This window comes from Argopecten irradians, chromosome 15, assembly GCF_041381155.1.
Source record: "Argopecten irradians isolate NY chromosome 15, Ai_NY, whole genome shotgun sequence".
Lineage (NCBI taxonomy): Eukaryota > Metazoa > Mollusca > Bivalvia > Pectinida > Pectinidae > Argopecten > Argopecten irradians.
Window position 1 is genome coordinate 21451828 of NC_091148.1, and position 56359 is coordinate 21508186.

A 56359-nucleotide genomic window follows, 5' to 3' on the forward strand; every position below is an offset into this window, starting at 1 on the left:
ATGACAGATACATGTTGTAGATGTCATAATGTCTATTTCTGGTGTTAGGGCTAGGATATATCGGGCTAAGGCTAGGGATGCCATATTAGTTAATCCTTTCAGACTTCATTCATTACAAAATACACTCGCTGTAAAACAGGCCTATAACTGGCTTTACATGAACATGTATACTCAATGTAAGACAGACCTAAACATCATAAGGTTACACTCACTGTATACACACTCGTAATGTAAAACACAGTTGAGTTACAGTAAAACACAGTTATAATGAACCCCTGGGGACCAGCAGAATCATTTCGTTATTAGCAAAGTTCGTTATACAGATAATGCAGATGTATAGGCCTATCATGGGAACCTTTGTAACCGTGTTCGTTATAAACGTGTTTTACTGATTACGCAACAGTGTAACAGAGCACTCGTACTGTAAAACAGGCCTATACGTGTAGACATATTGTAAATGTACAAGTTACTCACTGTAAAAATCATGTGTTCTCATTGTAAAACGGGCCGAATCTTGAATCATAATGCTTCAATATGTAGCATATAAATGTAGGCCTAAATGTAGGCCTAGATGTATGCTACTAGAAAAAATGAAACACGGACCGTTTTCCATTTTTGGTTTTCGATGACCGAGTGGACCTTTAGTACATGTACAGTAGCCTGGGTAGTTGTTCGTTTTTATATTTTGTTTTCAGACGAACTTTGAAAAAGTTCTTACATGCCTGTAGACCGGTATAAAAAAATGCAGATCCGTCAGGATTTAAATTTTGGCCTAAATAATGACTTTCACAACCGGTCGAACCGGTTGATCCGTATTTTATAAACGAAAACGGCCACGATACCTACCACCGCGAATGCGATATCAAAACGAATGTCCGCGCTGATCAGTTCGGCATTTCATTTCAGTCTACACTGCAGTATGGCCATCGATATTTTACATAGATTTTTGAATAACTGAAAAATGTATTATATTAACTATATAGTGTCTGTTATTTCACTCACAACTTACCGTGCATATTCCATGAACGTCAAATGCATTGATCGTCTGCCGGGCACAATCGCCGTGCACTTCGGGTCACAGCAGAAACAACGAAATTCCGGAAATGTAAATCGTCGATAAGAATATGTTTAAATTCAAATTCAAATACATTATTCTCAAATCAATGCTACATTTCTTGATATATTTTGAACATCCTTGTTAGGTCATCTGACCGAAGGTCAGGATGACCTATTGTCATCGTGTTTTGTCCGTCGTCGTGTGCCGTGCGCCTATTTATACAAAAGCCTATTCCTCCTTCATCCTTTGATGGAATTCATCCATATTTGGTTTGAAACATCATTGGGGAAGGACAATCATATTTTATATAAATCGGCCTGGTCCGACTCCTTTGGTCAGAGGGGCAGGGCCCCAAAAAGGCAAATTTTCTTAATTTAAGCTTTAAAATCCTAGTCCTCCTTCATCCTTGGATGGATTTCATCCATATTTGGTGTAAAATATTATTGGGGAAGGACAATGATATTTTATATAAATGAGCCTGGTCCGACCCCTAGGGGCTGAGGGCTGGGGCCCCAAAAGGGCAAATTTTCTGAATTTAAGCTTTAAAATCCTACTCCTCCTTCATCCTTGAATGGATTTCATCCATATTTGGTTTGAAACATCATTTGAGAAGTACAATAATATTTTATATAAATGAGATAGGTCTGAACCCTAGGGGCTGAGGGGTGGGCCCCAAAAGGGCAAATTTTCTTAATTTTAGCTTTTAAATTCTACTCCTACTTCATCCTTGGATGGATTTCATCTATATTTGGTGTTAAACATCATTGGGAAAGGACAATCATATTTTACATAAATGAGATAGGTCTGACCCCTAGGGGCTGAGGGGTGGGCCCCAAAAGGGCAAATTTTCTTAATTTAAGCTTTAAAATCCTACTCCTCCTTCATCCTTGGATGGATTTCATCTATATTTGTTGTTAAACATCATTGGGGAAGGATAATCATATTTAATATAAATCAGCCTGGTCCGACCCCTAGGGGCTGAGGGGTGGGCCCCAAAAGGGCAAATTTTCTTAATTTTAGCTAGCCCACTTCCTTTTTTTAGGTTTCGGTCTCCCATCTGAATGAAAATTGGTCTATAGGGGTTTTAATTGATGCCGAACAACATGCAAACATTTTCGTAAAGATTTTGGTATTCCAAGATGGCCGCTGGCCCACTTCCTGTTTTTAGGTTTCAGTCTCCGATCTCAATGAAAATTGGTCTATAGGGGTTTTAATTGATGCCGAACAACATGCAAACATTTTCGTAAAGATTTTGGTATTCCAAGATGGCCGCTGGCCAACTTCCTGTTTTTAGGTTTCAGTGTCCGATCTCAATGAAAATTGGTCTATAGGGGTTTTAATTGATGCCGAACAACATGCAAACATTTTCGTAAAGATTTTGGTATTCCAAGATGGCCGCTGGCCCACTTCCTGTTTTTAGGTTTCAGTCTCCGATCTCAAGGAAAATTGGTCTATAGGGGTTTTAATTGATGCCGAACAACATGCAAACATTTTCATAAAGATTTTGGTATTCCAAGATGGCCGCTGGCCCACTTCCTGTTTTTAGGTTTCAGTCTCCGATCTCAAGGAAAATTGGTCTATAGGGGTTTTAATTGATGCCGAACAACATGCAAACATTTTCATAAAGATTTTGGTATTCCAAGATGGCCGCTGGCCCACTTCCTGTTTTTAGGTTTCAGTCTCCGATCTCAATGAAAATTGGTCTATAGGGGTTTTAATTGATTCAGAAGGGGGAACTTTAGGTGAATCATATTTAATAAAGGACAGAGCTAAGACCCATGGGGATAGTACGGCGGAAGTCCAAAATGGGAGCTTTGCTGAAATTTGGCTTTGAAATCTGACTCCTTATATTAATCCTTGAATGGGTTACAACCATATAAGGATTAAGGGCTACCAAGTTTGTTCAACAAATGACATTTACCTATTTCAGAAACTTACATATTCAACTAAGGAGTTCCTTGTATTGTTTATATTAATTGTTAACCACTACTTTATACTGTGACTTTGTTGTTTTGTGTCATGAGTCAGCTTACCGTTAAGGCCCATGGGCCTCTTGTTATCTTATTTTAGGAACAAGTAATATAGTTTGAAGTGGGTACTATTTCCGGAATAAAATAATGTTCTAGATGTTTTATAATGTCTGTGACGTAAGCGACTCGAGTTGTGACGTATGACAGTGTCATGTTGTGTAGTCTTACACAAGTCCCATTTTCTTTATTGCATGTAATATTATGGTTTACTTCCAAGGCCACAGTATATATTATTATTGTACACATGTATATACATGTATTATAAATAAACTAGACACATGCTCATATATACTGACATACTGTACATATAAAAAATAATGTATGTGTGTGATTAAAAAAATCTTGTAGATCTAGATCTATAGAAATTCAGAAATTCCAGTATCTATGGTATAGACCATGTTGAAAGACAAATTGATTAATAAATGAATATTTCTCCTTGTAGTGACCTGACAGGAACATTTATTTATTTAATACATGTATTTACCTCTCTTACATTGGATGAATATTCTATAAAAATAATTAATGCAAGATCATGGAGATTTATACCCTATGTGTTTCACATATTGAGTTTTATACTACATGTCTCTCTTTTACCTGTTGCATCATCTCAGTTTTCAGTATAATTCTCAATAGCTTGTAAGATACAAATTACTATATGACTCTTTCATATGTACATATGTAGGATAGAACTATTCCACCCGAGGGTACAGAATTTTGGGTCAGAACCGAGGCTTGCCGAGGTTTCTGACCCAAACTTCTGTACCCGAGGGTGGAATAGTTCTATCCTACATAATTTACATATGAAAGAGTTATTTTCTCACATTGCTTGTCGAGTTACTTGCACGAAAGGTGAGGCAGCCATTTTGTGACAAAATCTTAACTTCTTAAATAATTGATCGATTTTAAAAATAAGAACGCCATTCGAAAGAGCTCATCAAAGTTTGGTTTATATTAATAAATATAAACAAGAAATCTTAGGTAAAACGGTTTGAAATGCAAATTAAACAAATGAAATGGTAAATAAATCCGGCAAATCAATCGAAATATAAGAAAAATTACGTCAACTTTGGCTGATATGACGTCATCTGATTGTTTGGCAATTGTGACGTCACAGCTATGTAAGATAGATTGATCTTACATAGCTGTCTTTCGTGGGACAACTCTTTCTTACATGGCTAGCTTAGTGAGAAATGTACATTTTGTACAGGTTGCATGTAGATATCTAGTAAAAGCAACACTGGCATTTGTTTGATTAAAATTTATGATCACTGTTATACAGAGGAGTATTTCTAAGGTGTAAGTCAATGTAAGGGTTCAGATAATAAAAATTACTGACTAAACCTTTATGGTCATTATTTCAGATCATGGTCATCTTCAGATTTTTATTGTGTCAATCTTTAGAGTAAAAATATGATCTCATTTCACATGGAGAATTTTTCAGATGAAATTGACCTGAAGCTTTTTTTCAGGTCAATTTGACATGATATTTACCTAAATTTCACATGAAGAAATTTTCAGGTGAAATTGACTTGAAATTGACCTGAAATTCATATGGAGAATTTTTCAGATAAAATTGACCTGAAGCATTTTTCACGTCAAATTGACCTGAAATTGACCTGAATTTCATATGAAAAAAATCAGGTGAAATTGACCTGAAATTGACCTGAAATTCACATGAAGATTTTGACCTGAATTCACATGAAGATTTTGACCTGAAAAAATCTTCATGTGAAATTGACCTCAATTTCAGGTGAATTTCATGTGAATTTCAGGTCAAGTTCAGATCAAGATTTTTTTCAGGTCAAATTTACCTGAAGACATATTGCCTGTGTACTGCTGGATAAATTTTGTCTTTATCCGTCAATACGAAATCTGACGGAACTTTTCTAACTTGACCCAGAACTTTCCGGTGAATGAAATGTCATTCAGTCCCGCGAAAGGGTGAAGTCACATTCACCAGAATGATATAATTTTTACGATATCGAAAATCTCGTATGACTTTTTTCTTGGCTCAAGGCAAAGTTAATTGCATACTATTGTAAAGTAATCCATTGGTGGATAATTCTTGTTTTTTCTGAGTATTTTCATATTGTTTCGGTGATATTAAACGAGTTCTTAGAGGATCACTTTTCAACGGGGCCTATTTTCAACGGGTCGCTGTTAAACGTGCGCATAAAGTTCAGTTTTCAACAGCATTCGGGGTCATTTTCCAACGTTACACCGGCAAATACTCGTGATTACCTGAACAAAATAGCAACTGACCAGGTGACAGCACAAAATACTACGACTTAAGTACATAAAAAATGATATATATGACGCTACCACCCTCCACTCGAGTCGTGAAAGTTTAAACAACATATACACAAGAATGTCTTTATATAGGAAAAGTCCTTATCTAATGTACAGATGATTATACTGCCTGGTGACTGTCGGGGACAAGATAAGTGTAATAGCATGTTCACGTCAACACACAATACATATTCAACAAGTTTTCACCCGATCAAGTCATCCCCACGTGACAACAGCACATCCTGATCACGTAGTAAAACCTATGTCGCGTAAAGTGGGATGTGAGCCATATAGGGGAACACCGTCTAATGTTGTTAGCAGGCGACCTCCTCGTGTCTCTACAGCTACCACAATGTGAAGACAATATAGACTTCAAAACACATCAATAATGTAAGTAGTTGATACTATGTCTACGTTTACTTTTACAACGTTTATCATTTGAAACAAAATTTCAAATTGTTTTAAAGTAAATCATTCTTAATTATCTCAATTATTCGCACAAAAATGTTTTTTACTATCGAATATCAAAAGGTAGTATATTACATTACTCTAAGAGACAGACAATGCCTTAAAAAGTATCAGACATTTTACTTCAGATCTTGTTTAAAGATATATATGTTTAACATGTTTTCACTATCAATCGTCTATATAAAACGCCATTAAAGAGGTATCGTGTTTACAATCTAAATAATAACGATATCCTGATAAGACGGATCTACACATAGCATTCCCTAAACGTGATATATCTCACTTTGCTTCCCGATTTACTGTTCTTAGATTATTGGATCCACATAGTAGATCAGTAAACACACGCCTTTTTATATTCATTTCAAGGCGAAATTCCATCGGTGTTTGCTGCGACATAACCACACACCATGGAACCTTTTGAAACAAAGAAAGCGTCCAGGTTCCTGTCACAGTTTCTCGATCTTGATATCAGAATAGGATCAAAAGAATTTGTCAACGTTCGGCGCCTCCTCAAGAAGGTAGAAGGTACTACAGGGGCCGTATCCGATGGCGAGGTTACAATGGTCTTCACTGGATCAAAAGCGGAGGGGTTCAATTTCCCCTGCTCTGATCACGACATAATGGCGGTATATAACACTGTACTTGTAATTCAACATCTTGACGAGGTACTGGAGACAGATTTGAGCAAGTATGTTCTGGTAATGGACAACACTGACTGTAGACCTGGGTATACTTTACTTACACCTCTCCATGGATGTGACAATCAACGTATAAGACAGCTGGTAGAAATAAATGGTAAGCAGTACCTCTCTAGTACTTTATTTATGCAACATACACTTCTCGATGGTTGTTATATTCATGGCCCTTGCTCTACTTTACCTGGCATAACAAGAGACAGTGACTTTGCTTCAGCCTTCCATTGCCGTTCGTGGCCAGATACTTTAACCGACTTTGTATCACGCACTGCCCATTGTGTGTGGCCACCTAGTGAGCTGGTGTACAAGATTGTCCAGGATGGGTTTGAGTTTGTTGCAATTGGTGATAAACATTCTAGCCTATTTGAAGTGCAATGGCGATTGTCATTCGTAAAAGCAGAAGTGGCTCTGGTGAAGTCGTTCAACCATGTGCAATTCAAAACGTATGGTTTGCTAAAAATATTTCTGAAAGAGTGCATTGAACGTGACGACAGTGTTAAGGATTTGCTCTGTTCTTACTTCATGAAGACAATACTTTTCCACGCAATAGAACATTCACAGCCAACAATGTGGGTGGACGAGAATATTGTTGAGTGTTTTTGGTATTGCTTTACCATACTTCTGGAATGTGTACAGACCGGGTTTCTCCCCAACTACTTCATACTTGAACATAATTTGTTTCTTTCTAATGTTATTGGGAATAACAGGGAGAGATTACTCCGTGTGCTTTATGGATACCAAGCCATGGGATGGAAATGTTTGTTTCAGTGTGGAAGTCTCCATAGTCTTTCTCAAGACATCATACAGAGCGTTTCTGAATACCCAACGCCAAATCGTATCAAAACTCGTTTAATCGAAATCAATCGGGATCTACTAATAGCGACAACACATGGTTATATAGATATATACAGATCTAGCCAGGTCTTGAACTTAGCAATCAGGGTATTTCGCACTTATGAAGATGAATATTACCATGACATCGCTGTATTATTCACTAACAAAGGCATCGCCAGAATGTCAAGGAACAAAATATCACATCTTCCATGTATACATCAAAGCAGTAATAAAGCTATATATAGTCAGATCAGGAAACACAAACGCATACTTCACATGTCATCTAACACAGACGTTTGTGGTGGGCTGTTATCGTTGGCCACCTTCTACTACAATATCGGGTGTTACCACAAAGTTTCCGAGCCGGCGTGTCGTGTCGTACACCATTGCCAACAAAGTGCAGCAATACAACTGCATAGGAGAGGAAATTACGATGGCTACTTTTATAGGATGTGTGGGAAAGGCTACACATTATTACAGAAAGCGAGGAAGTCGTTTACGTCAATATACACAATACATAAAAAGTACAATAGGTTATACCCTCCAGAACTAGATCTCGAGGTCCAAAACGATAATGATATGATTGACCTACCTCCACTGGCGTATGCAATCTTTCTGATAATATTGTCTACATACCGCCTCGGAAATGCTGCTCAATCTCAAATGGTCCTTGGAGATCTTCTGGATGTAAGGACCAATCCAATCTACGGAACAGCTATGCATCCAATCATTCACAATATGATCGGTATTTGTCATCAGCTTATAGGAGATAGCGACCTGGCCGTTGAGGCGTTCGAAGACTCCTGTCAATATTATCCTAGTAACCTTGCTGCTAACATTAGACTTACCAAATTACGTCAGCTTCAGGGAACGGATAGTGTGTCCGACGGTACGAATGATCTAGATTATTACAATGTAAAATCACAAAATGTTAATATCCACAATGACGAAGGGAGGGAAGGGAAGGAACGGCGAGGTGGACATTTGCCTTCAAAGACCATGTACAATATGGATCCTCTTTCATTCATGAATATGTCGTAGTTTTGAAATATTTTGATTATGTTGTGTTAACAGTATCCCGTCGTTCGATATAAAAGAATTTCCTTCCTTGTTGGTATTTATTTAATGTGATGTCATGTCTTTTTGCGCGTTATGCCGTTAGCAAATGACATAAATTACGCTCAAAAATGATATTGCTACATTTGATACGTTCTCGCAAAAGAGATAACACACAGAAACGGAATAAAAACCAGTAAAGAAAGGATCATGGTATATTTTAATCTGTCAGAGGTATACAATGGATGTAGTGAAACTTATAATCTGTGAGCCTGGGATGCTTCTTATAGTAAGGCAAAACTCTGTTATCGTAAAACGATACAACAATGACAAACTATACTTTACTACAAATTGACTGGAAATGTATCATTTAAAAATAAAAAAGAGAAACAGAGTATTGAAACTAACAAAGAAACGTTGTTAGAATGCTGTCAAGATTACGTAGATTGTCTCCCATTGACCAATATCCTGTAAAATGTGATAGAAATTATCCACATTTGATAGTGTCATCTTACGGAAACATACTACCAAAGACACAGACTAACAGATCCCAAACAAACACAATAAATTGACAACGGAAACGCCAAATAAGCCCACGTACTTGACTCATTCAATTAGTGTCGAATGTTACGCAAACTCAGAAACCCTATTATTGGAGGACATATGTTTTGGTTAGGAACCCATATTCTCTTACCCTGGACAGGTATACTCACAAATATATCGGTGTGAGATTTTTTCAATCTCACAGTATGGTAAAGACAAGCTACACGAGATCTTTCACGTGCTCACCTAGGGTCTAGGTCAATCACGTCTTTGGAGTGAGACAGGATATCCAAACCCTCGGCAACGCCTCATGTTCGACAACTTTTAAATAACTTTACTCCTTGGGCTGAGATTTATATGTCTCACCCTATATTGGATGAAAGATTCTACTGGTTTTCCATAGAGTTCAAGGACATTGATCAATTGTTTATGTTATAAATACAACAACAACAAATGTACTCTTTGATTTTGTTTTATATTCATACGGTAATTAACAATATACATACATGTAGCATTATAACACATGGTCCACATATATAATTATATATTTACAACATTGCACGATCTTAAGAAGTAACCACCGCCACGTATATTTTATAGATGTAATCACAGGTAAACACAGACTAATAGTATGACGTAGTACTGATACTAATCCTAAAAGTATACAGTAAAGCAACGCGACCACCTATTTCCATGTTTTCATTATTCTTTCAATTTTTAGTTTTATTTGTCTAATATCGAATTTCGCAGGAATTCATCTTCTCGGTAACTCGAGTATGCTCTTAAAAATCTGCCTCTTTAAACAATACATACATGTTATCATGTGAAGAGGGTCATACATAGACTTTGCATGAAAACCCAAAATTGTATCTTTTCGAATTAAAAAAAAAATATGATAAAATGAAAAATTGCTCACAAAATTCGCAACATTGAATTGCACATGGAAGTACTGTTCTTATAGGTATGTTTAACAGCTATCAAAGTGACGATAATACAGGCATGTCATCTTAAGCAATATTGAAATTAGACTGTCGCTTATCAAAGCAGCTTCTTATCTCTGTCCTGTGAAATAGTATATTTATTGTCGTATTGTGATATTTCGGTGAAGGCAATTAAAATAAACATTTAACTCCATTAGTATGTGGATGCTATACCGAGTGGCCTTAACATATGTTCCAGAGGTGTCGAAGGATGAACATGATACGTAGTTTACTAAGGAAACATATTTCACATATTCCTAGTAATATGTCTGTTTAGGGTTACATTGGCAAAAAAAATAGGGTCGATAGGTCGAGAAGATTTGTTTACCGTCTCTCACTCTAAAATAATGTCCGGAACCGGAGTCTGAGATAGAAAATCCCGACTTTTAATTTTATTCGTAGAAAAGTGGAGAAAAAATCAAGGTCGGAGGTAAAAAAATAAGGTCGGTCGGGTAACCCTAAACAGACATATAATGTTTTGGCTTACTGAAATTCTAATACAAATTACAAAGTATACGTGGCATCAGTTCCTCCGTGAGCTACAATAAATATAAGCTTATTGTGATGTGAGGTATATATAACTCCTTTGAGTATGAATACATATATTGCAAGTAAAATTATGAAAATACCATTTGGTACATTTCAACAAAGGCAAATTAGGCACAGTTACAGTCATGGCACTACATTGTCGCTTTTCCTAAAGATCAAATTTAGCTAAATGGCGGAATTACATCATCTTCTTGAAAATGATTGTTTATTTGAGAGCCAACAGATTACTCTCGCTTATTGTATATTTCTCAAGTGGCATTTGCAAAAGTACACAACGCCATAATGTGCGTTTCTTTCAACCAATTTTAAAAAGATGACAGTCCAGTGTGATTTCCCTTCTACTCTTTGCAAAATGTACTGAATGATAGATAAAGTTATGATTGGGAAAACATTGTAACACTATTATGATTATATTGTCCAAACATTTATATTAAACTACTCTCGTAAAACATTAATTGTTAACGTAGGTACAACTGCAATATTGCGTAGATTATTGATCTTAGATATGTATTCTGACTATATGAATATAAAGGAACTGTTAATCTATGTCATACCAAAATTTATTTAGATTATGTCAAAAACAAATGATTCGGTATCCTCATTTAATAAGCATAAAACACTAAATAAAAAGTTATTCTTATTTAACGATTGTTTAGATTGATTAAATATTTCATAATTGGTGAATTTCATACAAGAGAAACACAAAGTTATTAAGAGTCCGTTAATAAAATGAATGTTATCGCACAGGACCGTCGTATCTTAATCTCCTGTACAAATGATAAAAAGACAAACAAGGAATTAACATACTATATCTGTGTGATTCAATAGAATTTGGAAATCTTAATGTGATATGTTTACAACATCACATATAAAAATTCGTTGTTTTTTATATTGGTTTCCAAGCAACAAAGAAAACAACGAGAATATGAACACATTATCATGTGCTACAGATATATGTGACCACTGTTGACAAAGTGCGTGAGTCTTCGCCATAAAATACAAAAACAAAATTTGCTCCTTTAAAATACTTCAATCAATTCGAGTGGCGGATATTGTACCTCGTAATGAAATAGTTCAACATGAAACAAATTAATAAGTATGTGGAAACATAACACCATGATGTATGTAAACTAAACTGCAAAACCTAAAATGTGGGACCGTAAAACAACTTCAGCATTGGTTAAAATATGATAGATAATACATCATTGATTTTTAAAGGATATTCTGGATTTCGTACAGATTTTATGACATAATGTTGTGAAGCGCTTTTCATAGTTTCCTAATTGTGTTTCTTATTGATATTGTTTTGTCGTTTGGTCTAGAAAATAATCAGATTATGAAGCATTCCTAATGATCCATGTGCATTCTATGATAATTTGAAAACCCTGTACAGACATACATTTACATCATCAACTCAAATAAATGATAATAATATAAAATCGATGGGGCCATAATGTCACGTCGAATGAAATAAGGTTTTGAGTTAAGCGTACACAACTACATTGTGACAAAATCAAATGATTACCTTATACTAATTGATTAAAACTATTTGAGTTTTAGAAAAAGAAAAAAAGAAAGAAAAAAAACTCAATACCATATCGATATTAATGTGTAGGTGACTCAATGGCTTGTTGTGTTTCTGTTTCTGTAGAGTTTTACGAGTAACTCATCCGCCACTCTCCGAATACTAAGTTTAATGGTCAATTTTACAGTAATCTGGTTATTTCTATGAAGGCGTAATTTTAATTTTAGTCAGTACATTGTTTTTAAAACATACAGATAACACTTATATGTTAAAAATATAATGTAAAATGAAAATCGATAAAAAAGATAAAGCAAATATCAATAATGGAAACGAATATGGTATATTTAAGAACGTACCCTTTTTAATTAAGCATTTTGAAGAGGAACAAAACATTTATTTACTAAACTAAAACATTTCTTGTGTTGTCATAAGGCTTTAAAATAAAAGATCAACGCAAAGTTCGCGGTAAAAAATAACTATAAAAATATATCAAATATATATGTATTTCCTATGTCATATTTCAATGAGCGAATCTAAAGTCAGATGTTTGATAAATGATAATCATATACAAATTAGCAGCCCTATTGGTCAACATTTCCTGAGAAAAAATAGTACACCCCAGTCATGAGCCATCCAGTTCCAATAAAATGAGGTTTTCATTTTTTTGATTGTAATTAGAAATATATATTTTTTTCATTGTTCTATGTTTACCTTTTGTGTTATATTATTCGGTTTCTTCTTTTCAAGAAAAAAATCCAGTGTAGTTCTAGATAGCGTCTAACACTTTAAGTAAAATTGTTTGTTTGCTTGAAAATTTTAACGTCCTATCAACAGTCAGGGTCATGTAAGGGCGGCCTCCCATGTATGCAGTGTGTAGCGTGTGTGAAGTGCGAGGTGCGTGTTTTGGGAGACTGCGGTATGTAAGTACGAGCTGAACATGATTACCTTATTGCAAACAAAAATGGTCTGTAATTTTGTGATTGACCTAAAGATGGAGAGGGCGTCACAATGAAAATGACAGAACTATATGTACGCGAAACATAATGTATTTCAGTAATCGATAGCTACCATTGAACTGACTGAATTGATAAATGTACGCAAAATATGAATTAACTACAAAAAATTATTATAATTATATACCATATATATACCAACTTATATTTGCAACTAATTGATATCATTATTTGATATAAACTGACTCATTCAATTTAGCGATTCAGACCATACCTACTGTACCTAAGCTTGTTATGTGGTGCTTTATTTTCACAAGTTATAGTCATCACCGAAATGTAATTACGCGCGATATAATTTGTGATTGGTAGTTTACTTTATGGATTAAGTTAATGAAATATATAGCAAACAGAAGAATTCACTGTTATTTCTAATGATTCCGATATATTGACTTCTGCTAATCTTAAGGCACGATGACCTGTCTATAGTACATAAAAGGCATAGACAATAAGGCATATATAGTGGTACCCTGAACAGTAAATATATGTCGTAACGGCATACTGTCCCCTCACAACAATATCATTATCTACATTGTACAATGTAATTTGTTTTGGTGGTTGAATATAATATACATTAATCATGCCATTATCTTATATTCAAACACTGTTTTATAATTTAAAGTTTAACTTAAACACTTCTGTATATCCGGGCACTAATATAATGTGTGACGTAACAGTCATGGCGGCTGATCACAATGGCACAAGAAAACGGTATATGTCCTCACTTGACTTCCATGTGGGCGGCCATGTTTTCTGAATGCTATGTCGTTGAGCAAGTGTGTTATAATATTTTGCAAGTTCGGGATATTTGGATATATCCAGTCCAAATCGTACACAAAAGGCCACGTGTGGATACAGATATATATCCGCCATTGAGAAGTCTTCTCCCACAAGATATGTTTGACCGTCCTCGTGGACCTATTAACAAATTAATTTGATTACTTGCCAAAACGTCTTAAAAATAGAAAATCATTAAAAAAAACGGCTTTTTCATCATTTTTTTACATTGTTTTCAAAGTAAATAATGACAATGTACGATTTCATCACAAAACCGTTATCGCGAAAGCGTTAAAACCATTTCATAAGTATGATACCTAATTTTAACTTTAAATCTAGAAAAACGACACTTCAGTGAGAAGATTCAGATGACTTAAAATAAAGGAATGTGCAACTGACAATATATTTGACAAATCGTATTAATATTGTATGGATAGGTGGAACAATACTCACACAAACAGTAGTATAGCCTACTATGGAATTTGGTAGCGCAAGCAAACTAACGCATAAACATTAAATGTTACAAAATTGTCATGCTCACGATTCAATAAGAATTTTCAATAAGTTATTCGCCACCAAACGTTGTTACCAACAGTTTGATACTAGAAATGTTAGGGTCAATTTTAGAAAATTAAATACAGTACCTATAACGGATCTGACAATATTCCACTAGGGAACATTTGTACTATAGAAAGTGAACTTTATTAAGATGGTGCCATATTTGATTCATTCCTTTGGTGAGAATAACATAATGACTCCCATTACCTCCATTAAATAATCTTCCCAGCGTTGTATTTCCTTTCTGGCGATTTCATATTTTGTTTCTAACAGTTCCTGTGGTAGGAAAATGTGATAAATATGCGTTACTATAATGTAATATATTAATGCCAATTTACATCACGGTCGTGTATTCAAAATTAATCATATGATATACGTTTTTTGTGATGAAGATTCTGGGAAGAATCCTTATCTATAAAGCAGTTTGGTAAAGATTCCGACATTTATTTATGAAAGAATATACAAGATTCCTCTTAACATCTCGACATCAAAACTAACATATTTACATATGTTCTAAACATTGTGGTTTTCAAATGAAATATATTTTTTTAAATATATATTCCGTCACTACATATTAAGGCGTTATCTCCTTGTGGGTATGTATCAATTGTGACGTCAATACGGTATATTGCATGAACGTTTTCACCGACAAATAATTCATCGCTCATAAAATAATGAAGTAACAATCAATTCCTCCTCGCAAGGACACATATCGGCAATATGAAAATACCAAATTATTTTATGCTTTCTAATGTTAGAGCTGCCATGCAAGCCGTGTTTTATTTTACTTTAAATAAAGGAATGGAAATGAATCTGATAAAACAAGAAATATTATAACAGATAACAATAAATGATCAGTCAAACATAATCATTATTGTATAAATAAATATAAAGTAATCATCGATTTTGCAAGGGCTACTATCACTGTCGTAAAATTCATCCCTGAAATTTTCCATAGCATTACTGAAGGCAACAAAAGAATTGTATAACCTTACGCTGTGTGACATTGAAGTTGGACGTCTGTTTCTCTTTCCCTCTCCCTCTCTCTCTACTTGCTTCTCTCCCTGGCCCCCCTCTTTCTCCCTATAATCTTCGAAAGAAGTCTATGAACTCTAAAGGCTAATGGTTGGTCAGTTTTGGTCTTCTGAACTGATTTTTTACTATAACATATGTCCGGGGTTGATATTACGACAGTGATAGCAACCCTCAGAAAATCGAAGATGATATTAAAAAAACGCCAAACCAATTGACAAAAAAATGCACTTAAGTCAAATCACATATTTTCAAAAGACGTCTTTACCTTATCAATTCTACAACTTATCGGTAAACTTACCTGATCCCGATTTTCTTGTTTGATCTGCAAACAGTAGTAAATAATATTCTCTATGACAGCGTGCTGAAAGTTGTTATGTGCCTAATGGAAATGGAAAGCTCATTATTAAAACAAAACATTCATTTTAATAGTGTATAATCGAATATTTACGCAAGAAATACGGCATGGTTGTTAAACACACTGATAAAGTCGAATTTATAGTCCAAGGGAGATTACTCTTTTGCTCTTGTTTTACAAAATCAGTAGTTTCATGTCAAGCGTATTTACATATTAATGTACAACTGGTTCGTCCTCTTAAAGGCCCACTACCTTTCTGAAAAGGCTTTTAATTTTTGAAATGGGAAAGTAAAACGAGATCGATATTTTTGTATAGTCTCTAAAGTTATTAACTTACCGTTAATACTACACGTGTCATCACATTCTGAACAATTTGATTAAAATAAATAAAATGTTAATTTTCATAACGCGGGTCGTCTTATGTTCCCGCCGTCGTCCTAAATACCGGTTGTAACCTCATCTTAGGCCATTGGTATATATTTTCTGATGTTATTAATGTTTTTAAGAAACCTTTATGTTTTCCTCCGGAAAGGTAGTGGGCCTTTAAGCTTGTACATTGTATTTGTATGATTAAAAACGTATTGATTTATTGAGAGAACCAAAAACAAGTATTATCATAATAATGATATAAATTAGCAAAAGTAAGTACGCCTGTCAAAACAAATCCTAGCTCATTACTAACTTATAAGTATAAATAATATTTTGTCATTTATAAATTAATTTTTTAACGGAAACTGTTTTCATTTTGAACCAAAAACTTAAAGATTTCTTTGAATAGTTCCTTGTTATGACAACCTAGCAATTAATAGACTTTCAACACGAAATATCATATACTCAACTAATATGTTTTAAAACACTCATCACCTTAATCAATCCGGTTAAAATACAGATCCTTATTATCACTACGTTGATAAGAGGATCAATTGCTGCTTCCAGAATCTTGACTTGGGACGACATAGCTTGAAAAAGCTGTCAGAATTATTTTTCCTGTATATTGTCATCTCGCCCAAAGACCACAACAAAGTTAAATGTATATGCATACTGGGACGAAATGGAGTTATCAATTGACAAACCAATGGTTAGAAAATGCATTTGATATGAAGTACACGTGGTAAAAAGGTCATCCGAACATGACCCCTAATGGGATGTTGTAATACCTGTATTGAACGTAGTGGTTATAAGGATCTGTATTTTAATCAGATTGCACCTTATTGATCACCTGGCTTGATATCTCCTTTACATCGCTATTAGTCATAAAGCTTTGTTTGTAATGTAACCACCTTTGGCCATTACAATCAATTGGGGAAAGGAAAATAAAGTTTGTATAAATCTTGGCTCTGACCCCCTAGGGTAGGAGGGACGGGCCTAATAAGGATAATAGAAGTACATTCTTTAACTTGCCAATATAGTCATAGAGTTATGCATGGAGTATGACCACATATGGCTTGAAACATCATTGGATTGGGGGAACAGAGCTAGCGTTGCTATTAATATTGACTCTAATCTCCCTAGGGCAGTAGGGGCTGGACGCAATAGGGAAATTTTAAATCACATACAAAACCAAATGAGCAATACATGTCCTACTGGCCACTTGTTAGCTTAGAAAACAAATTCGTTGCCCAGGGTGGGGGGTCATAAACAATGCAACATAAGGCTAGTATCATAATAACTTCTAACTAATGCCAAATATATTTAGGTATGGCGACTGATGTTGATAGATGATGGCCCTACCTCGTGCATCCGCTGTAGTACTCTGGACATGCCTTCCTTTTCTGAGGGGATCAGCTTCTTTCCGTAGTCGCCGTAACACGTCTGAAAGTCAAGCAGAGGTCACTTTTCATCTTAGAGGTCATTGTAACTATAGTAATTCATATGTAATTACATAGGTTAGGTATGCATACAATATGATTTTTATGTAAGTAATGTTCTGTCAACGTATCATATAGCAGGATCAGTTGATCCATTTGTAGTGGAGGTTATTTAAAAACTATTAATGATATCGCCAACATACTAGATCTCAGTGATTCGGTGCAGTTATTGTATCACTGACAAGCTATAAAATTATCATTCTCAATTTATGTTTTGAAAGATTTGTATTCTAGGAATATCTATGTATGCACATAGTTTAGACATTTTACGCAGCGACCTTGCCTCTACTTTATCTAAGTTCTATTTATTTTTTTTTTTGTTTATGATTTTGTGGAACTTTTTCAGACCGTCCTTATTATATAATGTTGGTTGTTCTGTTGTTGGGTTGATATAAGGATAGGCCGCCTCGAAAACTTGACGTGTTCATTTTCTTCATACTTCATAGAGTTATACTGCGGTTACTAGGGAAATCATAACTCTGTCTTTTAAAGTGGTAGAAAAATAATTTAGCTGTCAATTCTCTACAAGCCTCTGGTTGACCAGCCAAACCATTTCGCTCGGATTGAGATAGTTTGAACACCTCTCACAAACCCATATTAAATTCTATTAGTCTACACTATTGAAGTCACATTTTCCCTATAAATAGCTACACTATGTATAAACTTCATTGCTATTCAGAAGGGTTGTTCACTGTTCCTTTATATTAATTAATAACTAATAAAACTACTTCGGAGTAAGCAGTTAATTAGTCGATAATTACGGGTTTATTTACTCAGAAAAAAAATAATGTTCAAAACTTCCGTTACACAATTTCTCATTTTGCATACCAATATCTGCGGATTACAGAAGATCGGTAGAAGGTTTGGTAACTCACTGATGCACTAGACACTATCCATATAATGGACATCTTAGTAATTACAATTGATATCCATTTTAATAATGCATCGTCGGATCATTGTCAACATTGCAGATTTGGGGTGAAGTTGAAGGTAACACAAATAACAACAGAAAGACACTCAGAATCTTTGACGTCATTATTGATGCGAGATATTATTATTTTTTTTGTTTTCCTACTTTCAAAAATATTTTATCGAGCAGAACTACGCAACAACCAAACTTGAATTACAGGCAAAACTGTCTATAGCGACCTCACAAAGGGACAAGAGAAACGTTGTCTATAAAGTCAAGTGGTCTTCAACCGTCTTCATGCATATGTCAAATTGTGTATTTTATGACCATTTTCGTACACTACGAAAGTGATCTTTATACAGAGGTGGTCGCTAAGGCACTGTATGTCAACCTAATAGCTATCTAAATGTCCTGATTGTAGATAACAAAAAGATGAATTAAAGGTCATAAATAATGGAATGTTAGATATTTATACAGAGGTCGTATGGGACAGCGATACGAGAACTAAGAGTGGCGAACGTCAATCTTATCGGTGTCATACAAGAAAAGTTACTGGAATTAGAACCACGGTGAGTTGGCACTTTTGTGACCTGTAATGAGTGTCAAACGGGTACAGTACTTATTTGTTGTATATAATAGATGATAAAGTATATACAGTTTTAATTATTCATGACTTTCGATGAACGCATTTGAATCACTTACGATAGTGTGTGTTAGAGCTTCATTCAGTATGTAGCTCTAAACACCATGAGGTTAGTGAGTAAAGGAAATATAGATGTACTTTTGCATGGTATGGAAATCAATGATGCATTTTATACTTTCGCCATGAAATTTAAAATATATAATGTTACTGGTGTCCATTTCGTCCTGTCGCACCTCATCCGTTCCGTCCCGATTTCATATGGAAATCCCGCAAATAGTTCTATAGTTTATATGGTGTTGAATGAAAAGAATAATATTTGTATTTAAAAAGTAAGAAACCATATTGAACAAATTGTCTACAATTCTAGCTTAAGCTTTCTATCTAAATATGATGAGCTCAAAACAGTTTTTATGTCCTTCCTAGCGAATGTACATGTTAACAAAACTTTTGTGTGAACTAAATCATCCCCACATAGCTCCGTAATTGACGTACAATACGGTGACCATCCCTGCGTTCATCAGCATGTACCTATGTATACAAGTTTATGTTGCTGCAAGGTACATTTCGCTGTTACCTCTTGGCAACACAAACTTGAATGGTACATTTCCTCGGCCGCGGTGGCCGAGTGGTTCAGATGTCCCGACATATTACCACAAGCCCTCCATCTCTGGGATGCGGGTACGAATCCAATGTGGGGCAGTTGCCAGATACTGACCGCTGGTCGGTGTTTTTTTCCGGGTATTCCGGCTTTCCTTCACCAACAAACCTGGCACGTTCTTACACGACCCTTGCTGTTAATTGGACGCTAAACTAATAAAATCAAACCATTTCGCCGGGTTTAGACTACATGTATTGAACACAAATATTTGTCTGTTATGTTGACTTTCCAATATAAAACATGTTATGCATTTTTTTTTTTTTTACGTAGACGACATGGGCCATCTGATAAAGTTAAAATATGTTAAAATTACTTCTTTATGCCATATTATAGCACTAAGAATTTTTAGTGTTACCTATTGTCCTCCAAATGTTTGCTTATCTTTATAAGTATGATTAACGTGCGAAATTGAGCATGTGTTTATGGACGTATTATTTATCATTCTAATTCATCAATTAGTGACAATAAATCAATAATCACAACGGATTTCGGATGATACGGTTTATCAGTAACATGTAAGGTGTGCAACAGTATTTATGGATGGCAGTGTATAGATCTACGTAGTCTGTATATTTATTATACTATTTATCTGATTTAACCTACAATGTACTTGATTGTGTTATCTATATTATAATCTGTTACATTACCTATTTGTCCGATATAAATCTGTTTACGTCTGTATTTTGTGTTTACATTTGTCCTACTTTGATCGACTTTTAAACTACGACTGTCCTAAATTGTAACGTTTGCTATCGCTATCGTTAGGTGAATAGGTACACATGTATTCGTTCTTTGTATATCACAGAGTTAGCTTCCTTGTAGATAGGTATGTGTTCTGTCGTCATTATTTTGTGAGCGCAATGCATGTCGTTTTCTCCAAAAATTATTATGTTACGCACCCAAACACATGACGTCACAATGAAATACTACCCGCAATGGCAGATAATTTTGTAATATGTAAATAAAGAATTATATATTATGGGACAACGAAGTAATTTCCAAACGTGTGGACAAAAAAGTCAAAATTTTGAGTCGATCTGCCCCTTTGTCAAGACACAGAAAAACACGATCACATAATATAATACGAACAGTAATATGGCGCAATAAAAATAGACAAATATTTAGCAACACAATGGAGCGTAATTAACCATTTGGCAAGTGGCAGCCGAAGGCCGGATCTACCAACATGTAGCCATAATGTTCGGCAGAACACTACGATATGAGCGGCGAGAATTATATATACAAATGTATTACATATATCTTACCTCGAGGTAATCACATATTGCATGCGACTCATTGATGTTTATTCCATCATCTACAAATGTTGGAACCTGAAATGAAAATTAAATTAAATAAAATCGATTAAAGTTCATATAACAATAATTAACATGAAAAATAATGAAAAAAAATATAAAAATATGTTCTTGCTATAAAGAGTTGTTATTTTTAGATAGAAATGTTCACGGTTTCTCGTTTCATACTAATACGCGCATTGTCTGTTTGTAACAGTTCAGACCTCAATTCCACAACCGTGGCAGTAATCAGATTATAACCTGTATAAGGTGTTAGGTAGCTCCATAATATTGGGAAAACCCATGTCAGTTTTTCTAACAGGTCTGGTGTTCCTGCATTTTTCATGCAGATTTCAAATCTGTAAAGAAAAATAGGTGTTCTCGAACTTCTTGAATGTAGTTGTTGTAAAAAAAAAGAAAGAAAAAGAGAGAAACACAAACCAGTTATCAGCCAGAGCATCTGTTCTGGCTTTCCTTCCATTTTAATCGTGGAGGCGTTATATACAGTAAAATGTCAGGTATAATATCATCACACACTGACATCGACCTGAACATTCTGACCATGTATTATTATATCTGACTAACAGCGCTAGCATGGTCGTTGATGACACTTAATTAACCTTTTAAGACAAGCCCTTGTTTAGCACACAAGTCATAATGAACTCATCAACAGTATGTCCATAATTAACGTTACGATATATACATTTTATTTTAAACAAAAAAAAACATTTTATACCCCCATACAGGTTATAACAACTGAAGGGTCAGCCTTCAGAAATATAAACAAATGTCCCCACACGATTTATACATTTTAATGTTTTTAACTTTTACCATACACTACATAATGTATGTTCATATTTTAAAATATAATAACAATTAACATCCAAGGTATGAACTACTTGTTTAAAATTAAAGGCCACTACCTTTCCGAAACGGCTTTTAATTTTTAGCTCACCTGACCCGAAGGGTTTGTGAGCTTATGTCATGGCGCGGCGTCCGTCGACAATCCGTCCGTCAACATTTCCTTTAAAACGCTACTATTCGTAGAGTTCCGCATGAATTCTAACCAAATTTGGCCAGAAACATCCTTGGGGAAGAGGAACAGTGTTTGTGTAAATTTTGGCTCTGACACCCCGGGGGCAGGAGGGGCGGGGCCCAATAGGTGAAATAGAGGTAAATCCTTTAAATCGCTACTTGTCGTAGAGCTCTGCATGGATTCTAACCAAATTTGGCCAGAAATATCGTTGGGAAAAGGGGAACAGAGTTTTACAAATGTTTGGCTCTGACCCCCAGGGGACAGGAGGGGCGGGGCCCAATAGGGGAAATGGAGGTAAATCCTTTAAATCGCTACTAGTCATAGAGTTCTGCATGGATTCTAGCCAAATTTGGCCAGAAATATCCTTGAGGGAAGGGGAACAAAGTTTGTATAAATTTTGGCTCTGACCCCCCGGGACAGGAGGGACGGAGTCCAATAGGGATAATAGAGGTAAATCCTTTAAATCACTGCTAGTCACAGAGTTCTGCATGGATTCTAAGCAAATTTGGCCAGATACATCCTTGGAGGAGTGGAAACAGAGTTTTTACAAATTTTGGCTCTGACCCCCTGGAGCAGAAAAAGTAGGGCCAAACAGAGAATTTACAGGTAAGTTTTAAAATTCCTTCATAAATGAAACAATGATCCTGTATTCAGAACATTACTTGGCATAACAAACCAGGTGAGCGATACAGGGCCTCTTGTTAAAATGGGAATGTAAAACGAAATTGGTTATGTTATAGAGTCACAGAAATTATTAATTTACCGTTAATACTACACTTGCAATCACCATCTTAACTATTTGATTTAAACAATTCTAATGCTAATTTTCATCACGCGGGTCGTTTTATGTTTCCCGCCGTCGTCCTGATTACCGCTCGTCTGTTGATTATCACTGCACCAGAAGGCAAAACAGCGACATGAATCTTCACTGTTAACATAGTTTACGCAGGGAAGCCGGCATTTGGTTGGTGTTATAACATCCTCTTAGACAATTAATATATTTCATATATTATTATTGTTTTAGGGAAACATTTAATTTTTGTTTCGCAAATGTATTGGGCCTTTAATTATAAACTACAATATGTAATGCCATACAATAAGCTCTTATATAACTTATAGAACACGATATGTGCTCTCCTTTATCGATATGGCGTCAATACAAGTCATCATTCATATATATATTTGTTTCACATTTTTATATTATAAAGTGTTAAGAACTATGAAATATAATAGGTCAACTATACAAACATAATTTCTGCCACTCCACACACACCCGTAAGCACTCAGTATACATATTAAACTAAGAATTTCATCCAAAAGGGGTGACATTTAAACTGATTATTTAAATTGACTATGTGATTAAAATATGATGCAAATAGGTTCAAACTATACAATATTAGAAACTCCAAATCACTATCAAATACATATAAAAAAACTGTGTCCAAATTAAGCTAAGCAAGGTTGACTCTAAACCCGCCACACATGGGAATTAATGGAGATACAATACCATGAATGTGTTCCCCACGTGGAGCTATACTGTATACGAAATGCTCCCATTCACATCTCCCCGTGGCGGAAGTGATCAATCTCCCGTTATGCACTTAAGAGTTGTCGACAGATGTAATTGAGTCCGATACCTAATGGGGATATGTTTGCATTTTTTCTGCTGTTCGTCTATTGTCGTTTAAAATCATGTTCGAAAACAAATCGAACATACATGTTTCGTAAAGACAGTTCATTTCGTAGAAATGATAAATTCGTAATTTCACAAAGCATTACTATGATCGCAAAAAAAAAAAAAAAAAAAAAATGATCCGTGAAATATAGCGAAATGGTTTGATCTTAATCATTATTGTGTACCTATAAAGCCAGATCGTGGGCATTTTTTTCTCTTTTTCATGTAAAACCTTGAAAGTTATGATCTAAGTAAATTACCTGTTTGCTGTAACTAGTTTCACGACATAGGCCGTTTATGATCGCATTAAGAAGATGATCTTCCCATTATTTGGGGACATAGTCACTTCATTCTATTAATGGAAAACAAACGCATTTCGAAATTAATTTGGATTAATTTCAAACATCTAGTTCATTATTGTAATCCACAAAAAACAATGTTCCCGATTGAAATGTACAGAGATATCATTTCCCCAACAACCGCGGAATAACCATATGGGGGAAAATGCATACTTTTTGAATACTGTCTATTTCAGAATGTAGATAAATCTTATATAAATATCAATTGACTGTTAACTCCCGTCTTCTACATACTGTATAACGGTTACATTTTGTGGGTGGTCTATTTTCACTGCTTTTTGTGCTTTCATTGTAATCCGCGAATTCTAAACAAAAGTTAAACACTAAAAAATCTTTTGACTTACCCAAGAGCAAAGAATGCCCCAGTGCACCGCCAGACTTAAACTCTTGTTTATATTCTGTTATGGTAATCGCGACAGATAGAACCCGCGAATAGTCCGTACATGTATTTGCATATTACAGAGTTATCTGTCATTCGGGGTAGGTATTGATTGTGACGTCATGTATTTTCGAGCATAACGTCATACTTTTTCGGAGAATTCGGAGAAAACGACTTACAAATCAATGATGAAATAATCGATACCCATCCGCAAGGGAGCTAAATCTGTAATATGCAAAGACGGAATAAAGTGTATTACAGTATTGGTGAGTTTTCTGTATTATAGGTAGTTGTACACGTGAACTTAACATTAAAGTAATATGAATAGATTAGATAAAACTTAGAAGTCCAGTTGATTTCCCGTGTATGCGGCGTGTGTTAAATATGTAAGTTGAATCGTGTGTAGTTTTGAAGATATTTACACCTTGTGTCTCCTGCCATCGCGGAAATTCTTTACTAAGTAAAGCTGATACTATCAAAGGACATCCTTTTTTAATTGTGATACATTATATCCCACCAGGTCACAAAATATTTACAACGGGTGTAGCAGTCGTTAAGCAAAGTAGACAAAACATAAACTGGATTGAGAACCTATAACCTTTTCACTGAGCTTTCAAATGACTCAAAGTTAGCAAATTTATGAATACATAGATTTTAATTTTGTAAGCTTACCTCTCCTCGCATTGGTATATTCACCACTAATTAGTATGAAGAAAGAGAGGTAAATAACTTGTGTAAACCGGATAACAAAGGTTTAAGTTATTGTAATTAAAACCGCAGAAAATATGGAATGAAGCCGTAATAGATAGGGATCTGGATTACCCAGGTTGTTTAATTATTGTAATTTAAACCGTAGAAAATATTGAATAAAGCCGTAATAGACAGGGATCTGGATTACCCAGATTTAATTATTCTAATTAAAACGCTTGAAAATATGGAATGAAGCCGTAATAGACAGGGATCTGGATTACCCAGGTTTAATTATTATAATTAAAACACCACATATTATGTAATGAAGCCGTAATAGACAGGAATCTGGATTATCCAGGTTTTAATAATTGTTTCTGCTTTATTGAAATTGGCGAAGCAGGATTGATCAGGTGTCCAAATTAAACAAGGGCTGGTTATTACAGATTACAAGGTATATATAAATGACACAGCTGTTGATAGCAATGATATTATATACCGAAGGTAGCAGGTACCGGGTATTCGCATAGCCTAAATCTGTCGAGAGGGCTGAACGTATATCTTCGATGTGATAGGTATAAATAAACGTCTTATGTCAGTGTACATTCAGTACAGCACCCAAGGACCCGGACCAACCATAGACACATAGATATTTACGTTACAAGGAATCTTTATTTATCAGCTTCATACATACTCTCAGCAAGTCTTATCAGTTTTAATAGCGATTTATAAAAACTGCAAGTTGTTAATGTATTTTGCTGAAATGTGTTTACTTTAACATTGCAATGCAGCCTACAAGTAGCTGCAACGCAACCCTTCTCTGATTTATATCTTCTAGTGTTAGAAAAAATATTTAAAGCGAAGACATGCACAAAACATGTTTAAGGAGAGGCTTGAATAGTCTCTATTATTTCAGTTATAGAACTTCTTAAGAAAAATAAACCATTTGGAAAGATGAAGTCGTAATGACCATTTTGTAATTTATGAAAATGACTTCAACATTATTACCTTGATTTTGATTTAAATCTATGTATCAATTATCCATATAACGTTTAATCTGCCAATCAATGTAATGAGGATATGACCAAGGAGTAAACGAATATTATGTTATTTGCCCAAAATGTATATATTTCAAAAAGTCCCCCTAAGGTGTATAGCTGAACGTTTTGGTTTGTATGTATATTGTTTCACGTCCTATCAACCTAATAGATAAACCCGGTCTCTGTTGCACAATTACATGTTACATGTATAGTGAATTTGTCTAATTGTGAAATTCATCGTAAGTTCCTTGTGATAGAGGAAACAATTTAAAAATTCTTAAAAAAATAAACCGCAAAACGGTATTTTCATATTGAGACCCTTGCGATAGCGGAATCTCCCAACGATTTCACATTTTTACTTTTGTTAAGGACGGAAAATATAGAGCAACATACCCAACTGACGAGGACAGAAAGCGGGACACCCATCCACATAATAACACATAGTCCACTAATTTATATCTATATGATCAACAAAGGGTTTTGTTTTATTAGTTTAACGTCCAATTAACAGGCAGGGTCATGTAAGGACGTGTCAGTTTTGTTGGTGTAGGAAAGTCGAAATACCCGGAGAAAAACTACCGACCAGCGGTCAATACTTGGCAACTGCCCCTCATGGGATTCGAACCCGCAACCCAGAGTAGGAGGGCTTGTGGTAATAATTTGAGCCATCGTAAACACTCGGCCAATGCCCCCCACCAACAAAGGACCCATCCTGCCCAATCATATGTTAGAATTATAAGATAGGCTAGAACGACTAGACTAGATTCAATTAACTTTCATCAATCGGATTTATTTTAAGTTAACACAGATATAGGTCATCATGTGTTACATGAGGCTCAATATTCTTATTAATCATTCTATCACAAGCAGAGTATAAAATCTTATTATCTGACTTCACCCGGACAAGACAATGAACACCTTGCTTTAATAAAGTAGAGAGAATAATTTGAACTTTTTGGGAGGCTGTGGTATGCTCCGGTTGTGTATCCTGGTATAGTGCATTTTCACCTCCTATTAAAGCCTGATATTCTAGTTATGTATCTGTGTTTGTAATTCCTTTTATCATTTTTATTTCGTATTAGATGTTGCCGTTATCAGTTGATCGCTTTGTTCAACCTGCCTTCAAAGGATCAGCGGATAGGTTGTCTGACATATCGCCACTCATCCAACGCCACTGATCTGAAGTTTGTATGAAGAAGTTGCCAAGAAATTGTCATAGTTCAGTTAACTTTCACTGTTAAAAAGGTTTATTTCACAAACAAAACTAGATAGCACCGCTCCCCCAAATAAAAACAGGTGTTCGGAATGCTTACGATTAACTTGAATATATTTGTATTCTATGTTTGACAGAACTTCGAGCTTACTCAGAATGTACCATGAATCAGTATCATTATATGAGAGTACACTACAGTTTGTGTTATATCTTCATAATACCAACAAGAGATCCCAAAGGGATCTTGGCGCCCACCTAAGATTGATCTTTGTTTGACAATTGTCAGATGGACCTTTTCTCTGCTTTTCAAACTTAAACTAACAAAATTCAAGATGGCGACTGGTCAGCCATCTTGTAGACCGATCAGTCGAAAATGTCAGTAACACAACTAGGGCCCAAGTGGAATATACATATGTAATTTAAGCACGATCTCTTCAGTACTTTCTCATAAATAGTGGTAACAATTTTTACCACCGAAATCCAAGATGGCTGCCTGGCGGCAATCTTGTTGACCGATCGGTCATTAAATGCAATATGCACAACAACGTTCATAGGGAAAGCTAAATATGATATTTGATAATTATTCCTGTCATGCTTTCTGAGAAATAGCTATAATTAAAAAAATTAAAGTACGGACAGACGGACGGTCGGACGTACGACGCACAACGGAAAAGCCCTCCATCTGATAATGGTGGTCTAAAAATATATTCGCTCAAGATTCGCTCAGAATACATTGTTGAAAGTGTTTTGAAGTGTCACTTGTTTAGATGTATTAATAAATCTTTCCTTTACCAATGCATAGCGTACAACGCGTACTTAGAAATTGACTTTCGGTTCATTGATAAATATACAATGTAAACAACGTATATACAGGTCTTGTGATTAAAAAGAAAAACATTGTAAGGATACTTCTTCACATCTTTTGCAGGCTTATTCCATATTCATTCTAATTCTTATGATTTTATTTTTTGCTTGTCATTTTATAATTATTGTATTGATGAATTCTTTTATTTTCGAAATTATGACGCCGCCATATCTACCAAGCAAATGCTTTGTATACGTTTTAAACGGCGACTCATCGTCATCGGGGGATAGCATCATTAGATTACAATCTCATCACTTCATTAACAGCAAAAGATGTGTTGTCCTACTCCCGATTCAGGTTTACTAGCGATATTATTCCCACACAAAGCTTTGAAATCAAACTGGTATGACAAATCAAAACACCTGTGCAGGACACAGAAGGTCGTACTTCTACGTATGCACAACTATGCAAGTTTAAGTAATTAACAAGTCCGTGTTCCTTTCTTGTTTATCACACAGTTTTTTGTCGCGTTTTAACATTAAAGTGTCTTGCATTGTAGGCTTAATAAACCAACTTCCGATGATACGACGATTTGTTCAGGTCATATTTACATGTACAACATTCATAGATCTTATAAAATATAAAAAAATGTGTGCACAGGTGAATGCATTGGTGAGAACAGAATCAAAATTGTAAAGCCTTTCAAAAAGTAATTGCCTCATCGTAAATGATAGGCATCATGTTCTACTGTACATGAAGGAAATAATACGAAAACACACTCAGATGTACCCGGTGTAGGGTCACACTTCTATTTTTATCACTTTCATTGAGTACTCAGTACTTACTTGAATATCATGTTAAACACTGTAGGTACAATACCTGGGCGCGTTACCTGGGTATATTATAATCCAACTCAATACCTCTACATCTATAAACGTTTTAATGACATGACACCTGGCGCAAATTACGACATTATTTGTATTTTTTTGTTTCTTTTCACACAAGGTCATTAAGGGCGACAAATTTCGAGAATCAATGAACAGTGTCATACATAATTGCTCCGGTTCTATTTGACTGAACGTTTAACTATCAAATAAGGACGTTTCAGTACAGTTTTCTGATATGCAGCATAAATACGATTGAAGGTTATGTATTTTGGAGAAATATATATATGTTTGTTTTATGTTTATTCAAGTTCATGTTCATTTTATTCAGTATACAAGGCTTTCGGCCCAAAGTGTATGTTCACAATTTTAACATGATAATACCACATTTATGTTATACATATAAGTTCACCAGTTACATTTATAACAAAAGAAAAGAACAGATGAACTTGGTTCATCAATTACATAAATAAACAAAAGAAAAGATGAACTTGATTCATCAATTACATAAATAAACAAAAGAAAAGATGAACTTGATTCATCAATTACATAAATAAACAAAAGAAAAGATGAACTTGGTTAATCAATTACATAAATAAACAAAAGAAAAGATGAACTTGATTCATCAATTACATAAATAAACATAAGAAAAGATGAACTTGATTCATCAATTACATAAATAAACAAAAGAAAAGATGAACTTGATTCATCAATTACATAAATAAACAAAAGAAAAGATGAACTTGGTTAATCAATTACATAAATAAACAAAAGAAAAGATGAACTTGATTCATCAATTACATAAATAAACAAAAGAAAAGATGAACTTGATTCATCAATTACATAAATAAACAAAAGAAAAGATGAACTTGATTCATCAATTACATAAATAAACAAAAGAAAAGATGAACTTGATTCATCAATTACATAAATAAACAAAAGAAAAGATTAACTTGATTCATCAATTACATAAATAAACAAAAGAAAAGATTAACTTGATTCATCAATTACATAAATAAACAAAAGAAACGATGAACTTGGTTAATCAATTACATAAATAAACAAAAGAAAAGATTCATAGGTTTATATCATTTATAAATAAATAATTATCATATTAAAGATTGCTCAAATACATACAGTATATAACTATACAGAAATAGAGCGTATTTTAAATTTGCCCTGATAAATAAAAAAATGTTTGTTCTTGAGGTAATTCACCTGAAAACATCACTTCAACCTGGGAGATCATTTCTGAAATGTATTACAAATCTAATGATTTCAATATCATATCTAATGTCAATCTTATTATTACCATTCAAACAAAAACTACATATTTTATGTCTGTTTGTAATAGCAAAGGTTCTAAATGTATGTTGCTAAAACATAAATATGTGGTGTGTCAATCTGTGATGGTGAAAACGCCGTTATCGATTGTCGAAAATGCTAAAACATAAGTCTGTATGTGGTGCGTCACTTTGTGATAGCGAAAAGGCCGTTATTCATTGTCTAATGCTAAAACAATGGGACAGGAGAATCTCAACCCAAAGGATAAGATTCTTAAGTTTGACAGCTTAAAAACCTTATCCCGAGGGTTGAGATCTCTTGTCTCACCCCAAAGAGGGTGAATGATTCGTTTTCCTTTACGCCATATGAGCACGTACAAAGACTTCGGATAGCTTGTCTTTACCATAGGGTGCGATAGAAAAATCTCACACAGGTAATATTGCGGATATCACTGTCCGGGGTAAGAGAAAGATTTGGTAGAACCCCCCGCAGAACCTTGGGGGTTACCTTGATTTAAAAATATTTTATTGCAAAATTTGCAATGGGATTGGGCACAAGTTATACAACTTATATAAAGCCCGTTCCCAAAAATAATAAAACATATTTTATTGCAAAATGTGCAATGGGATTGGGCACAAGTTATACAACTTATATAAAGCCCGTTCCCAAAAATAATAAAACATTCAAATTACATAGACAAGATGGCATTTACAAGAGAAGATATACATAATATATAAAGTTGTATTTGAGACAGAGAGAGAGGGGGAGAGTGAGGGAAGAGCGAGAAAGAGAGAGGTGGGGGGGGGAGAGAGCTATTTTATAACCAGTATGCTCCTCAAGGTGTTAGTTTCAACTCGTAATGTACTATTATTTTAAAATCTAAAATCTACCCCTCCGATAAAGACGACAGAAGTTCTAAACCACTTTTCTTAACTTTCGACTTGAGGTTTACCTTATGTAGTAACATCTCGTCGAACATCCTTATCCTTTATACGCGGCATATGAACGAGATTTGATGCACATACATTTTAGACTAGCTTATTAGCCTCATTCTACTATTATGTTAGCTAAAAGAATCTTGTTTTCCAACCAGTACACATGTATTACAATTATGTTTGATAACTTACGTAAACTGTGTAAAACCCATTTTATTGAGTTGTAAGGCAAAACTTCTATCATTGAATGTCGTATTAATGCACACATATGTTTAACAGTCAATGACGTTCTTTTCAATGGCGGCGAATTTAATGGTTAGATATTGTATACATCTTGTGATAAACCGCAGAAATCTTCATGTCACGGGCCATATACGTATACTACGTTCAGTTGAAATTGTAGGTTTAATGTCTATTTCAACAAGCTATGTAAAGAAACGCATGAACATTAGGTTAGATTCAGATAAAACCTAGGAGATTATTTTTCTTAACCAGCCACAATTTATTGCAAAATAAATTCAGATATATAAACATGTGTATTTATATCTTTACTAGCTAGCCAAAACGTTCCTATGAACCTAAACCATACATCTGAAAATACACAGGCCTCAAACAAATCCAAACGGAAATATTAATTTATACTATTAAAAATGTTCCAACACCGACGGAACATAAATAGTATTTAGATATTAATTGATGATTAATCCTGTATTTTTATGTCTAACTACCAAAAACAATATATTAAATAATTTGTTTTGCTTTTGTTGTCTGAGCAATCAGTACCTCATTCCATATATGACAAAATGTAATGGATTTTTTTGGATGCAAATAATTATTGAATAGACATTTATATTGGAGTAGAATAAGAAGCTTAATATTTTCATTGATGGTAATGGTGTAAAGTAAGTAGCTTTTGTTACCGTAGAAAATTACAAATTCATCTGCTCCTGGTTTGTTTTTTTTTTGTTTGTTTTTTTTTTTCTTTCTTCTTTTTTTTTAATTGGAATGCAATTCGTTGGCGGCGTAGCATTTTTAGAATTAACTCCATAGTAAACCATTATTTCAAGTTAATCATTTTAATTCGCATGTATGAAGCGCTATTCAGAATTTATTAACGGACTCGTTTTTTCTTAACCATCGCTACGCCTTTTCACCAGCCAATCAGATCCGACGTTATAAATGACAACATTATTTTCACGTAATGCAATAATAACACGTTTTAGCCAATGGAAATGTTTATTTATCACAGAGCAACAAAATTACAACGCAAGGAAGATGTCAAACCTCTGTTAATATTGTTTCAATGACGCAAACGCAATAAAAATAGTATTTTAGCAGGTACTTTAGTTAGTTTATGATGTTTCCACATAGTGAAAATCATGAATACATTAAAAATAATTTATTGTATTTTACGAGTATGATTGTCTTTAATTTCAGTGCAATTTTATTCGAAATATTTCTCTGTTTTTGCATCAGTCATGCGCTTTAGATCTTCAAATTATCTGTCATCTGTCATATATAATGCTGTCACATTAACTATAACATATATTACCTTAAATTGCATTTATATTAGAAACTATTATTCTGAATAATCTTTTAATTCCTTATTCTTCATACTTTGTCTTAAATGTGTGTGGTCTCTCTATGGCTGACATCTGGACCGCTAAACAAATACAATTTGTTTTCCTCTGCGAACAAACTCTCCAATAACGCCTCTTTCGTATTCTTACAACATTTTTAATACTCTTCAATGTCAGCGTCATATTTGAAAGTTTTAAATATTGTATTATTAGAACTTGGTCACATGTACTTTACGTTACTTTATCGGTGGGCTATCTTCAAAATGTTCATATCTCTGCAATGAAGCGTTTTCTACTGTTGCTTAAATACCATTATGAAACATATCAAATGTCGTTTTCCTCATTGAAGTGCTATCTACATTGTACAATTATGACCATACTTGGTTTACACACAACAAATCTTTCATTTAATTGAGTGTTCATTCCAATATTGACGTTAAACCATTATTCATTATTTTATCTTCATTGCATCGATGATTAAGACGACGAATACCTTATATGATAAAGACATGGATAGTCAGTGTTACATTTCTCGTGGAAAGTTTATAGATAAAAATGTTTTCTTTGATCATGTTATTTCTAACATGAATCATATTTTAAAAGTACTTTTGCCTTTCAAAGATACAGCAACCTGTCAATATTAAACTTTCATACAGCATATCTTATCTGCAACATGTAAATTGTACATCTTGTATGTCCTTGATGTTGTTATATTTTCAAAACTCCAATGGTATTTTGGATGTTTACCAAAGTTTGCCTGTTGACGGTATAATATGACCGGGTGGGTTGTGTTCGGCGGTATGTTTCAGTGATATAGCACTATAAAAAGGGCAATAGTTCCACTATACCAATAGACACAACGCGAATAAAACTACCCCCCCCCCCCAAAAAAAAAAAAAAAAAAAAAAAAAAAAAACACGTACGCACTTCAGTCATGCAACATACTACATACACGCGAGGCCGTTCCTATGACCCTGGCTGTTACCCGGATGTTAATTTCACAGATCACAATTCAACGAAAAAAATAGTTGTTTTAATAAATCTATAGAGCTGCAAAAATATTTCATATTTACATGCAGATATAAAAAGTATAGTTAAACCTCGGTTTCCCGAACTCGCTTTCCTCGAAGTCTATGTCGAAATGTGTTTTATCCAAGTCCAATTTCTCACATATCTCTTTAAACAATGTGACTTTCAGATAACATCTTCATGAAAACATTTCTTTTTCACAACAAAATAGAGCATTAAATAAGAGATTTGTTAAATATAACTGATGACGTTTTGACATAACCTTATACTTACCTACACGCGGAATTAAAATAACAAAATTCTAGTTTTCAGAGATTTTGAACAATGTGTACGTAAAAGAAATCGGTATTTGTATGAACTCAGGATATTGATCTACCTGATAAAAAATAGACGTAAATGACTTTTTGTACACTAGATAACCCTGAAATAGCGTGGAGGAAGCTTGTATCAATCAACGTATTAACGTGTAGTGTTGATGTCGAAAATAAATACTTTTTCATCAAAATATTTTCAACTTAATTTCTAAATCTTTTAATTCACGTATATTTTAATTAACATTTGCTTTTTAAAACGATGAATATATTTTTGAAATAAAATTGTTTACACTGAAAATAACTGCAGTTTTGTCAATTAATATTCAATTTTAATAACATTCTGATGAAATGATATATTTTTATTTTTGTTGTTAAGCTGACTGCGCTTAAAGGTTTAGACACTCACATAGATAGTAGCCTCAGCCATTCATGCTTTAAGCTGTGGTGAGATATGTTGTAGCCTCGTTTTCACTCGATACTGATTTATCAATGAAACACTTTAATGTCACGCATCGGCGTGCCAATCGATTTAACAACGAGTACATTTAAACCACACACAGGAACAAGATCGTATTGTATAGCGATAGACCAAATACAGAAACTTATTCCTGATACCATGCTGTCTGTACATTACATATTAATGCATGTCATAATTGATAAATTCGTTAAATTATAACAAATCATAAAGTGCTTACTAGGATTAGTTAAACTAAAATGACTATAATTTGTTCGTCTTTACGGTTAACGATTTAATCATAAACTGTAAACAAACAAATATGAAACAAGTAAATGGTCTGTTACATATTCTAACACAAAGTATGCGCCTAGCTCCAAATAACAACGAACTAATAAGCATGAAACCGGTTTATCATGCTGTTAACTAACGTCCCGGTCTAAAAGTCAATCTGTTTAAACTAATTTCACCTGATTCAATACCCAATTGTCCATTTGCGCACAGATGTTTCATTTTTAATGGCAGAACAGCGAGGAATGTAGCGGCAGGTCAACGAATTGAATAGGCCAGCCATGAATGCAGAGCTACTGGACTGTAAAATTACTGAATAGAGTATGTGTTCACATATTTTTATTGTGTGAACATATGATATTAAGGTAACATTGCGTAGTTCCTTACAAATGTAAATAATGTTTAAATGCATGTAGCTTCACAGGTTTGTAATAGGAGTATTTCAAATTCTGCTTCAATGCAATAGAATAAAGAAAACTTATATTGGCATTATTTCATGTTGGAATCAAAACAAGGCGGTAAATAGCGATTTGAAAAATTAAATACAAAAGGTATTTAATAACTTAATAAATAAATAGATTTAATTTACAAATAACTTAATCAATTAATAAATAGATAACGAATGTATACTGGATTTTACCCACATTTGTCGCAATGTGATAGTCGAGCTTCCTTTCCTGAAAATTGACAGGAAAAGGTGAAACTTCAAATAATCGGAAAATTGCAAATAAGTTAAAAGATAGACAAATGTATTTGAAAAAATATGGCTCAAAATACCGAACGCTTCGAATTTAACTAGAACACCGAGTTATACAAAGTCGAGTAGTCTTTATAGTCATAATGGGATGATTTAAAATGAGCTTATGAAATGCAATAGATTATATGCGCATGTTGGCAATACCATGTTTTAGTCATATATTAATTTCTGATGATGGACGGAGCAATTGGCATCTTACAGTGCTATTAAAAATACATAAAGTATTAACATCAATGATGCACCGGTACGACAATTAATGTACTAAAAGGTGTACCTTCTTTTTTATCGCTTACTGCAGGTTGTAATGTACTAAAGTCTATTAATGATTAGTGTGACGTCACCACTATTGCTATGACTGCATGCGTATATGTCTAATCGATTGTAGACTACTTGCAAATTCCATGTCTCACTCATCGTAAATGGAGACAAACGTCCGGTGAAGCTTTATGTAATTTGACTTTGATGGAGTACAGAGACGACTTTAAAAAGACACTTGCTAGAATGACGGTTATTTTGAAACCTTGGTCCATTAAAATGTTTTAAAGACAGACGTTTTCACTTCAGATTGATAACTAAATAAGATTTGGACCATGGGTCTCTTAAATCGCGGGTTACACAAAACCCATCGAATACATTGAGTATATGCATCAATTATCGTGTTATTATACGCGTATTATACACGTATTAATTTCGTATTACATCTTTTGGATTGAAAATTGTCTACACATTATTTACTATAACAAATACACTTTGCTGTGAATTTTGATGTGCTTCACGTTCCAACGACAGCTAAAGTCATTCACGGTTATAACCCCTCACCATCTTTGAAAACTGTGGTTTATTTGTTTAATTGTTTGTTTGATTATGTTAACGTCCTATTAACAGCCAGGTTCATGTAAGGACGGCCTCCCACGTAACAGTGTGCAGCGTGTGTGAAGTGCGAGGTGCGTGTCTTGGGAGACTGCGGTATGTTCGTGTTGTGTCTTCTTGTATAGTGGAACTGTTGCCCTGTGGTATTATCGTATAATGACGCTGGTTATTTGTACAACGTTAATTCAATTAAACAAACAAGTATAATCATGTTGTGTCTCATTTCAAAAGCGAAATTATTGTCTATTTTATTCTGTCTTTGCATATTACAGAGTTAGCTCCCTTGCGGGTAGGTATCCATTGTGACGTCATTATTTTGTGAGAACAATTCATATCGTTTTCTCCGAAAATCATGACTTTACGCTCGCAAACACATGACGTCACAATCAATATCTACACGCAAGTGCAGACAACTCTGTAATATGCAAATGCAGAAGAGTGCAATCTCATCGACATGATTATACTATCGAATTCATATGCCCATGATAGAAGAAAGCCGAGCTATGCAAAGGAAACAACATTAATACATGTACACGGTAAGTACCTGAATTTTACCACAAATGGATTTCGAACCCGCAACTCAGAGGCGAATGGTTAGTGGTAGTGGTATCGGCACATCTTTCAAAATATCAAAAGCGGACTCTTTCACATACTACAGATACAGCAGACGTATGTGTTACGATTGAAAAAAAAATGAAATACAGCGAACATGGGTATCAAGTTTCTTTTCACAACATATATGTTGTAGATAGTAGAAGAAATTCTATAAACAAATTTGAAACAATTCTTAAAGTTGATATAAGGACGTAAGAAATATGTTTAAATTTATCTTAGTGGTTATTTATTATAAACGTTATCGTTTATCTGCACGGTGTAGGAACAGAAGTTTTAGACATTACGATATTCACAGTCTATCTACAGTATGTACATAACTGAACGTAACGACTTTTTCATCATATCTTCTTGTGTGAAATTTTATAAAAACATATAATAATAATACTTCATAAAATATACAACATCTTAACAATTTGAAAATATTTTATGCAAATTGGTATGAGTTAATGACGGTGTATTGCATATAATATCAATGACTCTGTCGCTTAAATTATAAGTAAATCCTATATAAATGGCTTTAATTTTTGATATTTTTCTATAGAACCGTGTGTAATTATAGGCCCTGTGTATAGCTGAACCGTAATAAACTCGTTAACAGAGGGGATCTCATATAAAACGCCTGCACACAAATGATATTTTCTACGAACATTAACATATCATTGAACTATCAGACAAATACACAACTGATAATATCACCAAAATGATATCTTCAGGTGTATAGCATTGGCTGTATATAAAATACCACTCGTTTTATTTACCATAGAAACATACAATAGTAAAAAAAATCAGGGTATCAGTAAATTTTAAAGTAGTATCCTATTACTTAATGTTTTGCGACAGTTAAGTAATTGTCCTTGCTTTATCCCCCTTCTTATTTTCTACATTTTATCTTTTTCGTCGTTTTATTTATCTTTTTGACCCTTTTTGCCGTGTTTTTAAAGTGAACAGTCGGGCAAGGATGGCTAAAGTCGGTAAAAATGGTGTGAATGTATCCAGTATAATTTCTTATGAAATGGAAAAATAAAATCTCTCGTCAAAATCTGTCTGCGTACGAAGAAATTAATTTAAAGTATGGAAATTCTAAAACGTCCTCCCGGCTCACTATGTCCATGGTTACATTTCCACGCAGCCTCGCTTTCAATGCTTTCAACTTTCCTTTACTTTAATGGTCAGAACTGGGAAACTAAGCAGAACTTGACCGTCGTATTAATATGTGAGAACTTTTGGAAGGCCAATGACCGCATTTAGACTGGTTTTCTTTGCCCGACTATTCACTTTAAAGGTGCTGCGTATATTAATTAGTTAACTCCTGCCGGAGACACAACATAATGTTTATGATAGTTTCTTCTCATGCTTAGCGCTCAACATACAGGAAGTGGGACGACTGGGTTGTCTTGTCAGTGTTTGACCGGATGGGGTGTGTTGTTCAGTGTCTTCAGCGGTATGTTTTAGTGGGAGAACACCATAAAAAGGACAAGATTTCAAATATTACAAACAGACACAACATGAATATACCACATCAAACAAGACTACGCAAACAGTGAAGAAGGCTGAATAAACCATTTTATCTGTTTATTGGATGACAATACAACTATCCACGTTTATTTAAGGGTTATAGGGTGCATAACCTAAATACTTAGACATGATGATAACAGTTGATAACCTATAGGTCATATATCAGCATTTGTATAACCTTAATGCTGATATCATTAGACACACGTTAAATAAATGGATATACCTTTCTATCAACATTGTAAAGAAACACATTATTTGATCACATATTGTGTATGATGTCCAGTGATTTTGCCCGTGTAATAGTTTTGCTTACGTCAAATGACCTGGAGCGTTTTCCATCGGCGGTGCCGGGCAGAAAATAATGATGTCAGGTTAGAAAATATGGCGTGACGTCAGGACTACAATAATGTTTAGGACGGCAGAACAAAATGGCCGTCTCCGCTGGGTTTTGTAGCACGTCTTGGCGCTGAAAGTCTTGATTATAAGTTATTGCAGTTTTGTAATAAACTGTTAGCTTCTGCATTCACTCAATATGCGATGTTATGAAAACTGTCTCGAAGATTTAATTTATGCTCGCCGAGGCTCGCAAAAGATATGAAGACAATTATCACATCATATAACTGTCGAAAACGTTTTCTTCAATTAAACAGTTTATTGCAATAAATCCCAAGTGAAAATATCCTTACATTGCCTTTACACAAACAGTTAGTAGAATAATCATTATCATAGGGAAAGGAATATAACGCAGAGGTTATAAGTTCAACAAATATACTTTTCTCGTTGTCAATTGCATCTACATCCATCTTTCTTTTCTGTTGTTGATAACTCTAACCACAGTTAAAATCTAACCACTGTGTGGTTAATAATCCTAGCCACAGTTGAAATCTAACCAAAATGTGGTTGATAATCCTAGCCACCATTGAAATCAAACCATAATGTGGTTGATAATCCTAACCACAGTTAAAAGCAAACCATAATGTGGTTGATAGTCCTACCCACAGTTGAAATCAAACCACTGTGTGGTTAATAAGCCTAACCGCAGTTGAAATCTAACCATAATGTGGTTGACAGTCCTACCCACAGTTGAAATCAAACTATAATGTGGTTGATTATCATAACCGCAGTTGAAATCAAACCACTGTGTGGTTGATAATCCTAGTCACAGTTAAAATCTAACCATAATGTGGTTGATAATCCTAACCGCTGTTGAAATCTAACCATAATGTGGTTGATAATCCTACCCACAGTTGAAATCAAACCATAATGTGGTTGATTATCATAACCGCAGTTGAAATCAAACCACTGTGTGGTTGATAATTCTAACCACAGTTGAAATCAAACCATAATGTGGTTGATTATCATAACTGCAGTTGAAATCAAACCACTGTGTGGTTAATAATCCTAGCCACAGTTAAAATCTAACCATAATGTGGTTGATAATCCTAACCACAGTTAAAATCAAACCATAATGTGGTTGATAATCCTAACCACAGTTAAAATCAAACCATAATGTGGTTGATAATCCTAACCGCTGTTGAAATCTAACCATAATGTGGTTGATAATCCTACCTACAGTTGAAATCAAAACACTGTGTGGTTAATAATCCTAGCCACAGTTGAAGTCTAGCATGTAATCATGACACGGGTTATTTTACCTGGTGAGTCGGTTCACTACAGAACATACATTCATCTAAATATTTTCGTCATAAGTATGCGAGTGAAATTGATTTAAGAATAGTACCATACATGTAAATAATAATACTGAAAATACAAGTAAAATGGTGTCTAGGATCACCGGGTAAACATCTCACAAATATTTGTATCGAGGGTTATTCACCCGTATACAACTACTCTAAGTTATTTGTGAGTCGGGTTAAATTGCACTTGTGATAAGAATCGATGTATTTACAAGCAATTAAATACACATATATATAAATCAAGTCTCGGTTGTTGGTGTATTTATTTCAATTCCATATAAAGTGAATCTGGTTATTATAAATGTATCGCTAAAATAAAATTGCGTATTTCTATTGAATTAACATACATTTACCATACATATCTCAGCTCATGATTCACATGTTCGCTCCCCAATAGAGCGTTAAAGATGTACGATCTATCTGCTTATGTATTGCGCTTTTTTCTTTGTGAGTTGGGATATATGGGTTGCGAGTGTTTATCTATGACTTCGTTTTCCTTGGCTTTATAATGCATCCGTGTAATTAACATACATATAGTGTACATATACCGTATTTGACAGAATAGGCGCCCCTCTCCAATATTTAGGCTTCAATTTTACTTAATTTGAATTAAATGCAGACTGACAATATGAAAACGAACTGTGTTGGTTCCCTCACTATCTATCTATGGTTTACTTTGTAGAATATTTATGAAAGTCTAGTCTAAATTTCTTTATATTAAACACCCCCTTATTTGTTACAATATGTTTAGCACCCGTTGGGCCTATTGGGTCGAATACGGTTCTATAATTTTTCAAAGGAATGCTCACCTTGTTTCAAATAGAGGTCACCCTGAGTTTCTAACAGTGTTAAAATTCCGTTAACATTTTATGTATTTCCAACATTTTTTCTTATAATAGTTTATTTTAAACGGTCAATACCTTTTAAAAGTGCTGAGTCAAAGTTCTGCAGTACTGAATATATTTATGCTATATTGTCTTTCATTGCATATAATGTATATTTCATATTTATCTTGACCATGTGTAAGACGAGCTACTAAGCTCAACATGTTGTCAAGTTTAAATAAAGTCGACTATTATTATTATCATACTGTGTAAACTGTCTAAATCGGACGTCGCTGGGACCAGCATCTGTGTCCGGTATTTCCAAGTTTCCGGATTATGCAAGTTTTATTGATATAAATTAAGAATGAAAATGGCATGCACTGGAGCACACAGAAATCCGCATTAGACAAGATGGTTTTGTCAAATTATATTATAGTATATCAGGCTCTTTGTCTAATACGGTAGTGTAATCGTTAATTCATCCATCCCTGAAGACGGATTTAGACACTTTTAAATGAAAGACTTGAAGAGTCCGTTATGACAGATCAGGGGTGATTTTCTAACGATACCATATGTCACAAGCCCTCATGTTTGGAGAGGGAATGCTATTAAAACAAAGGCGATGATAACTTATATAAATTAAGGTACGTTATTCTAACTTATAAAGTATCTGTTAATTAGTGAGGAGTGTTTTCGCCCACATCCTTCCAGCAGCTGTGTGTTTTAGTGATCGCTGATAGGCCTATAGCATAATACGTCCCCCAGATATCAATGACGGAACAAACTCATCCCTCAATTAGCAATTCTATCAACTTTAAAGATCGATATTGATCTGTATTGAGCCGGACTAGAAATTAGAGATGACGTACAACTAAAGTCTATCTTTCTTTTTTATATATTTTTTTTCTGTTTTCTATTTATAGGTGCACATGTGAAAACAAATTTTGAAAGACTTTTGCAACATTGCATATTTCTACGGGAATAGCACAGCCTATTATAATCTCGAGGTGCCTAATTTAACTATAAACGTAAAGAGAATAAATAACTGATTAATTCTATTCATACATACCAATCATAGCATTGATTAAAAAATATCTGTATCATATACTATTTTTATGTCATTTTAAAATTTTTACTGTTAAGAATTCGGTTCTTTTTATTGTTAGCCACTTGTACAAGCATATATGTCTTCGCAAAAGCGATATCGTACTTGGGCATGCAGTAACTATAGCTGAAATATTTCGTAACTATGGTATGTGCGTTTGAAAAGCCCACTTGGTATATCAGTTAGATTCAGGATTCTATTTGATAGAGCTAATTAAATGTTTAAATTGTTAGCCTGCAATGTTGTTTATGGCATTCAGTTGAACACTTAAGAGATGCTAAAGCACGCTCCGTTATCAAAATTCTAAAAAAATACATGATGAGGAAGATTCAACTGAAAGCATGTAAAACATTTTTTTATATAAAAATATGCATCCATGCGATATTTTTCATATCTACACTTTATGATAGCTTTGTGGCAGATTACTCCAATAAAAAATTGGCGAAGTTTACTCGTCAGTTAAATGTTTTTATTGACTAAAATTGAAAATATACGAAAATAAATCCCTATAAAAAGATATTATTTTTTCCGTTTGAGGAAAACCTCCTGGCCTTTATCTACTTTTAACAGAATACTTGATAAAAATACGGCTGAAAGCTCACATCATTGTGTCGTTCAGATAGGAAATTAATGACTGTATCTACATCTTTTGATGAAAAAGTCATAAATTTAACCAAAGCATTTACATTATTCTTTAAAGTATTAAACGTTTAGGTGAGCCACATGTACGGTTTAGAACATTGCTTATCATTAATGATCATCAAATATTTACAATTATTGCTTTCACAATTAATTTGTTTATATTAATACTTTATATTTTAAGTTACATATGCCATAACTGGTTGCAACAAATTTTTTGTTGTTTTTCTTCATATTTGGGTTTTTTTTAGAGAAAGGAGTTGTAGAATCATATTAAATGAACAATATAAACAATAATGACTTTCCAAAGAGCTGTTCTGTTTTTTGCTTCTGGTGTTTTTGTAGTCATCAAACTGAAAACAGGTATATAATTAAAGATCACAGATAATGCTCTAAACACATGAGGTTGTAGTTTAGTGCTTGGTGTATCGGTTTGACCGATTGTACTCACTTAAGTTTATGATAGACATAGAAATTTCATAACGTTTTTGCAATGCTGTCGCAAATTACGGCACACACTAAAATAAATCGCCAATTATATTCCTGACTTATTTTATGTTAGAATGATTTTATTTTTAATATATTAACTTATATATCCAGTTCTAACATTAAGATGTCATATAATCTACTTTCGAATTCGTATAAGTATTAACACCTAAATTTCACCAAATTATTTTTAAGTTTTCATTATGGTAAAAACATTTTTCCCTATTAGAAAAGTGTAAAGCAATTTATTTTTGATAAAATCTTTCTGTATCCCTATACTTTTAATATGTTGAGCCCTATCACATGGAGTTAGTATCATCACTTTAAAATCTACTTTCGAATTCACATTACCTTTACTACTTTTTTTGGTATTCTGTCTCACTATTCATGGACACATCAAAGCATTATTTATGGCTTTATAGACGTTTCTTTTGCCAATAACAATACCACTGTCCCTGTACAAACATCCCAGGCATGTTACCCCCTCGCTTACCTGGCCTCGGGGATTCAGCTTCGTGACCTCTGCACTTTTCTGTTCCTGTTTGTAAAAGTCCACATGGCGTAGATCTACCTTATCATAAAACCCCTTTTCCTCTAGTACTATTTGCACTCTCCAGCAGGGCGTACTGCCAGAAAACCAGTATAATTTCATTTTTTCTCCAGACATTTTGCAAAATACTGACTTGACGATGTATTAAGCTGGGCTCCCTAACACCTAAGTGAAGGATCTTTATATTTTCACTCTACAAAACCAGCGTACATTTTTCTGGGTCACCGGTGTCATGTCTATTTTCTACCATTGATTTAGGTCCGTGTAAACAAACCCGCGTGGTAGTACAGATATCTATGCTGTATAGACAAGGTGTGTGTACGTAAATAAACACACGAGATAAAGTGGTCCGTGCATGTAGATAAGAAAGGCATATTTTATCGTGGCGTGCCAATGGATGGATGTGTACTGTTTATTAATATGCTTAGTGTGCAGAATTTTAGCAAATACACAAAAATAGATGAATTTCGCATATAGTAATAACTGGATGCGTTTTGGCATTATCATCATATAAAGCTTTCATTGTATCTCTATCACGGTACTTCATTTACAGTTAACTTGGTTCGAGACAGAATAAGATGCCTCATTTCATTATTATCATTTAGGAGATTCATAAAGACTAAAGGAAATCATAAATAATTGCATAGAAAGTTTACGGGTGTATGCTATTATCTGAAATAAATGGCATATCCCGAATGATTCCCCAATTGTGAAAATTGTATAACTGTCGTTCTCTTTCTAATGTGAGAAAGGCTTTGGGTGGTCTCGATTGTCTGGTCGTAGGAATATACAGAGATAATTCATAAAAGTTGGCTGGTCGGTTGATTTTGTTAACGGTAATGCAACTCTTTCCTGTAGTATAGATGTTTTATGTGTTACTTCCTTGAATATTTTGGTATACTCATGTTTTGTCTCATATTTATATCGGTAACTCTTATAAATGTTAAATCTAACCTCACATTGATCATAGGACATCGAACAGTACCGATACCACACCTGACCACTTAAGTTCACACCAACAGATAAGTCGTATTAAACCTATTTATAATATTCAAAAATGAGAAGTTAGTATAAATACATTATATCAAAATATCTTTACAACTCGAATGACTATCGTTGTAGATGGAAATAACTTGCAAAGAGGATTTAAAGTCAACCAGGAAAGTTCATATTGCTGTCAGCGACGGGAGTTAGAACCTTCACTGAACTTGTGTTATTTCGTTGATGGAGGATGTAGTATCGTGAATATTTTCAGACTCTGCCAAAGACACCGAACAGAGCACCCCACCCGGTTATACTGACGACGGGTACATTTTTACGGGTAAGTAATTTCCCTTACACCTACATTTGCGGCGACGGATGAGATATCGCGATAAATGACATTTACTATCAGGTATCTAAGTTCATTATAATATTCACCCCAGGAATAAAAGTTCACTGAAGCGTGACTGTCTATCTAACCACATGATAACCAATGAGTACCCGGCTGTTATGCTCTATGACATACGTTAAGTTAATGTGCAATATGGTATTGTTAGGTGAGCTACGATCACACTAGTAAATCGGTCTTTCACTGCATGTCTCGACAATTAGATAGGTTTCAGAGATTAGATTATACTACAGTTTAATCTTCAATCGACTCCGTGTGAATATACATGAATTATAAAAACTAACATCATAGACATCCATGCACGCTCGACTTTAATTCAAAGTTAATATATTCATACTGCACTACGATTGTCTTGCTTCATAGCGTGAAAACTTTCAAAAAACACATTATTATTCATTTTACTTAGGATTTCGTTTCATTATTCGGATCAAGATGAAATCTGATCATCATTTCATAAGTGTTGGTAAACAGTCCATTGATGGTATTAAGCCAGTAGAATTTTCTAAAAAAATAATAGTTGTCCTAGATGACTGTTAATTCAAAATTGACCATAAAACATCATAATCAAACAACAGTTAGTAATAGAATTTTGTAAACTAACATTTATACTCTTTTATTGCATTTTTATTCTTTTCCCTTACAGTACAAAATAGCCTAAAAACTAGATATGCTATGGCGAAACATAGATTTTCTTTACAAATATCAGAAATCAAATAATTACTGGAACTCAAAAGATACAAATCAAGACTATACATCTCTCCTATATATAGATAAAAACTATTTTAAATTGAATTAAAGGTGATTGAAAAGAGGGAAACAGAGCAAATATTAATACCAGCACCACGAAAGCTACAATCTTAAATTTGACAAATGATGTTGCCTTTATTTCGTTACAATGACAACAATGTATTTTAAACTGTTACTATCTCATTCGGCATACCCCATAACTGTACACTAATTTTCACTTCTTCGGACTCTAGAATCATAACCTTGAAATGTATACCTAGGTATACTAACAAAGAAATTGTCCGTTACTACCTGCACTCTCTATTTTCAAGTCACTCAAAAACCGTTTTCTCGGATTTTGATTTCAAAACACATTTACACAAAGACAGAAACTGTCATGAGAAAATTTAAAAAAAAATGTAAACAAAACGCATAATCTGGTGAAATGATGTAATAAAGAGCAATGTTTAGCTTTCTTTTTTTCCAAAAAGTTGTAATTTTTCTTTAAAAAAAATCATTATTTCAAACATAATTTCCGCTGAAAATCTAACGGAAGTGACTCAAATATAAAGTATAAATATAGAATATTTAACAAAAGCTTACCTATTTTGGAATGTTTGCAGTTATGTTTAATGAAAATGAATACGGATTATTGAAGCCCTTTGGGCCTTTTTTAAATCACGAAAAGAAAAAGTGTCATTTTAAAGGGACAAATAGTAGTATGTGTACTTTTAATAACAAAGTTTCAAGAAAATAGGGCTGTGGACAGTTCTATAGGATTTTTCAACTTTAGTGTGAACTCCACCTTTTAGCGCCATATATGCAAAATTGATCGAAAGTTTTGATTTCCACAATGTATTGAAATCAACGTGTTTTGATGAATTAAGTAGTGGAACTAAATTAATAGGCATGGATACACATACATGTATATGTTATATGTATGTTGTGTTCTATGGGCAAAATGACTACATTCAAACAATTTTGGCCCTGTCAGGAAAGGAAGTAGTACTTTAATTGGTCCGTTCGTAAGGTCGCCAGAACGTGACCTCTGTCTGGATGTTGTCAGATTCTCTACAGAACTGTGTGTGTATAAGGATAATGTATGATAACTAGATTGGTCACATTATAAACCGTTATTGAATTGCACTACAATAATAAACAATTTACTCTCTTATATTGTTATATCAAGATGGACATAATTCTAATGTTTATGGTACGAGGTCGATGATCGAGGTCGATGTTTAACCTTGTTTATTCACCGTCTGCAAAACTGACGAAATTATGACTTTTTGGAAATGTTGTCAAAAATTCGTTTTAAGTTATGATTTGTCTTTGTCAAATGAAAACCGGTACATTAAAAACAATGGGACGTAATTGGATAAATAATGAGATACAATTTTGTTACGTGATTTTGCGAATTCATCTGAACGCGATATCAAATGCTTTGCGAACATATTGTATAAAACAGATATGTGTACATTTGTATGTATAATTTGTCGGAAATCTTTAGCCATGACATATAAATACTTTAAAGATGCTCCACTGTTGATAAATGGCATTTTTCACTATCAAAAACAGGATCAGACGATTTGATATTTTTCTTCAGTTACAAATTAAAAGTTACTTACTTTACACCATTAACCCCATTGGAAAGTTTGAGCTTCTAAGTTTACTTCAAGATAGAAATATTAGAAATAATTAATTGCATCCCGAAAAAAGCATCCATGGCACTATGTTCTATATAGAATGAAGTTCTGACTGCGCTTGCACCAAAAGCAAAATGAATTATTTTATATTATTTTTGTGTTAATTAGACACATATATACACAATTAAACACCAATTGTTGTTCAAATGACGAGTATCATTTATGATTTGTCGTCGGTGGAGCATCTTTAAACGCTAATAAGGAAGTAATAAGTTATGCTTTACCTAAGGTAATAAAGGATTATAATTACTGGACAGAGCATGATAGAAAAATAAAATGAGATAATTTTACTCACCCCCTCTATTTTAGAAACATACCTCTTTCCGATTGAATTTGAGAAAATTATTATAAAAAAATATGTTAAATACGTATTTGTGATATAACCATATGTACGATATGGACTTTTTTCCAATACTAAATAGGTTGTACTTTGTGCGATGATGTGTCATACTAGCTAATAGTCTGATGCCCCTTCTGAGATATGTTTGTTACACAAGGTGATCTTCACTGCGCACTATCTATTGATAATGCTGTGATATAGCTATGTAATTATATATTTTTACGGTTATAGAAAATGATCAGAAGTTCAATCGTGCGTCAGTTCTATATAGACAAGACAATGGAGAATGTCAAAGGTTCCCGGGTTGAAATATAGGGCAAATATTTAAACTTACGTAAGCCATATTTCTGTACGTGAATTTCACATGATTTTTTAGGAAGTTCGTATTTTCACCGCAATATGGCAGTAATTACGACAATACGGCAGTAAACGCTCTTATATATACGTGTATTGATTTGTGAGGGTAACACCAACCATATCCCTATAGCAACTTATAGGATTATGCCTGTCAACATAGCAGCATTTCTTAAAAAACACCAGTTCATTTATATATAAAGCTTGTGATCTCTAACTTAGTAAGCTCAAGTTTCTATAATATTTTTTAATAAGACATTCATATTCGCTGAATGGTGGAGATCTGAAGACGGTTTGGCTATTCCGTTAGTTTCTGTATCTGAACGAAAGTTTTATAGTGTTTTATGTTATCGTATTCACTATCATTCCTCATTTAAACCCGGTAAATTGGTGTGCCATAAAATTGTCGAAACGTTTGACCCGCTGTTTGTTTTCTTCAGATGCTTTTGTTACGCATGAGTTTTGGTGATGTTTGCGACAGACACAATTAAAAGGCATGCAAAAACATGTATGATGTAAAACATCGGCATAATCTTCATCGTCGACTCTTCGTGGTTTCATATTTCGACAGATATATTTCGACAAATAAAATTCCGAAGTGCTGATCATGTATGTTATACGTAGTGTGTTTGGAGACTGAATTCAATAACTAGACGTGAAAATCTTGAGGCTGATAAGGAAAGAGAAACACTAGTTGCCAAGTGTCTTTGAAACATTAATTGACGTTTCACCATTGCTAGGTATGTTAGAGTGATGATAATGGTTTTCGTTTGTTTCATATTTAGGTCGCCAATACATAGTTGATTGATTATATTTAAATAAGATCAGCTGCAATGTACTGAGGTCACTTAATGACCATCTTTTCCGGCAAGAAGACATACTCCAATATATGAGTCTTTAAAATGTTTCCTTTTCGTTTGAGCGGTCACATTATAGAACGTATGATGGCTGGTTGACGGCATAAAATAATTTATAAATATATACGCGGTAGTGTGATTCGATGAGATAGCGCTAGAGCATTGTTATCACAAGGAGGCGCAACTGCAATATACAGCAGTGTTCCAAAAACAGCATAATCACTAACAATATGCACGATATATTCAGTGGAAACCATCTTTGTATGAATCTGTTGTTGAGAAATTTACAAATATTAATAGAAAAAAACCAGTTTATCTAATTTTATATCATGTTACACGATCACGAAACAGATTTAAATCCGCGGCAGTCCTGAATATACATCTAACCTATCACAAATGACTTTATATAACGTTCCGTCATATTTGATTGGCTAGGCAAAAATGGAAGTCTTTCCTGGAGCCTGATTTCGACCATGTTTCATTGTGCAATAACATAGACGAAATTGCTAGGAGAAATTAACAGTGTCCAAATAATACACCATCCAATTAATCGGAGTCAACATTCTGAAAATACTCACCATACTTCAGTTCAGGTGTATTTACTTTACTTACTGTGTAATCACAGTGCATTTTATGTATGTAAGTATAGCTATGTTGTGCTCTATGGCAAAAATATCCCGCAAATAGAAATACGCGACAATTACACCAAACAAACTTGTTGCTTTGTCACATTGGCGGTGTAGTTTTGTTCCATATATTGTCACACTGTCGTTTCGTGCATTATCGTATCATCGCTTCACAAAACGTCACAATAACGGTCCCCGAATATTCGCACTGTAGTTCTTCGCATGCTCACCGTATTAAAGTTTATTTGCAATTTCAATAGTTATAATGGTTGAGAAAAATATTAACAATTACTGTTGTACAACTGACTGATAATGAAAACTTAAACAACAACTGTTGTACAAGTGACTGATAATGAAAACTTAGACAACAACTGTTGTACAACTGGCTGAAATGAAAACGTATACAATAAATGTTGTACAACTGACTGAAAAGAAAACTTATACAATTACTGTTGTACAACTGACTGTAAAGAAAACTTATACAATAACTGTTGTACAACTGACTGAAATGAAAATTTATACAATTACTGGTATACAACTATCTGAATAGTATAGTTTCAAGCATACTTGCAAGTAATATTACCATTTTTAGAGTTCGAAAATTCCTCTATTTTAAATGGGGTTGTATGAAAGCGAAATATAGGTTCGTAGCTAATAATGTACAAATTGTAATAACAAATAATCTAATGAAGGCCATATGTGGGATAGTATTTTGATATGTATTTTTTACCATAAAATTCAATTCAAATGCTAATAAAAGTAAATTAAAAAAACTCATTAAACTTGTATGACATGTAGTATTAGCGATTATTGTACACAGCAACTAAAAATACAAATGTGAGCTTAAAAGCGTTTACTAAAGTGTGAATATATTGCTATCTACGTGAGGGTATTCCATACAGGGTAAAAGTTACAGTACTTTACCGGTGTCAAGGTATGTCAATATAATACGATCTCGTCCGTTTGTCCCGGTGAGTACTCCCGGGGTCATTTAGTGCAAATTTCTCTTAGGTCCATTAGCCTAAACATTCGGCAGGCGTCGGTTATCATTAGTGTCATATTGACGCGATGAGGCGGTGACTTTCGGCAGGCGTCGGTCGACATTAGTGTCATATGTGAGCTAGTGCATAATGACTTGACTCGTACATTCAATATATATGTTGTGTACCATAAAAATTGAAGCTTCTATGATATTACAATGGATCAACTGGCTGTGGTATCATGATTGTATAATAATTGACCTCAATCAATGAATTATAACTAAGCACACCCATGCGTTTATCACACCCTCCGCAAACCTTTAGTAAACAACAGATGAATCCTTTCTGATAATTGATAATGTACTGAAAAGGCTTCGGAAGTAAATATTGTAAAATTTGAACATTATTAAGTCCGATGGAAGTTTCGGAATTGAATGATACATGTACGCTTTAAACAGGCAATGATTTCAGCAATGAAAGTAAAATGAATTATTTAAATTATAAGTCGTCTTTTGCTACTTGTATTTTGATGATAGGAAAAGACAGTTTAAAGTTTAAAGACAAATATTTTTTCTGACAATCTTCCATGGGTCTGTCAGGTGGATAGGGACATCTCAACCCGAGTGAAACATTTTGGCTGGGCAACCCGGGGCTTGCCGAGGGTTGGCGGCCAATATCTTTTACTCGGGTTGAGATTACTAGAATCTTGAATTGGAATGTCAAGTGGACAGGGGTATCTCGACCTGAGTGAAAAATTTGGCTGGTAAACCCGAAGCTTGGCGGGGTTTGCGGCCAACATCTTTCACGAGGGTTGAGATATCCCTGTCCACTTGATAGGTCCATGGTTGATTATTTTTTCTTCCATACTTGAAAGGGTAATCCCGCAGTTGCTAGTGAAAATATAACCCTTTCTATAACCGGGGTAGCGAAAAAGACACCTTATCAATACATGCGGCGTAACAGCGGCATGCATTGTCGATGAAGTCATTAATTCTGACGCATAACGACGTTCCTGTGATCATGACGATATAAAAAAGCGATAAAAACAGGAATTTCATATCTTTGTCAAATATCCTGAAAGATTTTGGCCGTCAACCATCGGAAATCCTCGGTTTGACATGCCAAATGTTTCTCTCGGGCGGCTTAGATATCCCTGTTCACTTGACAGGCCCCTGTAGGTTTATATTAATCTTTTCCCTAGCAACCGCGGGATAACCCTTTCAAGGATGGGGCAAATCCCTGTCCACTTTATAGACCAATATTTGATTCTTTTTCCCCTTACTTTCACGAAGCATTATGAAAATGCAGTTTTTAGAAACATTTCCAAAGCGCCGCCATCATTGGGTGTCGCAGTGGGTCAAAATTAATGACGTCGCCGACAATAGGTACCACGTATATTGGTGACGTAAAGTCATTGTCTTGCGCGTGTGAGCTGTCATTTTCCTATCCCGGTAAAAGACAGTTATATTTTCCCTGGCAGGCCCGGGATAACCATATCAAGTATGAGAAAAAACTCCCAAAAACTTGCGGCGTAGCCGCGTCGTGCATTGTCGGTGACGTCAACAATTTCGTTCCTGACGTTCCTGTGATTATTGCGTGACGAGCAATCTGGAAAGCAGCGAGAATGTTATATTTTCCATGTTAAGTATGGGAGAAATAGAATCAAAGAAAGTAAGTGAAAGATTTTGGCAGTTAACCCTCGGCAAGCCTCGTGTTGGCAGATGCTCCAATTTAAAGCTCACTCGGGTTTGAGATATCCCTGTCCACTTGACATACCCATGTAAGATTCTATTATGCTACCCGGGTAAAACAACACAATTTCACCCAAAATAAATTTCAGATGTTTTAAATTTTTGCGATCTATTTTTCAATGCCTATGTGACTAAAACAAATATAAATATCGAAACTAACCATATATATATAATATATATATATATGTAAATATTTATTCTGGTATTTTAATTTAAATCAGTGATCAATATCGCGGCGTATCTATTTCGCGTTTTCCTGCATTCCTCAATTCTTAGCTAAACAGATACATATGACTTGTAGTTGAATGTTTTTTACGGAGATGCATTTAATATCACGTATTGTTGCGTGTTGCGAAATACGCTTAAATTTGACTATCATAGATGTATGTATGAATCTGCCACTGGACTAAGATTGCTGTGAGAAAAAAACAATGTAAATATTTCGGCGGAGAATAAACCTATATCTTTTATTTTATATCTATTTTTCACTTTTATCGATTTTTTTTTAAATTATATTATTCTACTGTTCACGTACTTTAGATATGTCGTGGAAATTACTGTTAGCGAAATCAAATGACAAGCAGAAAGAAGAAGATAGTTTACAGGCATAAAAATTACAAAAACAAAACTGTGATCTCGCACAATGGTCTCCAGAAATACATTTTATCAAAGTTTCATAAGTAATTAAACGCCTACATTATATACCAACCAAGAACAGGATAATACGTGAAATGTAAAATGGATGATTATCGCACGTCTAATATAGAGAGAATAATGGTTAGTATCTAACAATACGAGTTGCAGGAAAGCCGAGATATTGTAAGATACTAACCGTGTATTATGTTTATCCTGCAACTTTTATGACATTCAAAACGAAAACAAATTTCCAATTATTCAATTGGTTTCGCTCGAAGCGAGACGCTTCTTTGATGAGGAGGAAAAGATTCATTCACTAAACCAAATGGAAATGTACTCCTTTTTACGTCTGTGGGAAATATATAAGCGCATTCGAAAACAGTACCAATGATTCTATTCAGTGTGTAATATTACTGAAACAATATAAAAATACTCAAGAACCATCACAGAATCACTTCATAATACATGTCTTTGCTATGAGCCAAGAAAAAGACGACACCGCTAAACAAGATTTTTGATAAATGAAATGAAATGTAAGTTAGGTTATATTTAGATCACTCGACGCATATACAAATCAGGGACCGTCACTGTTGGGTTATCAGTTGATACACTTTCAAGACTTGATACTTAGAATGAACAAATATACAATGAGGACAGATTGAGTTGTGAAATATAAGTCAGGTGTGCATAAGGATCGTCTAGGCTTCAATTCAACTTTGGTAGCCAAGGGTATTTAATTCTTCCTGTTTCAGAAAGAGTATGTTATTTAGATAGATCGTGCATGCCGCGTAAAGAGGATATTATTATTAACATTACACGGAGTAATCTCTCACACAGATGTGTCCGTCGCTCCCTTTACAATTTTGTTATAGGTGTTATAACGAGACGGTCACAGAAGAGTTCCCTGATTACTGGTAATATCATATCTCGATAGTTATTAATCTCTTTAATTTCTGATGTATTGTGTTCCAAAGTATCTAATTGATGTCTAACACGGCTGTAGACAAGCTGTGTCTTTTCTATGCACATTATCGGGGAAAGGGTGGAGGGACACTACCAGTAGACGTAAAGGAACAGTAGTCGTGATTTGTGCAAAAAAATTGTTTGCATCTCTTGAAACACATTATTTCCACATAAACAAAACAACACCACCCTGAAGTATTCGTCAGCAGCTCCAGACATTCGAAAATCTGGATGCACTGTTCAATCACGACTACTGGTTGGGATATTGCTTTGAAAGACATCCATGGGAAACAAATACTGAATAGTCAGACGGACAGACGGATGGATACCAGACGTCGACATTAATTGCTGTAGGACGTTCACGTCTCCACTGTTAAGTCTTACGCATACACATTGTATTGATAAGTCATTATTTTAATACGATCAATTATTGACCTAGGCTGCAAGTCTTTATATCAACATGGTTCTTGCATTTTTTAATAAGGTTATCAAATACTTGATTCGTTTAAACATCATTTAGTTGTTGAATGGGGTTAAGGGCAACAGATGATTTGTTCGACCCGAAGACAAACCGTTGCCCGAGGCCGTGTGAGGGTCGTTGCCCGAAAATCCAGTCGATAACTGTTTTGTTGTTCCCAATGTGACGTCACTCCGGTCCAACAGCACATTTTAACAGTTGATTATACCAGTTCCTTGGACCGCTCGACGGAAAAGTTCATTCAAAGTGATTTTATATAGAAACTATTTTATAGGGTATAAGAAAGAATATTTATTCATCTGTCTTATCCTAAATGCCAAAACAGATTATAGAGTTATGAAATTAGGTGTGTGGTCTAAATCTTTTAAATATGTCACAAAACGCTGTCTTATAAATACTCAATTGTCTTACACATAATTCACGAATTAGCTGGGTTTTCTTAATCAAAACGTTGAGTCCTTATATTGAGTTTTTGAATATAGAACATTCTCTATTATTTTCTTTTAATAAAAAGATACACCTTCAAGATTTTTACACATTTGAAGTGACAGTTTAGGATTATTTCTTTATTATTTTAATCAAAGCTTATAGCCTAATGGTATGGCTACTATCTACTAGGATTTCTTGTAGGATTAGTTGTTTTAACCGACTGGTAAGAGGTCTGATAACTTAATAACAATAATAGCTAACTATTAGGAAAATGTGTTCCAGTGTAAAGTCAAATAAAAAATAAAGTATGAAATTTTTTGTTAAAACATCGTTTTGGAGCTCAAATTCTAATTTTTCATTTACTGCGTACAGATTTTCACATATACTGGATAAGATGGTCATATTCATTGTGGTCATTTTGATAGCTCATTTGTCCAATTAGGTTTATAAATCCCAAGGCTATGACTGTTTCTCATATTCTAGTGAAGTTCGAGAAGGTGTTCATGCTCATAACGTCATAACTTGAAGTTCATTCATTTAAATACAATGGTAAAACTTTGATTTGTTATCAGGAGACTATCAGGATTCAGACAATTATTGGTTCTGATGTTTGCAGGGTTGGATGGGTGTTGTATATTGGACCCTCCAAGCCCACGGCGTACCATCCTAAATAGTACAACATACAGTGTTTTCACCTTTATGGAAATCCGATACCTCTGAATAAAATGCAAAAGTTGAACGGGGAAATCATTTTAGTCTTTTGCTGTAAATTAACCCGTTTCAATGACGACGTTTGTGATTTAGAGTTCTATGTGTCTTTTATATCTATACCCGAGATATTTGCGAGGAAATTTACATTCATGAATACAGCGAATATATACCACCCATAAACTGTAACCGCTATACAGTGTACTTCATCATCTAAAGACGCTGCACCGGTGACCAATAACATTTCCTATTAAATCCAG

General features: G+C 34.3%; 2 protein-coding genes across 3 annotated transcripts; one reads left to right on the plus strand and one right to left on the minus strand.

Annotated features, from left to right (window-relative positions):
- The first annotated feature begins 5597 nt into the window (after nucleotides 1-5597).
- On the plus strand, nucleotides 5598-9430 carry LOC138308521 (uncharacterized). Its single transcript, XM_069249535.1, has 2 exons — nucleotides 5598-5766; nucleotides 6211-9430. The coding sequence occupies exon 2, from the start codon at nucleotides 6252-6254 to the stop codon at nucleotides 8412-8414; it is 2163 nt and encodes a 720-aa protein (XP_069105636.1). The 5' UTR covers nucleotides 5598-5766; nucleotides 6211-6251; the 3' UTR covers nucleotides 8415-9430.
- Nucleotides 9429-44366, minus strand: LOC138308522 (glutathione S-transferase A-like). Of its 2 annotated transcripts, none has more exons than XM_069249538.1 (6): nucleotides 44099-44366; nucleotides 21106-21171; nucleotides 17493-17573; nucleotides 15705-15728; nucleotides 14579-14647; nucleotides 9429-13954 (listed from the first exon to the last, which is right to left on the minus strand). In XM_069249538.1, the coding sequence occupies exons 1-6, from the start codon at nucleotides 44270-44272 to the stop codon at nucleotides 13727-13729; spliced, it is 642 nt and encodes a 213-aa protein (XP_069105639.1). In that variant the 5' UTR covers nucleotides 44273-44366; the 3' UTR covers nucleotides 9429-13726. The 2 variants fall into 2 exon arrangements, with proteins under 2 accessions (XP_069105639.1, XP_069105637.1); XM_069249536.1 differs by having other exon boundaries at nucleotides 15705-15785.
- Between the last annotated feature and the right edge of the window lie 11993 nt (nucleotides 44367-56359).

Coding starts and splice junctions, on each gene's coding strand:
- LOC138308521 (XM_069249535.1), top strand. CDS start 6,252: ATGGAACCTTTTGAAACAAAGAAAGCGTCCAGGTTCCTGTCACAGTTT.
- LOC138308522 (XM_069249536.1), bottom strand. CDS start 44,272: ATGTCTGGAGAAAAAATGAAATTATACTGGTTTTCTGGCAGTACGCCC. Junction 14,648..15,704: donor AACAAGAAAATCGGGATCAG/GTAAGTTTACCG, acceptor TTCCTACCACAG/GAACTGTTAGAAACAAAATA. Junction 13,955..14,578: donor GGGAAGATTATTTAATGGAG/GTAATGGGAGTC, acceptor ATTTGTTAATAG/GTCCACGAGGACGGTCAAAC.